At 47.4% G+C, this 60948-nt stretch overlaps 2 protein-coding genes and 1 long non-coding RNA gene across 5 annotated transcripts; all 3 read left to right on the top strand.

Moving 5' to 3' along the window:
- Positions 1 to 1564: 1564 nt before the first annotated feature.
- Positions 1565 to 12510, top strand: LOC140420373 (uncharacterized). The gene is made up of 2 exons (XR_011946322.1): positions 1565 to 1974; positions 2924 to 12510. It is a non-coding gene; the product is annotated as an uncharacterized lncRNA (long non-coding RNA).
- Positions 12511 to 15382: 2872 nt separating this feature from the next.
- On the top strand, positions 15383 to 23844 carry LOC140420372 (uncharacterized). 2 transcript variants are annotated; one of them, XM_072504379.1, is made up of 2 exons: positions 15383 to 15518; positions 18411 to 23844. In XM_072504379.1, the coding sequence occupies exon 2, from the start codon at positions 18721 to 18723 to the stop codon at positions 19393 to 19395; it is 675 nt and encodes a 224-aa protein (XP_072360480.1). In that variant the 5' UTR covers positions 15383 to 15518; positions 18411 to 18720; the 3' UTR covers positions 19396 to 23844. The 2 variants fall into 2 exon arrangements, with proteins under 2 accessions (XP_072360480.1, XP_072360481.1); XM_072504380.1 differs by lacking the exon at positions 15383 to 15518 and adding an exon at positions 15794 to 16067.
- Positions 23845 to 40494: 16650 nt separating this feature from the next.
- LOC140420371 (uncharacterized) lies at positions 40495 to 50095 on the top strand. 2 transcript variants are annotated; one of them, XM_072504378.1, is made up of 2 exons: positions 40495 to 40675; positions 47782 to 50095. In XM_072504378.1, exon 2 carries the CDS (start codon positions 48129 to 48131, stop codon positions 49146 to 49148), a length of 1020 nt encoding a protein of 339 aa, XP_072360479.1. In that variant the 5' UTR covers positions 40495 to 40675; positions 47782 to 48128; the 3' UTR covers positions 49149 to 50095. The 2 variants fall into 2 exon arrangements, with proteins under 2 accessions (XP_072360479.1, XP_072360478.1); XM_072504377.1 differs by lacking the exon at positions 40495 to 40675 and adding an exon at positions 43013 to 43445.
- The last annotated feature ends 10853 nt before the right edge of the window (positions 50096 to 60948 follow it).

Raw genomic sequence — 60948 nt, 5'->3', positions numbered from 1 at the left:
ATGAAACTCTTCCCACACACAGAGCATCTGAATGGCTTCTCACCTGTGTGAATTCGCCTATGTGACAGCAGGTGGGCTAGCTGACTGAATTCCTTCCCACACTGAGAGCAGGGGAACGGCCTCTCCCCTGTGTGAAATCGCTGGTGTGTCTGCAGACTATGTAACTGAGTGAATCCTTTCCCACATTCAGTGCAGGTGAATGGTTTCTCCCCGGTGTGAACTCGCTGGTGTCACCGCAGGCTGGACGAATCACTGAATCCCTTTCTGCACTTCAGGCAGCTGAATGGCCTAGTCCCAGCATGACTGCGTTGGTGGGTTTTCAACTGAGACGAGTACCTAAATCCCTTCCCACAGTCCTCACAAGTCCACCCTTTCTCCATGGTGCAGGTGCCCTTGTGTCTCCAGACCAATCAGTTGAAGTCTTACACGTGTACGGTCTCTGCCCACTGTGAATGGTGCAATGTTTTTTCAGGTTGTGTAACTGGTTACAGCTCTTTCCACAGTCAGTGGAACACTCTCACTCAGGTGTTTGAGTGTGTCTCGGTGCTTTTCCAGTCACACTGATGGTTCAAGCCTTCTGAAGCAGACAGAACGGACAAACACTTATCCTTCCAGGTTTAAAAAACAAGAATATTCTGCACCCGAGTGCCTGAGTAATGCAGTCAGATTTTGATGTGAATTTGGGTTTGAGATTTCTGTATGTGAATCCTCACCTTCTGATATCCTGTAAAAGATTACAGAAAGACATCACTGTCAGCACAGGATAGAAATTAAGAAGACAATTCAAGTTTGTATTCAACAATTGTTACTCTCTCTTTCCCCAAAAGCTCTAAATCTGCATCCCACACACTCTCCCTCCATTCTCACTCTGCTATATCTAATGTTCATTCACCCTCCCAATTCTCCTGAAGGTGCTGATTCAGGCTGATTGACAGATCCGTGCTCACTGCTTCTGGTCCAGAACACAGAGGCCTCAAAATCTTCATGTAGGCTGCCAGACAGACGTATGTCTATATTACTGGACTAAAAATGTGTGTAATATACAGACAGGATTTATTTTCCTTTAGTTGCTGCAAGTCACCAATTACCCCCCAGAATGTGAAAAGCAATGGAAAGGAGGAAACATTGATTTCCTCCCAGAAGGGGTGGCACAATAGCACAGTGGTTAGCACTGTTGTTTACCAGCGCCAGGGTCCGTGGTTCGATTCCCGGCTTGGTCAGTCTCTGTGGAATCTGCACGTTCTCCCAGTGTTGCATGGGATTCCTCCGGGCGCTCCCGTTTCCTCCCACAGTCCAAAGATGTGCAGGTTAAGTGGACTGTCCATTCTAAATTGCCCTTAATGTCCAAAAATGGTTAGGTGGGATTACTGGGTGACGGGGATAGGATGGAGGTGTGGGGCTTAAGTGGAGTGCTGCTTCCAAGGGCCGGTGCAGACTTGATGGGCCGAATGGCCTCCTGCACTGGAAATTCTATGTTGCACAGAGGAGGAAGTTTCAATCTGGAGCTAATTAGGCAACTTCCGCATTGTGACGTCATTATGGAGCCCTGCCTGAATCATCCAATAGCAATCACCCTGCTCCGCGGTGACGTCTCCGGGCTCTCGTGCCCTGATCATCTGCTCACCCCCACCCGTTTCCCCGCTCCCTGCACCTCCTCCAGGCAACCGGCTCCGGCCAAAGCGAGAAGCCGCTTCGTGATCTCTCTCTCTCTCCCCTCGGCTCAGGGCTGCGCATGTCCAAGGAGAGAGGCAGCTGCGCATGTGCAGGGGAGTACACCTCTGCTGACCTTACTGCTGAGGTGTTGACCAATGGGAAGTTAGGAGAACCGGAAGAACTCTGCTCCTCCGCCAATCAGAGCTCCCCCATTGTCTCAATGCGGAAGCTGGACATGGAGGTTTGTGCCGAGCAAAGCTGTTGTTCCTCCAACCCTGAATGAGCTTCACAGACTGAAACGTCCTCCTGTCTCCAACATCTGTGAGTAAAACACTTTATTTTCTCCCACTTTCCATTTCTTTTCTCATTCTGACCTTCAATTGGTCACTTGCAGCAACTGAAGGGAAAGGAAGTGAATCCAGGGAGGGCGCAGACTCTGCAAAGCTTGGCCCAGGTCTCTCTCCCCCTTAAAGACATTAACATATGTCTACTGTTCTTATATGGAATGTATTAGATGTATTACTGATGGTTCTGTCATAAAATACATGTATTATTATTTCTAGTTTTGTAATATAGTACTGTAGCTACATTATATATTTCCAGACATACAGTCATTGCAGCACTGACAGAATCCATTTGGGAACTCAAGTCAATGCTGACTCTCTGTACAGCAATCCAGTCAGTCCCATTCCCCCTCGATATCCCTGTTCCCCTGAAAGTCTATTTTCTTCTTCAATTCCATTTTCAATTCTTGATCATCTTGACTTCCACTACCCATGTGGGCAGCGAGTTCCCGGTCATGACCACTCCATGACTGAATAAAATTCTTCCACAGAATCTCCCCACCTCTAATCAGTAAATATACTTAGATGGAGAGCCTCTACTCTTGTGCAGGTTGTAGTGAGTTTAGATTTGTTGATCAGCATCAATCAGCACCTTCAGGAGAATTGGGAGGGGAAGGAAGTGAATCCAGACTGTATATTACACACACTTATCGTCCAGTAACATAGACATCTATCTGTCTGGCAGCCTCTGTGTCCAGGACAGCAAACAGTGAGCATGGATCTGTCAATCAGCCTGAATATGCAGCGTCAGGAGATTTGGGAGGGTGAATATTAGATACAGCAGAGTGAGAATGGAGGGAGAGTGTGTGGGATGGAGATTGAGAGCATTTGGGGGAAAGAGAGAGGAAAGAATGTTTGATAGAATTGTCTGTTCTGAATTTCTATTCTGCACTGACAGTGATGACGTTTGTAAACATCTTTTGCAGGATGTTAGATCGGAAGGAGTTTGAAGCCGGTATCTCAAACTAAACATCAAGTTAAGAATTGACAGTCACTTAATTCTCAGGAAATGAATATCATTGGCCGTTGAATCTGGAACAAAAAATTTTAGCTAATTTTGAATGCTTCAAGAGATTTTAAACATCACTTCCAGTCCACTGACTGTGGAAAGAACTTTAACCTGTTACACAGCCTGAAAAAATACTATACTATTCACAGCAGGTGTACACATGAAGGGGCTGTTTAGTACACTGGGCTAAATCGCTGGCTTTTAAAGCAGACCAAGGCAGGCCAGCAGCACGGTTCAATTCCCGTACCAGCCTCCCCGAACAGGCGCCGGAATGTGGCGACTAGGGGATTTTCACAGTAACTTCATTTGAAACCTACTTGTGACAATAAGTGATTTCCATTTCATTTCACATGTTCTGTGTGTGGACAAGGCATCAACTGATCGTCAAACGTGGAGAGACAGAAGATCACCTAGACCATGGCGAAACCATGGAAATGTGGGGACTGTGGAAAGGGATTCACAGCCCCTTATGAACGCAGTCACACTGGAGCGAGGCCATTCCTCTGCTGTGAATGTGGGAAAGGATTCACTCGGATAGCCCACCTGCAGACACACCAGAAAATTCACACTGGCGAAAGGCCATTTACCTGCACTGTGTGTGGGAAGGGATTCAGTCAGTTACCCAACCTGCTTAGCCACAATGTCACTCACACCAATGAGAGACCCTTTAAATGCTCTGACTGTGGATGTAGTTTCAAAAGCTCTCAGGTATTGATGATCCACCAGCGCATTCACACTGAGGAGAAGCCGTATAGCTGCTCTCACTGCACAAAGAGGTTTAGAACGTCATCCGACCTGATGAAACACCAGCGGGTTCACACCGGGGAGAGGCCATTCGCTTGCTCCGACTGTGGGAAAAGATTCACTCGGTCATCCCACTTGCTGAAACACAATGTCACTCACACCAACGAGAGACCCTTTAAATGCTCTGACTGTGGGAATGGGTTTAAAAGCTCTCAGGTACTGATGGAACACCAGCGCATTCACACTGAGGAGAGACCGTTCAGCTGTTCTCACTGCACAAAGAGGTTTCAAACATCATCCACACTGCGGAGACACCAGCGGGTTCACACCGGAGCGAGTCGATTCAGCTGCTCTGATTGTGGGAAGAGATTCCGTGATTCATCTGCCCTGTTGACACATCATCGAGTCCACACTGGAAAGAAGCCATTCACCTGCTCTCACTGTGGGAAGGGATTCACTCAGTCGTCCAACATGCTGAGACACAAAAGGGTTCACAAGTGATGACAGGTTGGATTCTGCTGTTATTCCCGCTGTTAATCACATCCAGGACTGAACCTGGAGTGGGTGGAGGGATTTGCCCCCTCGTCAACTCCTCCTGGTGCTCGGACGTGACGATCCTGGCGAACTACTGCTCCCCGGACCTTGAATACCTGACTATGAAGTGCCGTCCATACTACCTTCCACGGAGTTCACTTCTGCCATCGTCACGGCGGTCTACATCCCACCCCAGGCGGAAGTGAAGAAGGCGCTTGATGAATAACAATGAAACCGAATACCCAGAGGCCTTGTTCATCATGGTCGGGGACTTTAACCAGGCCAACCTCAAGAGTGTACTGCCAGAATTCCACAAACACATCTGTCCCGACAGGGACCCCAACATCCTTGACCACTGCTAGACAAACATCAAGGGCGCCTGATGATCCATCCCCGGACCACACTTCGGAAAATCGGACCACAAGATGGTGCTCCTTCTCCCCGCATACAAGCAGAAACGTAAGCAGAGAATCCGGTTCCGAGGCAACAGAAGAGCTCCTACGTGACTGCTTGGAGTCAGTGGACTGGTCCATATTCAACAACTCAGCAGCCAACCTAAACGAGTATGCCAGCACCATCACCGACTTCATCAGCAAGTGTGCAGAAGATTGTGTGTCAAAGAAGGTTGAATGTATGTTACCCAACCAGAAACCATGGTTTAACCAGGAGATTCGTTCCCTACTGAAGGCCACGTCTGAGGCGTTTAAGACCGTTAACCCTGACCTATACAGGAAATCTAGGTATAACCTTATCTGCGATGCCAAGTGACAATACCAGACTAAACTATAACTAAAGAAAGCACAACAGCGCCTATAATTCCTCAGGAAACTAAGGCAATTCAGCATGTCCACCATTGCATCCTATCTGGCTGCATCACATCCTGGTATGGCAACTGCTCGGCCCAAGACCGTTAGAAACTAAAGAGAGTCGTGAACATAGCCCAGTCCACCACGTGAACCCGCCTCCCATCCATTGATTCTGTCAGCACCTCCCACTGCCTTGGTAAAGTGAGCAGCATAATCAAAGACCCCCTCCCACCAGCCTTATTCTCTCTTCCATCAGGCAGGCGATACAAAAGTCTGAAAACACACACTAACAGATTTTAAAACAGCTTTTTTCCCGATGTTACCAGACTCCTGAATGACCCTCTTATTGACTGAACTGGTCTCCACGCATCTTCTCCACTGAGCAGCACGACACTTCGTATCCTTCAACCTGTGTCTATGTATTTAAATTGTGTATTTATTGTTGTCCTACCTTTTTTCATGTATAGAATTATCTGTCTGTACTGTACGCAGAACAATACTTTTCACTGTACCTTGGTGCATGTGACAATAAATCTAAATCAAATCAAATCAAACCATGTTAACCCTGACACTTGGTGAAGTGGGAGGGTCGGAGGGTTTCTTTCTGCTGGACTGGCCGGTCTCACGATTTTGCCTCCAGTGGGCTGATGCTCTTTGAGCCTGGGAGAGCACATTTCCACTGAAATGATCCACAAAAGCTGATGAAGGACATTTATTTTATCCTGAATAGTAAACCGTGTTTCCCCCTCACTACAGGTAGATGTAAAATAAATACATTTGTCTCGGTTCCATTGAGTCTACAGCATAGGGCCAGGCCAGTCGGCTCAATTGGTCTATGTCAGTATTTATGCTCCACATGAGCCTCCACCCAGCCCTCTTCATCTCCCCCATCAGCATATCCTTCTATTCCTTTCTCCCTTATGTATGTATCTAGCTTCCCCTTCAATGTATTCATAGAATCATAGAATTTACAGTGCAGAAGGAGGCCATTCGGCCTATCGAGTCTGCACCGGCTCTTGGAAAAAGCACCCTCCCAAGCCCATAACCCAGTAACCCGACCCAACACTAAGGCAGTTTTGGACACTAAAGACAATTTATCATGGCCAATCACCTAACCTGCACATCTTTGGACTGTGGGAGGAAACCAGAGCACCCGGAGGAAACTCACGCAGGCACGGGGAGAACGTTCAGACTCCATACAGACAGTGACCCAAGCCAGGAATCGAACCTGGGACCCTGGAGCTGTGAAGCAATTGTGCTAACCACTGTGCTATCGTGCTGCCCTAATTCATGCTGTTCACCTCAACCACTCGCTGTGGTAGTGAGTTCCACATTCTCACCACTCGCTGGGTAAAGAGGTTTCTCAGCAAATCCCTATTGGATTATTGAATCCCTTCATACTCTTAAAGGCTTCCATCCGGTCACCCTTCAGTCTTCTCTTTTTTTTATTTGTTCATTACGAGATGTGGGCATTGCTGACTAGACCAGCAGTTATTGCCTGCCCCTACTGGATCTTGAGAATGTGGTGTGAGCCGCAGGCTTGAGCACGTGTGTTGTAGGTGCACCCACAGTGTTGTTAGGCAGGGAGTTGGACTATCAGAGATATGAGGGAATTAGGCCATTCGGCTCATTGAGTCTGCTCTACCATTCGATCCTGGCTGATCTGTTCCTCATCCCCATTCTCCTGCCTTTTCCCTGAGCCCTTTATTAATCACGAACACCAGATTTGTGCTGGAGGTGCTGTTACCGACAGGGCTACAGCCCAAGGTCTGGAAGGTGGAATTAAACAGAATAATTATTTCTGAGAACATAGGAACTCGGAGCAGGAGTAGACAATTTAGCCTCTCGAGCCTGCTCCACTGTTCAATATGATCGTGGCTGATCTCATCATGACCTCAACTCCACCATCCTGCCCATTCTCCACAACCCTCCAACACATTATTGATTAAAAAATCTGTATAACTCCTCCTTAAATTTACTCACTGTCCCAGCATTCTCCGCAGTCTGGAATAGCGAATTGCACAGATTCACGACCCTTTGCGAGAAGTAGTTTCTCCTCATCTCTGTTTGAAATTTGTTGCTCCTAATCCTGAGACTATGACCTCACGTTCTAGAATGCCCCACCAGAGGAAGCATCTGCTCCACGTCTACTTTATCCATACCTTTGGTCATCTTGTGTCCCTCAATTTGGTCTCCCCTCATTCTTCTAAACTCTAGAGAGTATCGGTCAAAACTGCTCAATCTCTCTTCATAAGACAAACCCCTCATCTCTGGAATCAATCTAGTGAATGTATGTGGTGGCATTGGAGACAGTACAGAGGAGGTTCACCAGATTGATTCCGGGGATGAAAGGGATTAAGTATGAGGAGAGATTAAACAGTTCGGGTTTACGCTCGCTTGTGGTTAGAAGGGTGCAAGGGGATCTGATCCAGGTGTATAAAATACCAAAAGGGATTGATAAAGTAAACCAAGACCAAATGTTCCCCCTTGTGGGGCAATCTAGAACGAGAGGTCACAGATATAGGTTGAGAGTCGGTAGATTTGGAACTGAGATGAGGAGGAACTACTTCTCACAGAGGATGGTGAATTTGTGGAACTCGCAGGCCCAAAGTGCAGTGGAATCTGAATCATTAAATGGTTTCAAGAAGCAGATAGATATATTTCTGATTTTATTTTTTAAAAAAAGATTTAAGGGATATGGGAAAATATAGGGAAGTGGATTTGAGACCAGGAAGAGATCGGCCATGATCTGATTGAATGGCGGAGCAGGCTCGAAGGGCTGAATTGCCTACTTCTGCTCCTAATTTCTACGTTCCTAGGAACATCCTCTGAGCTGTCTCCAATGCCACTACATCTTTCCTCAAATAAGGGGACCAAAACTGTGCACAGTACTCCATGTGTGGTTTCACCAATGCCTTGTACAGTTGCAACAACACTTCCTTACCTTTATGCTCTGTGCCTTTAGCTGTAAATGTCAACATTCCATTCACTTTCTTTACTACCTGCTGTACCTCCATGCTAGTTTTCTGTGACTCATTAATGAGGACACCCAGATCCCTCTGCACCGGAGCACCCCGAAGTCTCTCTCCATTTAGATAATAAGTTGTGTTTCCATTTTTCCGACCAAAATGCATGACCTCACACTTATCCACATTAAACTCCATCTGCCACATTTTGACCCACTTACCTGACCTATCTATATCCATTTGTAAGGTTCTTATTCCCTCATTGCAACTTACTGTCCCACCTATTTTAGTGTCATCTGTAAATGTGGCTACAAAACCATCTAACTCTGTCTCCAAGTCGTTGATATAGATTGTAAATAGTTGAGGCTCAAGGACTTCCCTGTGGCACTCCACTTGTTACATCTTCCCACCCAGAAAAAGACACATTCATCCATATTTTCTGTCTTCTGTCCGTCAGCCAATCTTCTATCCAAGCTAATAAATTACCCCTAATCCTGTGTGATCGAACCTTGTTCATTAACCTTCTTCACAGCACTTTATCAAATGTCTTTCGGAAGTCCAGAGATACTACATCTTCAGGATCCCCATAATCCACTTGGCTTCTTACATCTCCGGAGACCTCGAGCAAATTAGTCAAACATGATTTACCCTTCATAAAACCATGCTGACTCTGATGGATTGTGTTTTGACTTTCCAAATGTCCTGATATTACTTCCTTAATAATGTTCTCGGATTTTCACCTCGCGACAGTGAAAAACGGCGATTTGCTTCCAAGTCAGGATGATGTGGGGCTCAGAGGGGAATTTGCGGATGATGGGGTTCCCATGTGTCAGTAGCTCTTGTCCTTCTCGAGGTGGCAGAGGCCGTGGGTTTGGAAGTTGCTGGTGATACAGCCATGGTGAATTCCTGCAGTGAATCTTGTCGGTGGTACACACACTGCTGCCACTGTGTGATGGTTGTGGAGGGAGTGAGTGTTGAAAGTGTTAGATTGGTCCCAATCAAGTGGTCTGCTTTGTACTGGATGGTGTCGGGCTTCCTGAATGTTGATGGAGCCGCACTCATCCAGACAGTAAGAATAATCCATCACACCCCTGACCTGTTCTTTGCAGATGGTGGACAGGGTTTGGGGATTGAGGAGGTGAGTTCCTTGCTGCAGGATTCTCAGCCTCTGACCTAGTCTTGTAGCCACAGTATTGATATGGTTGGTTCAGTTCAGCTTCTGAGTGAATTGAATTGACTGAAGATTGCCGTCTGAGAGGTTGGGGACCTCAAGAGGAGATCGAGATGGATCATCAATGCGGCACCTCTGGCTGAAGATTGTTGCGAATGCTTCAGCCTTGTCTTTGATATTGAAGTGCTGGGCTTCCTCATCATTGAGGATGGGGGTATTTGTGCAGCCTCCTCCTCCTGTTAGTTGTCCATCACCATTCCCAATGGGTGTGACAGGAGTGCAGCGCTTAGATCTGATCCCTTGGTTGTAGGATCTCTTAGCCCTTTCTGTCAAAGATTGCTTTTGTTGTTTGGCAGGTAAGTCATCCTCTGTTATCACTTCACCAGGTTGACACCTCACGTTCAGGTATGGCTGGTGCTGTTCCTAGTATTGCCTCTTGCACTCTTCATTGAACCGGGTTCATTCCCTGGCTTGATTGTAATGGTAGAGTGGAGATATTCCCGGCCATGAGATTGCAGATTGCGATTTAATTCAATTCTGCTGCTGATGGTCCACAGCATCTCATGGATGCCCAGTTATGAGTTGCTCAATCTGTTTGAAATCTATCCCATGTAGCACAGTGGTAGTGCCACACAACACAATGTTGGGGGGTGGGGGGGGGCATTATTCTCCATGTGAAGATCATACTTTGCTCAAGAACCATGTGGTGATTACTCCTCCCAATGCTGTCACAGACAGATCTATTTGTGATAGGCAGGTTGGTGATTTAAGGGGCTGGTTTAGCACACTGGGCTAAATCGCTGGCTTTGAAAGCAGACCCAGGCAGGCCAGCAGCACGGTTCAATTCCCATACCAGCCTCCCTGAACAGGCGCCGGAATGTGGCGACTAGGGGATTTTCACAGTAACTTAATTTGAAATCTACTTGTGACAATAAGCGATTTTCATTTCTTTTTCATGGTGAGGATGAAGTTCAGGAGGTTTGTCACTCTTGTTGCTTCCCTCACCACCTGCTGGAGGCCCAGTCGAGCAGCTATGTCCTTTAGTACTCAGCCAGCTCACTTAGAAGTGAAGCTACTGAGACAATGATGGACATTGGAATCCCCCACCCAGAATACATTGTGTCCTTGACTCAAAGTGATGTTTAGCATTAAGGAATATTGATTGACCAGCGGGATGGGGCAGTAGGTGATAATCAGCAGGAGGTTCCCTTGCCCATATTTTACCCAATGTCACGAGACCTCTTGGAGTCCAGAGTCAATGTTGAGTACTTCCAGGGTCACTCCCTCCCCTGTGTACACTGTGCTGCTGTGTACACAGATCCCACTGTCCACACAAATTGCTGAACCCGAAGGGAAAAAGCAACATTTTTTTTTGAAAATAAATTTAGATTACCCAATTATTTTTTCCAATTTAGGGGCAATTTAGCATGGCCAATCCACCTACTCTGCACATTTTTGGGTTGTGGGGGCGAAACCCATGCAGACACTGGGAAAATGTACAAACTCCACACGGACAGTGACCCAGAGCCGGGATCAAACCGGGGACCTCAGCGCCGCGAGGCAGCTGTGCTAACCACTAGGCCACCGTGCTGCCCAGAAAAAGCAACATGACGGAATTTCCTCTCAAAGTCCAATTCCTCACAGGCAGCTCTCAAAATCCAGATAGATCGCCGGCAATCAGCAGTGTGGTTCCTGACCAAGTTTTTAAAAACAATAATTTAGATTACCCAATTCATTTTTCCAATTAAGGGGCAATTTAGCCTGGCCGATCAACCTAGGCTGCACATCTTTGTGTTGTGGGGGCGAAACCCATGGAAACACGGGGGAATGTGCAAACTCCACACAGACAGTGACCCAGAGCCGGGATCGAACCTGGGACTTCAGCGCCGTGAGGCAGCTGTGCTATCCAGTAGGCCACCGTGCTGCCCGGAAAAAGCAACATGACGGAATTTCCTCTCGAAGTCCAATTCCCACAGGCAGCTCTCAAAATTCAGATGGATCGCCAGCAATCAGCAGTGCGGTTCCTGACCAAGTTAACCAGACCTCAGATATGGAAAACCTTTGAAGCTGTCACAAATCCTATCCCTTAACCAAGGACATGGACATGGGAAAACTGGAAAGACTGTGACTTGGGAAAGAAGATCTCTTGGGAAGGTTCAACCAATAGTAAAATGGATTTTGTTGACAAGAGCATTGGGACTCTCGAGCAAGCTGAACTTTAAAACCTCATTGTCACATTGGGTTAGTTTTGTTTAGGGTTAAGCTGATAGTTTTGCCAAGGTGATATGTTTCATTGTAAAATGGGAAAAAGAGAAACCATGATCTGTACAATGTGTAATCAGGTCCTTGTTACAGTGTTTATAATGTTCAAATGTGTTGTAGCATGAAAGGATTCTGAAAACATGCTTACTTCGGGAAGCTTTATTCCTTGGGGATGGGGGGGCATGTGATGACCCTTGTACTCTGGGGAAAATACCTTTAATAATAATTTAATAGTAAAATTAATAATTATTATTAGTATTGTTTTATTATTATTTTGGGAAAAGACCTTTAAGACCGAAAGTGAAACTGGAGATTCTTCTGAAGGAGAGGAATTGATTTCCTGGTTCTGAGGTCATCAGTTCCAAGAAATGACCAGGAATGAAAAGCTAAAGAAGCAAAGACTGAATAGACAGATAATCGTGTATTCAGTTACACTTTCCATCCGACTGAACCAGGTTTGGTTGCTGGGGGGTAAAGGACAGACACATTTAATAAGGGAACCTGCAGTTCAAAACAGAGCGTGGAGCTTCCAACAGGTCTGGGTATTGAAGCAGTGCACTGAGAATACAGCAAGGACTGTGTTACATCATGTGTTACACAGTTGGAAAGGACGGCTAGCTGAAGTCTAGGAGAGCAGGGGGTTGTGGATTGGATAAGACCACTTGCTTCTATTTTAGTTATGCGAAATCCAACCATACTGTTTAAAGAGATCCAAAAATTGAGTTTCTGGGGACATAAGAAAGTCACAATCCGAAAGAGAGAGCATTTACAGACGTGCAGTTTGTTGGTGTTCACAATATTCACGGACCTTGGATAGAATTCGGCTGTTGGTGGAAGTGACTCAAAGGCCAAGTCCATTGGGTGGGAAGTGAGGGATCCGACATTGCAGAGTGAGATTGGGAAGACTGAGATTGTCCATGGTGCAACATTTCTACAGGAAGTAATGTGAGGGCTCATAACGACGTGAGATGTATCTTTGTTGTACTGACTATTAAAGTGAAATTTCTCTTGTTCTGTGAAATATCCAGTCCCTGTTAATTCATGTTTGTGTCGATTTTAGTTGGTTTGTGACAGTGAAAGTTTGAAAATGTGAAATTGTGTCCTTTGGTTTTCTCTCCATTGGAGATTCCTTTCATTTAATAAGTTATCAATCTCTACAGAGACAGAGTCATTAGGGCAGTGGAGGAGGCCATTCTACCCATCGGGTCCATGCTAACCCTCTGTAAATCATCCATTCAGTCCCATTCGCGCCTTCTATCCCCGTACCCCTGTGAGTTTATTGCCCTCAAGTCCCCATCCAATTTCCTTTTGATATCTGGGAAAGGTGGGAGGAACCAAAGGAAATCCAGTTTAATCTGGCACATCTGTTTATTATTAAGACCTGGAAGATAATAAGGTGTTTACTTAATAAACAAGTCAAACCTGGATCAGGTCAATAAAATGGGGACATTCAATGGGTTTGTTGTGTATCTGAGATGATGAAGCTTTATGTAAACACGTTAAAATCTTTGAGTGAGAGAGAGAGACACAAACATTAGAACTGGTCCCAGTCCCCATTGAAACGCCAATAAACATGAAGATTAATTAGAGAATCTCCACTCAGTCAGTTCCTGGCTGATCTGCATCTCGACTCCGTGCTCCTGTCTTTGCTGCTCTTTGCACAGGGTTGGGTCGATGAGGGGCAGAAGCTGGTGAGGTGAGACTGGGGAGGGGAACCACAGCCAAATAACGCGAACCGTGCAGGAGGCAGGTCGTCCTCCGAAACCTACCCACCCAGAAGGAGGAGAGCATCCTGAAATGTAACAATAATTCTGTCAGTTCGTGGCTAACTAGGCAATATGTTGTGATGAGGTTTGAGAAATAGACCCTGGGCAGACTAGTTCACTAAAGCTCCCACATTGATTCTATCCAACAGTCACAGCGACCTCTAATGTTGGAAAATGGGTGTAACCCTGTTTGGATGCTGCCGTCAAAGGATGCTTGATAAGTCGATGCAGAACTTCTTTACAATAATAATCTTTATTAATGTCACAAGGAGGCTCACATTAACATTGCAATTAAGTTACTGCAAAAATCCCCTCGTCGCCATACTCCGGCACCTGTTCGGGTACATTGAGGGTAAATTCAGAATGTCCAATTCACCAAACAACACATCTTTCAGGACTCGTGGGAGGAAACCAGCACACCCGGAGGAAACCCACGCAGACATAGGGAGAACATGCAGACGCCTCACAGTGACCCAAGCCGGGAATCAAACCTGGGTCCCTGGCACTATGAAGCAATGGTGCTAACCACTGTGCTACTGTGCCGTTTGTAGATGGTGAATGGGGTGCTGATCCAGTGTCTGCTTTGTCTTGTATAAAACAAACTCTACGATTTGAGTAAGACTGATAATTAAGCACTTTTAAGAATTGATTAAAACCTATTAAATTTAACTAATCCAGCCCATTTGAAAAAAAAGATCTGCTCTTCACAGATATATTGGGACAAATTACAGGAGATATTTGTAGTTGAATTGAATACCTTGACTCTTCACACGGATACCTGGCTGACAAGAGGCACTGATTGGACAATAGCTGGAAACAATGAGCTGAAATGTTTTTCCGGGAGTGAAACTGTTTCTCTTTAACCCGGAATCGACTATGGGAGAGTTAAAGGGAATACCAGGCTAAATTACATTGAATATACAACATAGAAACAGCCCAACCAATCCATGCCAGTGTTTGTACTTCACTTGAGCTTCCTCTCATGCTTTCCCATCTGACTCTATCAATGTATCCGTCTGTTCATTTCTCCCTCATGTGCTCAACCAGCTTCCCCATAAATATATCGATGATATTCACCTCCACCAATCCCTGTGGTAGCAAGTTCCACATTCCCACCACTCTCTGGGGAAGATTGTCTTGAGTTCCTGATTAGATTCTCTCACATTGATAGCCTCTAGTTTTTCTCTTACCCTTACAAGTGAAAACATTTTCCATGTGTATCAAAATCTTTCATGCTTTACAGCCCTCCATTAGTCCCTCAGCCTTGTATTTTGAAGAGAGCAGCGACCCAGCCTATTCATCGTCTCCTGATAGGTGTAACCTCTCACAGTAAAAATCTGAAGACAAAAATGCTTTGCTCACACTTGCGCTCAACGCAGTGAGAGCAGGGATGGAGTTACAAGGGAGCCTGAGAAAAGCAGATTCACTGAGAATGGGTGGGCTGGGTTGGTCTGATCTGTGTGAATAAGCTGGTTAATCAGACTGTTGATGATCGGGGACTTGGTGTTCAGGGTAGTGGAGGAGCTCAAGTGACAGCCTTCAATATCAGGTTACTCTGCATTTATACAGCACATTTAATGTAATTAAATATCCCAAGGTGTTTCACAGGGACATTGTAAATCCGGGTTTCACAGATGATTTGGTAAAATTGTCCAAGTTCATGATCATGTGACAGAAAATACTGCTTCTCTCTGACTCTGCCTCCACACACTCCCTCCCTATTGACTGTAACACTAATTCATCCCACTATCCTCCTGCTTTTCCCCAATTCTCCTCCCCTGACGATGCTGACTCTCGGGTTCAGTTTCTCTCTCACCTATTGCCCTCCCCAATATGTCACCCAGGTGTCTGAAGGGGGACGTCACAATCAAACCCAGTGACTACCCACATGTACTTTGTGTCAGGGCGGGGTCACTGCGCCCTCCCCCCACTCCCTTTTATCCCAGTCCCTGGAGTTTGGAGATTGGGCTCCGGATGGGTACTAGCGGCTGAATCCCCCATAGTCCCCCGCGCCGGGTAAATCGCTCTATCCAAAGGAGAAGAAAAGATGCGAATGCGCACGGAAGGTTATTCCAATTGAGGTCAAAAGGGCATCCATGACCACGTGACATCCGTTGCTTATTTATTTCAGTCGGCCAGCAACCAATGGAAAAACTTGGAGGACTGGAAGGACTCTGGTCCTCCAGCCAATCAAAACGCGGGCGTTGTGTTAATGACGTTTCAGCTTCATGCAGACTGAAACGTCCTGCTGTGCGGAACATCTGTGAGTAAAACACTTTCTTTTTTCCCCCTTTCCATTTATTTTCTCATTCGCACCTTCAATTGGTCACTTGCAGCAACTGAAGGGAAAGGAAGTGAATCCCGGGAGGGTGCAGACTCTGGAAAGCTTGGCCCAGGTCTCTCTCTCTCTCTCTTAAAGACATTGACATCCTTTGCTCCCTCAGCTTGACACATTTATTTGTCTGGCGAAAAGGATTCATAGAATTTACAGTGCAGAAGGAGGCCAATTGTCCCACTGAGTCTGCACCGGCCCTTGGAAAGACCATCCCACTTTAGCCCACCCCATCCCCGAAACCCAGTAACCTCACCTAAACATTTTGCACACTAAGGGCAATTTAGCATGGCCAATCCACCTAACTTGCACATCTTTGCACTGTAGGAGGAAACCGGAGCACCCAGAGGAAACCCACGCAGACACGGGGAGAACGTGCTGACTCTGCACAGACAGTGAACCAAGCCGGGAATCGAACCTGGGACCCTGGAGCTGTGAAGGAACTGGCCTAACCACTGTGCTACCTTGCTGCCCCTGATGGTCTCTTTCCTAGTGTTCACAATTAAAGGGCTGGTTTCCCCAGGAGATGGCTGACATTTAAGGGGACAGTAAATTAATGTAGGATTGAAATATGTGTAGTGTTATATCATACAGATTAGATATATTGTTGGTTCTGTAATAAAGCACATTTATTATTATTTCTAGTTGTGTAATATAGTACTGTAGAGCTACGTTATATATTTCCAGAAGAGAAAATGCTGAAAAATCTCAGCCAGTCTGGCAACATCTGCAAGGACAGAAAAGAACTAATGTTTTCGAGTCCAGGTGACCTTTTGTCAAAGGGAAAAAGGATAGAAAGTGGGAGATATTTATACTGTAGGGTGAAGGAAAGAAAGATGAGTCAGAAACAAAGGAAAAAGAGTGCTAAAGGGCAGCACAGTAGCACAGTGGTTAGCACTGTGGTTTCACAGTGCCAGGGTCCCAGGTTCAAATCCCGGCTTGGGTCACTGTGCGGAGTCTGCACGTTCAGCCCGTGTCTGTGTGGGTTTTCTCTGGGTGCTCCGGTTCCTTCCCAAAAGTCCCGAAAGATGTGCTATTAGATAATTTGGACATTCTGAATTCTCCCTGTGTACACGAACACGTGCCGGAATGTGGCGACTAGGTGCTTTTCACAGTAACTTCATTGCAGTGTTAATGTAATTCTCCTTGTGACAATAAAGATTATTAATAAAATAAAGATTATAATGGCAGTCCCCAGAGAGAATAAAAGGTGTGAAAGACAAACAGCAGAGAAACTAAAATCAGAGGATAAGCTGTGACAGATGTGGGGAGAGGGGGGCATGGTTGGCAGAGAGGTAAAATGAGAAAAAGGGGGGAAGCAAAGGGAATGAAAAGTAAAGAATGGGGTGATAAGATAGGGGGAGAGAGTGAGGGGGAAGTATATATATGAAGAAAGACAAAGAAATAAAAGGTAATGGACAGTTAAAATGAAACGGAAAGAAAACAAAGGGGTTGAGGTAGGGTAGAGCTAATCATCTGAAGTTGTTGAATTTGATGTTGAGACCAGAAGGCTGTAGCGTGCCTAACCGGAAGATGATATGCTGTTCCTCCAGTTTGTGTTGAGCGTCACTGGAACCTTGCAACAAGCCAAGGACAGGCTTGGGAACAGGGTCTTGTGTTAAAATGGCAAGCAGGGGCAGCACGGTGGCACAGTGGTTAATCACTGCTGCCTCAGGGCGCCGAGGTCCCAGGTACGATCCTGGCTCTGGATCACTGTCCATGTGGAGTTTGCACATTTTCCCCGTGTCTGCTTGCCTTTTTGCCCCTACAACCCAAAGATGTGCAGATAGGAGGATTGGCACGGTAAAATTGTCCCTTTAATTGGGTACTCCAAATTCATATAAATAAATAAATAAAATGGCAAGCAACTGGAAGGTCAGGGTCCTGAATGTGCACAGACCGAAGGTGCTCAGCAAAGCGACCACTATTATCTAGAAGGACAAGAGCAGCAGATACCTGGGAACCCCACCACCTGGAGGTTCCCTTCCAAGTCACTCACCAGACCGACTTGGAAATATATCGCCATTCCTTCACTGTCGCTGGAGCAACATCCTGGAACTTCCTCCCTAAGAGCACAGTGCATGTGCAAGGAGGCCACTTACCACCACTTTCTGAAGGGCAACTAGGGATGGCCAACAAATACTCGCCTAACCAGCGACACCCAAATCCCGTACATTTATTTATTTTAAATTTTTTTTTTTTAGAGTTCCCAATTCAGGGGCAATTTAGCGTGGCCAATTCACCAACCCTGCACATCGTTTTACATTGTGGGGGTGAGACCAACGCAGACACTGGGAGAATGTGCAGACTCCACACGGACAGTGACACGTGGCCAGGATCTTCAATTAATTTAAAGTAGTGAAGCTTTTGAATTCTCTACCCCAGAGGACTGTTGAGCCTCAATCATCAAGTATTTTCAAGACAGAGATTGACAGGTTTCTCAATATTGAAGATATTGAGGGATATGGGGGATAGTGTGGGAAAATGGTGCTGAGGTAGATCGGCCAATGATCCCATTGAATGGTTGAGCAGGATCGATGGGCTGAATGGCCGACTGCAGCTTCAGTTTGTTATGATCCCTGTGTCCAGGACAGGAAGCAGTGAGCATGGATCTGTCACTCAGCCTGAATCAGCACCTTCAGGCGAATTGGGAGGGTGAATATTAGATGCAGCAGAGTAAGAATGGAGGGAGAGTGTGTGGGACGGAGATTTGCAGCTTTTGAGCAACGAGAGAGGAAAGAATGTTCCAGAGAAATTAAAATAATCTGTTCTGAATTTCTATCCTGTCCTGACAGTGATGTCTTTTGTAAATTCCTTTTACAGGATGTTAAAAGGATAGGATTTACAGACCACAATCTCAAACATCACGCCTAGATCTGACAGTCACTCGATTCATCAGCCATTATCTAGAAGGAGTCGTGTTTGCCCAACCTGTTGGTTTCAAAACATTTTAAACATCAGTGTGACTGTAAAAGCACCGAGACACACGCACTGACTGGAAAGAGCTTTAACCAGTTACACAGCCTGAAAAAACATTACACCATTCACAGCGGGGAGAAACCATACACGTGTTCTGTGTGTGGTCAAAGATTCAACTGATAGTCCAAACTGGAGAGACTCGGAGACCCAAAACATGGAGAAATGGTGGAAATGTGGGGACTGTGGGAAGGGATACGGAGTCCCATCTGCACTGGAAGCTCATCGGCGCATTCACACTGGGGAGAGGCCGTTCACCTGCTCTCAGTGTGGGAAGGGATTCACTCGGTTATCCAACCTGCAGGCACACCAGCGAGTTCACACAGGGGAGAAGCCGTTCACCTGTTCTCAGTGTGGGAAGGGATTCACTCGCTTTTCCAACCTGCGGATACACAAGTTTGTTCATGCTGGGGAGAAGCCGTTCACCTGCTCTCAGTGTGAGAAGGGATACAATGACTTACCCAGCCTGCGAAGACACGAGCTTGTTCACACTGGGCAGAGGCCGTTCACCTGCTCTGTGTGTGGGCAGGGATTCACTCAGTTATCCAGCCTGCAGACACACCAGCGAGTTCACACTGGGGCGAAGCCGTTCATTTGCACTCAGTGTGAGAAGGGATTCACTCACTTATCCAACCTGCGGCGACACCAGTTTGTTCACACTGGGGAGAGGCCGTTCACCTGCTCTCAGTGTGAGAAGGGATTCACTGAGTTCTCCAGCCTGCAGAGTCACCAGCGAGTTCACACTGGGGAGAAGCCGTTCATCTGCTCTCAGTGTGGGAAGGGATTCTGTGTTTCCTCGTCCCTGCTGAGACACCAACAAGTTCACAATTGATTACAGTGTTGGATTCTGCTGTTATAGTTTCTGCTTCAATTACATCCAGAGCTGCATTTCGTTCTGTCTTCTCTTTCTCTCTCAGGGAATCTGATACAAGAAAATGGATGCAACTGTGGCGAACAAGAAATATTAAAGGTTACATTAGATCAAAGGAAGAGGCTCATAAAGTGACCGAAATAAGCGTAAGCTTAAGGATTGGGAACTTGTTTTAGAATACAGCAAAGGAGGATCAATAAACTGATCAAGAGAAAATAGAACATGAGAGCAAACTGGCGAGAAACAAAAAACGACGGGAAAAGCTCCTATGGGAATGTGAAAAGGAAAAGATTAGCAAAGACCAATGTGGGTCCATTCCAGGCAGAGACAGGAGAGTTTATAATGGGGAATAAGGAAATGGCAGAGAAACTAAACAATGTGTGTCTGTCTTCACGGAGGAAGAGACAGAAATTGTCCTAAAAACACGAGAGAACCAAGGGACTAGTGAGCACGAGGAACTGAAGGAGATTAGTGAAAAAGTAGTACTGGAGAAATTAATGTGGTTGAAAGTTAATAAATCCCCAAACGTTGATGCTCTACATCCCAGAGTGTTGAAAGAGGCGGCTGTAGAGATAGTGGATACATTGGTGATCATCTTTCACAATTCTATAGATTCTGGAATGGTTCCTGCAGATTGGAAGGTGGTAAATATAACCCCACTATTTGAGGAGGGAGAGAGAAAACGGGGAACTACAGACCCATTAGCCTGACATCAGTAGGTGGGAAAATGCTACAATCTATTATAAAGGATGTGATAACATACGAATTAGGAGCAGGAGTAGGCCACTCGGCCCCTCGAGTCTGCTCCACCATTCAATAAGTTCACGGCTGATCTGATTGAAACCTCAAAACCACATTCCCGCTGACCCACCGATAACTTTTCACCTTCTTGGCAAGAATCTATCCAGCTCTACCTTAAAAATATTCACAGACTCTGTTTCCATTGCCCTTTGAGGAAGAGAGTTCCAAAGACTCGCGACCCTCTGAGAGAAAAGGTTCTCCTCTGCCTTAAATGGGCAAGTTATTACTTTTAAAGTGACTTCAATTTCTACATTCTCCCACCAGAGGAAACATCCTTTCCACATCCACCCTGTCAAGGCCCCTCAGGATCTTATACGGTTCAATCAAGTCACCTAAACTCTACAGGACACAGGCCCAGCCTGTCCAACCATTCCTCATAAGACCAGCCTCCAGTTCCAGGTATGAGTCCAGTAAACCTTCTCTGAACCGCGTCCAACACATTGACATCATTCCTTAAATGAGAACAATAATGTACACAGTGCTCCAGATGTGGTCTCACCAATGTCCTGCATAACTGAAGCATAACCTCCCTACTTTTATATTCAATTCCCCTCACAATAAACAATAACATTCTATTAGCTTTCCTAATTACTTGCTGTACCTGTGTACTCGCCTTTTGTGATTCCTGCTCTTGGACACCCAGATCGCTCTGAATCTCAGCTCTGCAATCTATCACCATTTAGATAATAAGCTTTTTTATTCTTTGTGCCAAAAATGGACACTGTCACATTTTCCCACATAATATTAGATTTTACAGATCTTTTCCCACTCACGTAACCTATCTATATCCTTTTGTAACCTCCTTATGTCCTTTTCACAATTTACTTTCCTACCTATCTTTGTATCATTGGAACATAAGAGCAGGAGTTGGCCATTCAGCCCGTCGAGCCTGCTCCACCATTCAATACGATTATGGCTGATCATCCACTTCAATGCCTTTTTCCCCACACTATCCCCATATCCCTTTGTGTTATTGGTATTTAGAAATCTGTCAGTCTCTGCTTTAAACACGCTCAGTGACTGAGCTCCCACAGCCCTCTGGGGTAGAGAATTCCAAAGATTCACAACTTGTAGATTTCTATTGATCAAATGATTGTCCTGTTCTATTCCCGTACCCCTGTCGGTTTATTTCCCTCAAAAGCCCATACAATTTCCTATTGGAAACATTTCATCATCTCCGCTTCTACCCCCTTCGTAGGAAGTGGATTTCAGATATTTCCCAAATACGGCCAAACTCTGGTTCAAGTCTAAGATTTTCTTCAAATGTAAACGAGAATCAAAGGGCAAAGAAGGAGGCCATTAAGCCCAGCATTCCCATGCTAGCTCTTTGAATGAACAGTCTAATTGGTCCCATCACCCTGCAAATTTATTTTCCTGCAGAATCTGTCCAGTTCCCTTTTGAAAGTTACAGTAGAATTTACTTCCTGCACCATTGTCAGGCAGTGAATCCCAAATCACAACAAGTCATTCTGTTTTAAATCAAATACTTTCATGAGATACTGTGTTTGGATTTTCACAGGGTATTTGAAATGAAGTGAAAGACATGGTTGTTACATAAAATCAAGCCTCAGTCTTTATGAGTGATCTTTGTGAGTGGACCGAGTGTGATATATCCAAGTTTGGGGACTAGTTCTAAAAATCAATTACATTTATTTGAGCGTCACAATGGCACAGTAGTTAGCACTGTTGCCTCACATCACCAGGGATCCATGTTCAATTCTGGCCAAGGTCACTGTGTGTGTGGGGTTTGTACGTTCTCCCATTCTGTGGGTTTCCACTGAGTGCTCTGGTTTCCTCCCACAGTCCTGATGTATGGGTTAGGGGGATTGGCCCTGATAAATTGCCCCTCACTGTCCAGGGATGTGCAGATTAGGTTATGGGGTTACGGGTGAGTGGATAAAAGCAAATTCCTGTGGATGCTGGGATCTGAAACGAAAGAGAAAATGCTGGAAAATCTCAGCAGGTCTGGCAGCATCTGTAGGGAGAGAAAAGAGCTAATGTTTCGAGTCCAGTGATTCTTTGTCAAAGCTAACAGTCAGAGACTGGGGAATATTACCTCGTTTCCCTGGGTTTCTGTGGCTATGACTCATCTTTCATTCTCACTCCACCGTATAAATATTCCTCACATTTTCTGACTGTTAACTTTGACAAAGAATCATTGGACTTGAAACGTTACTTCTCTTCTCTCCCTACAGATGCTGCCAGACTTGCTGAGATTTTCCAGCATTTTCTCTTTTGTTACGGGTGAGTGGATATGGGTAGAGTGCTCTTTGGAAGAGTCAGTGCCGACTCGATGGGCTGAATGGCCTCCTTCTGCACTCAAGGGATTCTATATCTATTTCTATAACACCTTTCATGACCACACAATCCCCTAAAGCTTTTTACAGCCTTTGAAGTACTTTTGAAGTTTAGTCACTGTTGTAACGTCAGAAATTCTGGGTATGCCTCATTAATAATATTTTGTTTTAAAAAATCACTCGTCCAACTTCACTGTTGTAAGTAACAAAGTTAAGGAAGCCAAGTTAAACTCGGAAACGTGACTGGACCTTTATTTTAAAAATTCATCCTGTATAAACCAAACTGTTTCTCGAAACTGCTGAATGAGACGAAATTATTTAAAGTAACAAATTGTGCCAGAATTTTGTAAAGCTACAGGGTATCATATCCTGCCAAAGTCTGGCTCAAGTCTAAGACTTATTGTTCAATCCAATCAAAGTTAGTAAGAAAGAAAGTGATTGTCTTCCATAAAACAATCTTTTTCAACGGGGCTGGTTTAGCACAGGGCTAAATCGCTGGCTTTGAAAGCAGACCAAGGCAAGCCAGCAGCACGGTTCAATTCCCGTACCAGCCTCCCAGAGCAGGTGCTGGAATGTGGCGACTAGGGGCTTTTCACAGTAACTTCATTTGAAGCCTACTTGTAACAATAAGCGATTTTCATTTCAACCAGTGGATATTGTATTAACCAAATGTATTAATTAAAGATTACTGTATTAATTAGCTACCTGTCAGTAACCGATGACTGATTAAGTAATGAGCATTAATTGAGTGACAATTAAATAATCAACAATGAATCAGTAAGTTATAGTAAGAGAGTTTTATTTCCTGTAAAAATGTAAAAGCTTAATTGCTGTGTATGTAAAATATGTGCAATGAGGATAAATGTACTGGCTAGAGAGACCTTCAAGCTCTGATCAGCCTCAACATTTGAAACTGTATGAATAAGGGATTGTATAGAATCAGATAAAGGGATAATATGAAACAGTTCTATTGTATTCCTGTCTGAGATAATGAGAGAAGGTGGTGTTAGTAATTGGGGATCCAATTAAATTAATCCAGTGACCAAATTGATCAATGGTCATGTTACAACAGTATTTTAAAATAAATACTGACGGGAAGTAATGGTCACTTTGGGGATAAAAGTAGAGGTTCTGAAGGTCTTCCTTGCTGGCCAAGTACTGAAGATGCCCGAGGCCGGGTTCCAAGGAAATTACTGTCAAAGAAGGAGCCAGAGAGGGTTATGCTTCTACAGACTATCACCCACATGAAGTTGTAAAAGTCAATGTCTTAAAGTTTCTTTGAATAAACTTTTTAAATTTAATATAAAGAGAATTCTGTCTTTGCCTTAATTGCTTTGTCAGAACCAAAGTGAATTTATTAAATGGTAGGTTGGGGGTGGCTGAAATCAATAAAGTTCCAGATAACAAGATCAGACAACAGAAATCTTCAATTTAAAAACTTGCATTTCTATAGCACCTTTCACAACCACAGGATGTCGCAAAGTGCTTTCCAGCCAATGAAGTGCCTTTTGAAGTGTAGTCATTGTTTTAATGTAGGAAACACAGCAGCCAATTTACACACAGCAAGATCCCACACACACCAATGTGATAATGAGCAGATGATCTGTTTTTAGTGATGTTGATTGAGGGATAAATATTGACCAGGACAGTGGGGATAACTCCCCTGCTCTTCTTCAAAATAGTGGCTGTGGGAACTTTTACACCCACCTGCGAGGGGCAGACAGAGCCTCAGTTTAACATCTTATTTTCATAGATTATCATAGAATTTACAGTGCTGAAGGAGGCCATTCGGCCCATCGGGTCTGCACCGGCTCTTGGAAAGAGCACCCTACTCAAGGTCAACACCTCCACCCTATCCCCACAACCCAGTAACCCCACACAACACCAAGGGCAATTTTGGACACTAAGGGCAATTTATCATGGCCAATCCACCTAACCTGCACATCTTTGGACTGTGGGAGGAAACCGGAGCACCCGGAGGAAACCCATGCACACACTGGGAGGATGCGCAGACTCCGCACAGACAGTGACCCAAGCCGGAATCAAACCTGGGACCCTGGAGCTGTGAAGCAATTGTGCTACCCACAAGGCTACCGTGCTGCCCGAGAATAACAGGGCTTGCACACCAGTTATTTGAAAGAAGGCTGTTCTTTCAGCCTCCCTCTGTGCTGGGACGAGGAATGTTGGATGTGATTTGTGTTTTCGGGTCCTTGGACTGGGATTTGAACCCACAATCTTCTGACTCAGAGGTGAGAGAGCTGCCCACTGAGCCACGGCTGACACTATAGACAATACAAAGTTAGAAAGGGAAAGTTATCTTTTAAAACTCCCACCCTTTGTCTCCCCTCTCACCCACTTTCCCTAAAGTACATCAATGTGACATGAAAGGGGTGGCACGGTAATAATAGAAACCCCAGTCTAAATAACATGGATTTGATTGGCAAATGTTGAAGTCTGGGTTTAGAGCCACAAGTATTGACTTCCCATTTGAGCCTCGGGCACCTTTCTGTGTCTATTGCTCTTGTCAATGACAGCCAGGAGACGGAGCTGAGGCTGAATTTAGCTGAGAATAACAGGGCTTGCGCACCAGTTGGGAAACTTCCATGGGCGTCGCACTAAGAGAGAGACAGGAAGGTGCTGGAGGACTGACTGGGAAATGGGCCTCCAACCAATTATATCGGTCACTCGGAGCTAAAGAGAAACCCGTCTCTTTAAATACATATACAGGAAAGAGGCTGCAATGAAATCTGTCCCTTTTAACCTGCACAAAAACAGGAGGCTCAGATTCACAGGCTGCAGGAGGAGACCATTCAGCCCATCGTGCCCCTGCTATCTCTTTGAAAGGACTCTCCCATTCATCCAACTGCTCTGCCCTTTCCCCACAGCCCTGCAAATTCTTCCCATTCAAGATTTTACTCTTTGGAAAGATACAATTGAATCTGCTTTCAGGCAGATCAGAGCAGCTCGCTGTGTCAAATAAAATAAAATCTCATCTCCCCTCTGGCTCCTTTGCCAATTACCTCAGAGGGACTCACTTTCCGTTAAAGAGCCTGTCAACCCCTCTCACCCACTTTCCCTAAAGTACATCAACCTAATGCAAAGTCTAGAAAAATCAAATATTTTTACTGATAATCGTTTATTAATGAAACAGAACATGGTTAAAAAACAGAAAATGACTTGAGGATCAAAGACAACCAGAGTAAAAGGATGTTCACAATGTTATGAACCCAAACGGTTTGTCTTTAATTCATCTGTAGCCTGTTCCCTGCCCTCTTTGTGGAACACCTCCGCTCAGTCCACAAGCATGATCCTGACCTTCTGCTTGCTGCCATTAGAATTCACCACCTTTCTCTCATACATAGAAGATGGGAGCAGGAGGAGACCTTTTGGCCCTTCGAGCCTGCTCCACCATTCATTACGATCATGGCTGATCATCCAACTCAAGAGTCTAATTCTGCTTTATCCCCATAGCCTTCAAACCAATACGCCCCAAGTGCTATATCTAGCCGCCCCAAGTGCTATATCTAGCCGCCTCTTGAATATATTCAATGTTTTAGCATCAACTACTTCCTGTGGTAATGAATTCCACAGGCTCACCACTCTTTGGGTGAAGAAATGTCTCCTCATCTCTGTCCGAAATGGATCCTCAGACTGTGACCGCTGGTTCTGGCCACACCCACCATCGGGAACACCCTCCCTGCATCTACCCTAGTCCTGTCAGAATTTTATACGTCTCTGAGATCCCCCCCCTCATTCTTCTGAACTCCAGCGAGAACAATCCCAACCTCGTCAATCTCTCCTCTTATGACAGTCCCGCCATCCCTGGAATCAGTCTGGTAAACCTTTGCTGCACTCCCTCGAGAGCAAGAACATCCTTCCTCAGAAAAAGAGACCAAAACTGCACACACTATTCTCGGTGTGGCCTCACCAAGGCCCTGTATAAATACAGCAACATGTCCCAGCTTCTGTACTCGGAACCATGCTCACATTTCAGTCCTCGGCCTGCTGCAATGTTCCGGAGAAGCCCAACACAAGCTGGACCAACAGCCCCTCATCTTCCCATGAGGCACTTTACAGCCTTCTGGACTCAACATTGAGTTCAACAACTTCACACACTGAACTCTCTCCTCCATTTTGATTTGTTTTTTTGCCGAGTGCCAGTCTGCATCTTGTTTTCATGTTATTTTGCTTCCAGCCAGAGCTGTCCTTTATTCTGCCATTCCTCTGGACCAATACTTTGTTTCTTTACCACAACCATTACCTCTCCCTTTGCCTTTTGTTCCAGGACATTTTTGACATTTAATCTCACCCACACTCTAACCAATCCCTGACTTTCCCTTTTGTTCTACATGACCCTCCCCCTTTCTCACCAGCATCGACTGGGAACCCATCTGGCCCCGCTGCCTTCCCTGCCTGCATCCTCCCAATCGCCACCTTCACCTCCTCCATCCCCTCCTCCAACCCTGCCCTCTCCACCTCCCCAACCTCGGGCACTCTAACCCACCCAGAAACTCCCTCATCTCCTGCTCCTCCTCTGGTGGTTCTGATTTATACAAGTCCCTATAGAACTCCTCAAACACCTTATTAATCTGTTCTGGAGCCACCACCAGCTCCTCCATCCTGTCCCGCACCCAAACTATCTCCCTTGTTGCGGCCTCCCTACGGAGCTGACCTGCCAATATACACCCTGCCTTCTCCCCATACTCATAGACAGTCCCCCTTGCTCTTCTCAACTGATGCACATCTTTGCCTGTGGACAATAGGTCCAACCTCGCCTCCAACTCCTTCCTCGTCACCAGGAACCCTGGGTCCGCGTTCCCCGCTCATCACCCATCCATCCCAAAATCTCTTCTAGCAGTATTTGGCGTTCCTCACTCTCCTTCCGACCACCTTGACCTTAAACGGGATCACCTCCTGTTCCTGCCAGAATTGCCCCATCCACTTCCTCTTGCAAACACCTCACCCAGTATCGAGCCCCTCCCCCCACCATTCATACCTCCCAGGGCCATTGAAACCTGTTTGACCAGGTTCCAATGACCGTGACCCCTCCCCCACCACACTCCCGTTCACTAAGCAACCTACGTTTCCTCGTGTGGTGACCCCTGCTAGAGTCCCCCATCCTCTCCACCCCCTCCTCAGTAACTGAGCCCCACGTCCCTGAAACCAAGAAACAATACAGAACCACACCATAAGGAAAAAAACACAACACTCGTAGATAAATGGGGGAGGGGGGGGGGGGGGGGGGGGGGAGTTTAAGAGACAGAAACAAAACCCCAATCAAATAGAAACCCCTCAATAATAGAATGCAATCCCCGTCCCCACCAACCAAGCCCAAATCCCAACTCTCATCTCAGTCTCAGTCCTTCAGCCTGAACGAACGCCTCTGCCGCCTCCAAATAAAAGTCCTTTGAGTTATGAGTGACTCTCAGCTTTGCTGGGTAGACCACACCAAATCTCACTCTGCTGCCATACAATGCCCCCTTCACCCGTCCAAAGGACGCCCGCCTTCTCACCAACTCCTCCATCAGTTCTTGGTATCTGCATCTACCAACACCTTCCCACTTCACATCCGCTAACTAATGGCATTCTGCTCTTTTATTACTGCCCTGGTGGGGAATGCCACCCAAGGCTGCACTTAGCATTATTCCTGCACTGAGGATCTCCAAAAGGAAAGCTGCTCACTGCAGGAATAATGGTAAGTGAAGCCGCCTTGACCCCCCTGACTCGACCCCCGGACTCTCCAATGTCCCAACTCACCTACAAGAGAGTCCTTGGGCCTCCCCACCCCACCTCACATGGGCAGTGCACCCCGGGCTTCAAACCCAGTGCAAGCAAAATGCCAGCCTGACACCATGGCACTGCCCATGTGGTACCCTGGCAGTACCCCTGCCAGCCTGACAGTGCTACCTGGGCACCCCAGAAGTACCAGGCTGGCACCTGGGTGGCATGAAGGGTGCCTCGCTCAAAACCTTCTCATTTATGTGGTAGCCGTGGAAGCAGACTATAACCGTCCTTGGTGGCTCATTCACTCAGACTTCGGCCTGAGTGACCGATGTGGCCTGTCCAACTCAGAGCGGGAATGTTGTTCCTCCTCCTCCATCAATGCAGCAAAAATCTTTGCAAAGTACTCGGTCGGCCTCAGGCCCTCCACTCCTCAGGCAGCCCACGATTTTCAAATTTTCCCTCCTTGACCAGTTCTCCAGGTCTCCTACCTTAGCTCTGAGCCTTTGTTGACTCCTGTTACTCTCCACAGCTCCTCGCCCATCGAGGCGAACTGGTCACCGTGTTGTGACAGTGTCTCCTTCCCCCCCCCCCTTCAACTTCTGTCCTTGCTCCCACACTTCGACAGACATCTTCATCTCTGCCACCTTTACCAGGGCAATCGTCTCCTTCACCCACTCTAAAGTGAAGCAGGCATCTCCCTCCGAAGAACCTCCAAACACTTGGCAAACAGCCTTTCAAACTCCACTGTAGCGATAAGACCCTGTTTGTGCTAAAATGACTGATTGCAGGCATGATGAGAAGGTTTTGGTCAACTTGAAATGAGCCTTGTTACTTTTTGACTGGTGACCTATTTAGAATCTGCAATGCACTGATGGAAAAGATTGTGAAATGCCGAGCAGAACCTGAGTTGACACCTTTAACCACAATGTCTGAAGAATGGATCTAGGGTTAGAAGAAAAATGTCATTCAACAGTTCGAAGTAGAGTAAATTTGACCTGTCTGGGACACTGGTCAGAAGGAGAATAAGAACCAAGCATCAAAGATTCCGTTTCAGCGACGACAGAGGATCAACCGGGACAAATGGGTGAGGCTCAGAGAATAGAACAGACCTCCGAGAGGAATGTGGCCAATTCAGTTCAAAGGGGTAATATCTACTTATGTCTGAAGCTCTGACATCACCTCGGTCAGAGTTTCCCCGGTGAGGGGAGCGGCCCCACCCGACGACCCAGCCCCGCATCTTCCTTCCTGCAGGACTCACAGCAGCACTCGCTGGCGGACCTTCGCTCGCCCCCTTCTTTCCAGCACCTTTCCTCTGGGACTTCGACATTCCTCAACCTCCTTATGACATCCCACAACAACCTATGTAAAAACTACCCCAAAACCAGGCATAAACATCCAAAAATCCGAGACTCTCGCAGGAGCCACCTAATGTGTGACATCCAATGACATGTTGTCACCGGAATCCCCGGAATGAACAATATCAATATGACACCAGCATCAACATATTAACGACAGGCCATTCATCTGCTCTGTCTGTGGACAGAGCTTCTCTCAGTCAGGCAGCCTGCTGGCACTGGGGAGAGGACATTGGAAAATGTTCCAGGAGCGGGATGGAATTCAGCCAATCCTCCAGCCTGTTGACACACCAGCGAGTTCAAACTGGGGAGCTGCTGTTTCCATGTACTCTGTGCGGATAGAGAGTCACTCACTCATCCCACTTCCTGACACACCAGCGACTCCTTGTTTGACTGCAGGGGTTGGACTCTGCTGAGTGAAATATTCACTCTGTCTGAGCCCCTCAGAATTACACACAACTCAATTCAATCTCCCTTCAGCCTCCTCTGTTCCAATGAGAACAACCCCAGTCTCTCCAATCGTTCCTCATAGTTAAAATTCTCCATCCTGGGTAACATCATCATAAATCCCCTCTGCAGCCTCTCTCGTGTGATCACATCCTTCCTGTAATGTGGTGACCAGAACTGTCCACAGTGTTCCGGCTGTGGTCTAACTGGTGTTTGATACAGTTCCAGCACAATGTCCCTGTTCTTCTCTTCTTGGCCCTCGGCTACCAAAGGAAACTATCCCACCTGCCTTCCTAAGCACTGATAACAGAGGCAGAGAGGCACCAGAGAAAGAGAGAGGCAGAGAGGCACCAGAGAAAGAGAGAGGCAGAGAGGCACCAGAGAAAGAGAGAGGCAGAGAGGCACCAGAGAAAGAGAGAGGCAGAGAGGCACCAGAGAAAGAGAGAGGCAGAGAGGCAGAGAGGCACCAGAGAAAGAGAGAGGCAGAGAGGCAGAGAGGCACCAGAGAAAGAGAGAGGCAGAGAGGCAGAGAGGCAGAGAGGCAGAGAGGCAGAGAGGCAGAGAGGCAGCAGAGAGGCAGAGAGGCAGAGAGGCAGAGAGGCAGCAGAGAGGCAGAGAGGCAGCAGAGAGGCAGAGAGGCAGAGAGGCAGAGAGGCAGCAGAGAAAGAGAGGCAGAGAGGCAGAGAGGCAGAGAGGCAGAGAGGCAGAGAGGCAGAGAGGCAGAGAGGCAGAGAGGCAGAGAGGCAGAGAGGCAGAGAGGCAGAGAGGCAGAGAGGCAGAGAGGCAGAGAGGCAGAGAGGCAGAGAGGCAGAGAGGCAGAGAGGCAGAGAGGCAGAGAGGCAGAGAGGCAGAGAGGCAGAGAGGCAGAGAGGCAGAGAGGCAGAGAGGCAGAGAGGCAGCAGAGAGGCAGAGAGGCAGCAGAGAGGCAGAGAGGCAGCAGAGAGGCAGAGAGGCAGCAGAGAGGCAGAGAGGCAGCAGAGAGGCAGAGAGGCAGCAGAGAGGCAGAGAGGCAGCAGAGAGGCAGAGAGGCAGCAGAGAGGCAGAGAGGCAGCAGAGAGGCAGAGAGGCAGCAGAGAGGCAGAGAGGCAGCAGAGAGGCAGAGAGGCAGCAGAGAGGCAGAGAGGCAGCAGAGAGGCAGAGAGGCAGCAGAGAGGCAGAGAGGCAGCAGAGAGGCAGAGAGGCAGCAGAGAGGCAGAGAGGCAGCAGAGAGGCAGAGAGGCAGCAGAGAGGCAGAGAGGCAGCAGAGAGGCAGAGAGGCAGCAGAGAGGCAGAGAGGCAGCAGAGAGGCAGCAGAGAAAGAGAGAGGCAGCAGAGAAAGAGAGAGGCAGCAGAGAAAGAGAGAGGCAGCAGAGAAAGAGAGAGGCAGCAGAGAAAGAGAGAGGCAGCAGAGAAAGAGAGAGGCAGCAGAGAAAGAGAGAGGCAGCAGAGAAAGAGAGAGGCAGCAGAGAAAGAGAGAGGCAGCAGAGAAAGAGAGAGGCAGCAGAGAAAGAGAGAGGCAGCAGAGAAAGAGAGAGGCAGCAGAGAAAGAGAGAGGCAGCAGAGAAAGAGAGAGGCAGCAGAGAAAGAGAGAGGCAGCAGAGAAAGAGAGAGGCAGCAGAGAAAGAGAGAGGCAGCAGAGAAAGAGAGAGGCAGCAGAGAAAGAGAGAGGCAGCAGAGAAAGAGAGAGGCAGCAGAGAAAGAGAGAGGCAGCAGAGAAAGAGAGAGGCAGCAGAGAAAGAGAGAGGCAGCAGAGAAAGAGAGAGGCAGCAGAGAAAGAGAGAGGCAGCAGAGAAAGAGAGAGGCAGCAGAGAAAGAGAGAGGCAGCAGAGAAAGAGAGAGGCAGCAGAGAAAGAGAGAGGCAGCAGAGAAAGAGAGAGGCAGCAGAGAAAGAGAGAGGCAGCAGAGAAAGAGAGAGGCAGCAGAGAAAGAGAGAGGCAGCAGAGAAAGAGAGAGGCAGCAGAGAAAGAGAGAGGCAGCAGAGAAAGAGAGAGGCAGCAGAGAAAGAGAGAGGCAGCAGAGAAAGAGAGAGGCAGCAGAGAAAGAGAGAGGCAGCAGAGAAAGAGAGAGGCAGCAGAGAAAGAGAGAGGCAGCAGAGAAAGAGAGAGGCAGCAGAGAAAGAGAGAGGCAGCAGAGAAAGAGAGAGGCAGCAGAGAAAGAGAGAGGCAGCAGAGAAAGAGAGAGGCAGCAGAGAAAGAGAGAGGCAGCAGAGAAAGAGAGAGGCAGCAGAGAAAGAGAGAGGCAGCAGAGAAAGAGAGAGGCAGCAGAGAAAGAGAGAGGCAGCAGAGAAAGAGAGAGGCAGCAGAGAAAGAGAGAGGCAGCAGAGAAAGAGAGAGGCAGCAGAGAAAGAGAGAGGCAGCAGAGAAAGAGAGAGGCAGCAGAGAAAGAGAGAGGCAGCAGAGAAAGAGAGAGGCAGCAGAGAAAGAGAGAGGCAGCAGAGAAAGAGAGAGGCAGCAGAGAAAGAGAGAGGCAGCAGAGAAAGAGAGAGGCAGCAGAGAAAGAGAGAGGCAGCAGAGAAAGAGAGAGGCAGCAGAGAAAGAGAGAGGCAGCAGAGAAAGAGAGAGGCAGCAGAGAAAGAGAGAGGCAGCAGAGAAAGAGAGAGGCAGCAGAGAAAGAGAGAGGCAGCAGAGAAAGAGAGAGGCAGCAGAGAAAGAGAGAGGCAGCAGAGAAAGAGAGAGGCAGCAGAGAAAGAGAGAGGCAGCAGAGAAAGAGAGAGGCAGCAGAGAAAGAGAGAGGCAGCAGAGAAAGAGAGAGGCAGCAGAGAAAGAGAGAGGCAGCAGAGAAAGAGAGAGGCAGCAGAGAAAGAGAGAGGCAGCAGAGAAAGAGAGAGGCAGCAGAGAAAGAGAGAGGCAGCAGAGAAAGAGAGAGGCAGCAGAGAAAGAGAGAGGCAGCAGAGAAAGAGAGAGGCAGCAGAGAAAGAGAGAGGCAGCAGAGAAAGAGAGAGGCAGCAGAGAAAGAGAGAGGCAGCAGAGAAAGAGAGAGGCAGCAGAGAAAGAGAGAGGCAGCAGAGAAAGAGAGAGGCAGCAGAGAAAGAGAGAGGCAGCAGAGAAAGAGAGAGGCAGCAGAGAAAGAGAGAGGCAGCAGAGAAAGAGAGAGGCAGCAGAGAAAGAGAGAGGCAGCAGAGAAAGAGAGAGGCAGCAGAGAAAGAGAGAGGCAGCAGAGAAAGAGAGAGGCAGCAGAGAAAGAGAGAGGCAGCAGAGAAAGAGAGAGGCAGCAGAGAAAGAGAGAGGCAGCAGAGAAAGAGAGAGGCAGCAGAGAAAGAGAGAGGCAGCAGAGAAAGAGAGAGGCAGCAGAGAAAGAGAGAGGCAGCAGAGAAAGAGAGAGGCAGCAGAGAAAGAGAGAGGCAGCAGAGAAAGAGAGAGGCAGCAGAGAAAGAGAGAGGCAGCAGAGAAAGAGAGAGGCAGCAGAGAAAGAGAGAGGCAGCAGAGAAAGAGAGAGGCAGCAGAGAAAGAGAGAGGCAGCAGAGAAAGAGAGAGGCAGCAGAGAAAGAGAGAGGCAGCAGAGAAAGAGAGAGGCAGCAGAGAAAGAGAGAGGCAGCAGAGAAAGAGAGAGGCAGCAGAGAAAGAGAGAGGCAGCAGAGAAAGAGAGAGGCAGCAGAGAAAGAGAGAGGCAGCAGAGAAAGAGAGAGGCAGCAGAGAAAGAGAGAGGCAGCAGAGAAAGAGAGAGGCAGCAGAGAAAGAGAGAGGCAGCAGAGAAAGAGAGAGGCAGCAGAGAAAGAGAGAGGCAGCAGAGAAAGAGAGAGGCAGCAGAGAAAGAGAGAGGCAGCAGAGAAAGAGAGAGGCAGCAGAGAAAGAGAGAGGCAGCAGAGAAAGAGAGAGGCAGCAGAGAAAGAGAGAGGCAGCAGAGAAAGAGAGAGGCAGCAGAGAAAGAGAGAGGCAGCAGAGAAAGAGAGAGGCAGCAGAGAAAGAGAGAGGCAGCAGAGAAAGAGAGAGGCAGCAGAGAAAGAGAGAGGCAGCAGAGAAAGAGAGAGGCAGCAGAGAAAGAGAGAGGCAGCAGAGAGGCAGCAGAGAGGCAGCAGAGAGGCACCAGAGGCACCAGAGGCACCAGAGGCACCAGAGGCACCAGAGGCACCAGAGGCACCAGAGGCACCAGAGGCACCAGAGGCACCAGAGGCACCAGAGGCACCAGAGGCACCAGAGGCACCAGAGGCACCAGAGGCACCAGAGGCACCAGAGGCAGAGAGAGAGAGAGAGAGAGGGGCACCCTAGTCAGTAACAAAAATAAGTAATGAAATTGTGTGCCGACAGAGATCTGCTTGAACTGACACCACTTTATTCACAGACTAACAGAGTAATCACTGTACTTGAAACAATGTTATTCACTTTTGGAATTGAATGAATTAAGGGTCAGATTAACTATATCACCCTCAGTGTCAGATAGGTCTGTTTAATACAGGACAGGGTTAAACCCAGTGTCCAATATTAGAGGTCTCTGTGGCTGTTGGATGCCTGGTTTCACTGCACAGCTGACAAGCCCACAGCTTCAATGAACTGTCTACCCAGGGTCTGTTTCTAAACCCTCATCACAACATATTACTTGGTTAGCTATTTATATATGGTCATCATGGTCAGACAGCTAACACAAAGCTCAACCAGAAACTATGGTTCTTCTTTCTACTGATTCCAGCACCTACAAGGAGTGACGGCATCTCCAGCGCACAGCTCTGTTGCTGGGCTGTCATTGATATGAGCAATAGAGAGGCAGATGTTGCCTGAGGCATTATGGGAAGTTGAAACTTGTAGCTCTAAATCAACTGTGTAAGATTTCTGAAAAGATCAGTAACTTTAAAAGATAAATTCTAAACCCAGTGAACAAATGAAAGAGTCATAAGGCAAAAACTTCAAGTTTTATGAATTCTACTGCAGAAAACTAGAAACAACAATGCCTAAACACTATTTTTATTAGGAATGTATCTCTTAAACTATCAATAGACTTTGCCCTTTTACTTTTTAAAATTTTAGAGTACCCAATTTACCCGTGCACATCTTTGGGTTATTGGGGTGGAACCCACGCAAACACGGGGTGAATGCACAAACTCCACACGGACAGTGACCCAGAGCCGGGATTGAACCTCGGACCTCGGCATTGTGAGGCAGAAGCACTAACCACTGCACCACTGTGCTGCCGCTTTGCCCTTTAATATGGTAATGCCGGCATTGGTCTGGGGTGAGCACAGTAAGAAGTCTTATAGCACCAGGTTAAAATCCAACAGGTTTGTTTTGAATCAGTAGCTTTCGGAGCGCAGCTCTTTCCTCAGGCAAATGAAGAGGTGGGTTCCAGAAACATACATACATACATATACAGTCTGCAGGTAATTAAGTCTTTACAGGTCCAGACAGAGTGACTGGACAGTTGGTAGGATTTTGCAAGCCCAGGCCAGATGGTGGGGGTGGGGAGAGGGGAGGGGGGGGGGGGGGGGGGGTGAATGTAATGCAACATGAATCCAAGGTCCCGGTTGAGGCCGTACTCATGTGTGCAGAACTTGGCTATAGGTTTCTGCTCAGCGATTCTGCATTGTCGCGCGTCCTGAAGGCTGCCTTGGAGCGGCTATCCCTCTTAATAATAATATTTATTTTTGTCACAAGTAGGCTTACATTAACACTGCAATGGGGCAGCACGGTGGCACAATGATTAGCACTGCCGCCTCATGGCGCCGAGGTCCCAGGTTCGATCCCAGACCTGGTCATTGTCCATGCGGGGTTCACGCAGTCTCACCGTGTTTGAGTGGGTTTCACCCCCACAACCCAAAGATGCGCAGCCGAGGTGGATTGGCTATGCTAAATTGCCCCTTAATTGGAAAAATGAATTGGGTACTTTAAATTTTTTTTAAAACACGGCAATGAAGTTACTGTGAATCTCCCCTCATCGCCACATTCCGGCACCTGTTAGGGTACACAGAAGAACAACCCAGAATGTTCAATTCACTAATAGCACGTCTTTCAGGCATTCTAGTACGAGAGGTAATAGTCTTAGGATAAGACTGAGGAAGGAGCAGTGCTCCGAAAGCTAGTGTTTGAAACAAACCTGTTGGACTTTAACCTGGTGTTATCAGACTTCTTATTGTGCTCACCCCAGTCCAACGCCGGCATCTCCACGTCACAGGATAAGATGGGCAGCATGGTAGCACAGTGTTTAGCACAGTTGCTTCACATCTCGAGGGTTCCAGGTTCGATTCCGGCTTTGGTCACTGGCTGTGTGGAGTCTGCATGTTCTGCCCGTGTCTTTGGAGGTTTTGTACGGGAGCTCCGGTTTCCTCCCACAGTCCAAATATGTGGAGGTTAGGTGGATTGGCCATGATAAAAGGTGGATTGGCCATGAGGACATGAACAGTGCGGTAGATAACGGGGAGCCAATGGATGTGGTATATCTGGATTTCCAGAAAGCCTTTGACAAGGTGCCACACAAAAGGTTGTTGCATAAGATAAAGATGCATGGCATTAAGGGGAAAGTAGGAGCATGGATAGAGGATTGGTTAATTAATAGAAAGCAAAGAGTGGGGATTAATGGGTGTTTCTCTGGTTGGCAATCAGTAGCTAGTGGTGTCCCTCAGGGATCAGTGTTGGGCCCACAACTGTTCACAATTTACATAGATGATTTGGAGTTGGGGACCAAGGGCAATATGTCCAAGTTTGCAGACGCCACGAAGATAAGTGGTAAAGCAAAAAGTGCAGAGGATACTGGAAGTCTGCAGAGGGATTTGGATAGGCTAAGTGAATGGGCTAGGGTCTGGCAGATGGAATACAATGTTGACAAATGTGAGGTTATCCATTTTGGTAAGAATAACGGCAAAAGGGATTATTATTTAAATGATAAATTAAAACATGCTGCTGTGCAGAGCGATCTGAGTGTGCTAGTGCATGAGTCGCAGAAAGTTGGTTTTCAGGTGCAACAGGTGATTAAGAAGGCAAATGGAATTTTGTCCTTCATTGCTAGAGGGATGGAGTTTAAGACTAGGGAGGTTATGCTGCAATTGTATAAGGTGTTTGTGAGGCCACACCTGGAGTATTGTGTTCAGTTTTGGTCTCCTTACTTGAGAAAGGACGTACTGGCACTGGAGGGTGTGCAGAGGAGATTCACTAGGTTAATCCCAGAGCTGAAGGGGTTGGATTACGAGGAGAGGTTGAGTAGACTGGGACTGTACTCGTTGGAATTTAGAAGGATGAGGGGGGATCTTATAGAAACATATAAGATTATGAAGGGAATGGATAGGATAGATGCGGGCAGGTTGTTTCCACTGGCGGGTGAAAGCAGAACTAGGGGGCATAGCCTCAAAATAAGGGGAAGTAGATTTAGGACTGAGTTTAGGAGGAACTTCTTCACCCAAAGGGTTGTGAATCTATGGCATTCCTTGCCCAGTGAAGCAGTAGAGGCTCCTTCATTAAATGTTTTTAAGATAAAGATAGATAGTTTTTTGAAGAATAAAGGGATTAAGGGTTATGGTGTTCGGGCCGGAAAGTGGAGCTGAGTCCACAAAAGATCAGCCATGATCTCATTGAATGTCGGAGCAGGCTCGAGGGGCCAGATGGCCTACTTATGTTCTTATGTTCTTATGATAAATTGCCCTTAGTATCCAAAAAGGTTAGGTGGGTTCACTGGGTTACGGGGATGGGGTGAAGACGTGGGCTGGGGTGCTCTTTCCAGGGGCCGGTGCAGACTCGATGGGCTGAATGCCCTCCTTCTGAACTGTAAATTCTATGATTCCACTGGATGCTTCAGTTTATCCCACAAGCCCCGAAAGACATGCGGTTAGATAATTTGGACATTCAGAATTCTCCCTCTGTGTGCCCGAACAGGCGCCAAAATGTGTAGCGTAGGGGCTTTTCAGAGTAACTTCATTGCAGTGTTAATGTAAGCCTACTTGTGACAATAAAGATTATTGAAAAAAAAAGGCAGCAAATTCAAAACAGAGTTGAGGAGAAGCTGCTTCTCCCAAAGGGCTGTGAATCTGTGGAATTCACTACCCCAGAGTGCGGTGAAGCTGGGACAGTGAGTAAATTTAGGGAGGAGTTAGACAGATTTTTAATCGGGTTGAAGGGTTCTTCTCCATGGGCCAAATGGCCTAATTCTGCTCCTATATCTGATGACCTTATGAAAAGGGGAGACATTGATTTGCTCCCAGATGTTGCCCAGAGAAGAATGTTTTAGTCTGAAACTCATTGTCCAACCTCAACATTGTGACATCACAAAGGAGCTCGTCCTCTTAATCAACCAATAGGAATAAGCCCGCTCCGCGGTGACGTCACTGCCCAGCGCGCAGATGCGGGAGCCCCGCCCCCACCCTTTGTTCTCCTTCCCCCACATATCCTCGAGACAAGTTTTTCAGGCAACCAGCTGACAGTTCCGGCCGTCGGTGAAAGCCGTCCCCCAGCCCTGATACGGGACTGCGCATGTCTAAGGGAAGGGGAAGCTGCGCATGTGTAGAGGAGCTCACTTCCGCTGACATTACTGCTCAGGTGTTGACCAATAGGAAGATTGGAGGACCGGAAGGACTCTGCTCCTCTGCCAATCAGAGCTCCCCATTGTCTCAATGCGGAAGCTGGACGTGGCGGTTTCTGCCGAGCAAAACTGTTGTTCCTCCAACCCTGAATGAGCTTGAGCTTCAGACAGACTGAACCTTCCTCCTGTCTCCAACATCTGTGAGTAACTTTTATTGTCGTCACAATTATTACAGAAACCAATTTACAAGGCTCCAGACTTCATTACACTTCAAATTAACAATTAAACAGTCACCGAACACGAAACAGCTGCAAGGCACAAGGCCCAATTACATTTCACAGTAACGTTGTTACTGTCATTGAACACAAACAGCTGCAAGGTGCAGGGCCGAAATACGTTTCCAGATACCAATTAACCAGTCACTTATCACAACCAGCCGCAAGGCACAGGCCCTACTCATAGTTCAAGTAACAATCAGACAGTCACATAACACGAACAGTCGTGAGGCACAAGGCCACGAAACCAAACGACCGTTCCAAAAGCAAGAAAGAACAGAAAACCACAAAACACAAGTACATCGAGGCAACGACCTCTAAACATACAAACAAGCAGTCGTGGGGCACAAGGCCTCGAAACCATACGACCACTCCAAAACAAACAGAAAAGAAAAGACAAAAAACAAAGCCCAAAAGTACAACACAAAACACAGGCACATTTCAAGCTGACGACCTCTAAACACATGACAAGCAGTCGCGAGGCACAAGGCCCCGATACAATACGGCCGCTCTGGTACAAATATGACCCACAGGGCCTCGATTCATTTTAACAGTATCATATCAGAAACCCAATCACCAGGCCTTAATTCACCCCAGAAAAGATTTAACAGGATAGAATCAATCACCGAACACTAATCCCTGCTCACCCACCCCCGTTCACCCCGCCCTGCAGCCGACACCCTGGGGGAAAGGCCCCTCCTCACTAAGAGCACAGACCACCGGGGAGCCAGACCCGGGTGCGGCGGAGGAGAGAGGGTTCCCCCCTCCTGGACCCCGCCCAAAGGCACGGGATCATTTGGAGGGAGAGCAGTTTCGCACCAACTAGCGTTCCACCACAATTTCTAAATACCATTTCAGGGAGACCCGAAATGAGTTGAATGTCATAGGCTGCTAAATAAAACAAAAGCAAAGAAAACATGAAAACAAAATCCCTTAGCACACATAGAAAAGTCTATAAAAAAAGAGTCCATTAATTGTGCACGTTCCACATCATGACCCCGGCTCTCCAGCCGAAATTTCACAAGGAACAACATGTCCTCAAAGTCCTCCAATGGCAGCGGCCAGAGTCGCTCCAATGTTGGCAACAGTCGGCAACGGGGAAGAAAGTCCCAGAGTCAGTCCCAACCGCCCACAGGGCGTCCAGGGGGGCCGAACCCCCGGAGACCCCCGGAGACCCCCGGAACGGCAGCAACCCACCCCGGGCTGCAGGCCGTGGGCCGCCCATCGGGTATCCACTCCCGGTTCCGACCCGCCGCTTCCAGCAGCCTATCCAGCTGCCATCCTTCCTCCATTCCTTCGTCCTCCATTGGGCGAACTCAAAACCGCCGACAGCAAACCTCGCAGTCCGAAGCAGCGTCTCCGCAGCTCAACCGCTGACTTGAAACACGACTGGTCGCAGTACTCCGAAACCGGTCTTCTCCCCTTCCCTCGGGGACCAGGAGCAATGGGCGCCGAGTTGCTGTTTCACCCCATCCAGGAAGCTCCCAGAGGCGGCCTGCCTTTCGAATCGGGCCGGGGGCGGACACCAAGCTCGCACACAACCGCCCAAGCCTCCTCCACTTTTCATCCCAGGAGTTTGGAGACTGGGCTCCAGATGAGTAATGGCGGCCGCGGCTCCCACAATTCCCCGCACTAGAGAAACTGCTCTATCCGCCGCGTGGGTAGGCGTCCGGGACTGCGCATGTCTAAGGGAAGGGGAAGCTGCGCATGTGTAGAGGAGCTCACTTCCGCTGACATTACTGCTAAGGTGTTTACCAATAGGAAGATTGGAGGACCGGAAGGACTCTGCTCCTCTGCCAATCAGAGCTCGCCATTGTCTCAATGCGGAAGCTGGACATGGCGGTGTCTGCCGAGCAAAACTGTTGTTTCTCCGACCCTGAATGAGCTTGAGCTACAGACAGACTGAACCTTCCTCCTGTCTCCAACATCTGTGAGTACCTCTTTTATTGTCGTCACAATTTTCAACATAGACTCGTTTACAGGGCACAAGGCCCGATTACACTTCACATTAAACGAATCAACAGTCACCGAACACGAAACAGCTACAAGGCACAAGACCTAGTTACACTTCACATTAACGATTAAACGATCATTGAGCATAAAACAGCTGCGAGGCGCAAGGCCCAATTACATTTTACGATAACGTTGCAACAGTCATTGAACACAAACAGCTGCAAAGCGCAGGGTCGAGTTACGTTCCCTAGTACCAATCAGCCAGTCATTTATCACAACCAGCCACAAGGCACAGGCCCCACATATAATTCAGATAACAATCACACAGATTCGTAACTCGAACAGTCGTAAGGCACAAGGCTAACCAAACGACTGTTCCAAAAGCAAAAGGAAACAAAAACACAAAACACAACCACATCGAGGCAACCACCTCTAAACACATACACAAGCAGTCGCGAGGCACAAGGCCCCGAAACCATACGACCACTCCAAAATAAAGTAAAGAAAGAGAGAAACGAAACCCAAAAGTACAACACACAACACACAGGTTTCGAAGTAACGACTCTACACACATGAGACAAGCAGTCGCGAGGCACAAGGCCCCGCTACAATACGGCCACTCCAGTACAAACATGACCCTCAGGGCCTCAATTTATCTCAACAGTTATGATATGAAAAACCCAGTCACTGGGGACCAGGCCTTAATTCACCCCAGAAAAAAATTTACCAGGATAAAATCCGTCATCGAACACTAATCCCTGCTCACCCGCCCCCGTTCACCCCGCCCTGCAGCCGACACCACGGAGGAAAGGACTGGCTGAAAAGCACAGACCCACGGGGCGCCAGACCTGAGCGCGGCGGAGGAGAGAGGGTTCCCCCCTTTCTGGACCCTGCCCGAGGGCACGGGACCATTCTGAGGGAGAGCAGTTTCACATTTTAACAACTTCATATCAATAACCCAATCACCAGGCACCAGGCCTTGATTTACCCCGGAAAGAATTTACCAGGATAAAATCCGTCATCGAACACTAATCCCTGCTCACCCGCCCCCGTTCACCCCGCCCTGCAGCCGACACCACGGAGGAAAGGCCCCCTCCTTTTAAGAGCACAGACCACCGGAGAGCCAGACCCGGGCACGGCGGAGGAGAGAGGGTTCCCCCCTTCTGGACCCCGCCCGAGACCATTCGGAGGGAGATCAGTTTCACATTTTAACAATTTCATATCAATAACCCAATCACCAGGCCTCAATTCACCCCATAAAAAATTTATCAAGATCCAATCCATCATCGAACACTAATCCCTGCTCACCCACCCCCGTTCACCCCGCCCTGCAGCCGACACCACGGAGGAAAGGCCCGGCCGAAGAGCACAGACCCCCCGGGGCGCCAGACCTGAGCGCGGCGGAGGAGAGAGGGTTCCCCCCTTCTGTACCCTGCCCGAGGGCACGGGACCATTCAGAGGGAGAGCAGTTTCACATTTTAACAATTTCATATCAAGATCCAATCCATCACTGAACACTAATCCCTGCCCACCCACCCCCGTTCACCACGCCCTGCAGCCGACACCCCGGGGGAAGGCCCCCCCATGGCTGAGAGCGCAGACCCCCGGGGAGCCAGACCTGAGCGCGGCGGAGGAGAGAGGGTCAGAGCAGCTCCGCACTGACCAGCGTTCCACTATTAATACTAGGATACCATTTCGGAAAAAGCCGAAATGAGTTAAATGTAATAGGCTACTAAATACAACAAGGCAAAGAAAACAAGAAAACAAATCCCCCAGCATACATAGAAAAGTCTAGAGAAAAAGTCCATTAATTTTGCAAGTGGTACCAGCGCTCTTGCCGAAATTCACGAGAGACAACATGTCCTCAAAGTCCTCCAGTGGCAGCGGCCTGAGTCGCTCCAATGTTGGCAACAGTCGAAAATGGGGAAGAAAGTCCCGGAGTCAGTCCCATCCGCCCGCAGAGCGTCCAGGGGGGCGAGCCCCCGGAGACCCCAGGAACGGCAGTAACCCACCCCGGGCTGCAGGCAGCGGGCCGCTCGTCGGGTAGTCTACACCCCGGTTCCGTCATGCCGCTTCCAGCAGCCTATCCAGCTGCCATCCTTCCTCCATTCCTCCGTCCTTCAGTGGGCGAACTCACAACAGCTGACAGCAAACCTCGCAGTCCGAAGCAGCATCTCCGCAGCTCGACCGCTGACCTGAAACTCAACTGGTCGCGGTATTCCGAAACCGGTCCTCTCCTCTTCTCTCAGGGACCAGGAGCGATGGGCGCCGAGTTGCCGTTCCACCCCATCCAGGAAGCTCCCAGAAGTGGCCTGCCTTGTGAATCGGCCCGGGGGCGGACACCAAGCTCGCACACAACCGCCCAAGCCTCCTCCACTTTTCATCCCAGGAGTTTGGAGACTGGGCTCCAGATGAGTAATGGCGGCCGCGGCCCCCACAATTCCCCGCACTAGAGAAACTGCTCTATCCGCCGCGTGGGTAGGCGTCCGGGACTGCGCATGTCTAAGGGAAGGGGAAGCTGCGCATGTGTAGAGGAGCTCACTTCCCCTGACATTACTGCTCAGGTGTTGACCAATAGGAAGATTGGAGGACCGGAAGGACTCTGCTCCTCTGCCAATCAGAGCTCCCCATTGTCTCAATGCGGAAGCTGGACATGGCGGTTTCTGCCGAGCAAAACTGTTGTTCCTCCAACCCTGAATGAGCTTGAGCTTCAGACAGACTGAACCTTCCTCCTGTCTCCAACATCTGTGAGTAACTCTTTTATTGTCGTCACAATTATTACAGAAACCAATTTACAAGGCTCCAGACTTCATTACACTTCAAATTGACGATTAAACAGTCACTGAACACGAAACAGCTGCAAGGCACAAGGCCCAATTACATTTCACAGTAACGTTGTAACAGTCATTGAACACAAACAGCTGCAAGGCGCAGGCCGAAATACGTTTCCAGATACCAATTAACCAGTCACTTATCACAACCAGCCGCAAGGCACAGGCCCTACTCATAGTTCAAGTAACAATCAGACAGTCACATAACACGAACAGTCGTGAGGCACAAGGCCATGAAACCAAACGACCGTTCCAAAAGCAAGAAGGAACAGAAAACCACAATACACAAGTACATCGAGGCAACGACCTCTAAACATATAAACAAGCAGTCTCGAGGCACAAGGCCTCAAAACCATACGACCACTCCAAAAGAAACAGAGAAGAAAAGAAAAGAAACAAAACCCAAAAGTACAACACAAGACACAGGCACACTTCAAGGTGACGACCTCTAAACACATAAGACAAGCAGTCACGAGGCACAAGGCCCCGATACAATACGGCCGCTCCAGTACAAATATGACCCACAGGGCCTCGATTCATTTTAACAGTATCATATCAAACCCAATCACCAGGCACCAGGCCTTAATTCACCCCAGAAAAGATTTAACAGGATAGAATCCATCACCAAACACTAATCCCTGCTCACCCACCCCCGTTCACCCCGCCCTGCAGCCGACACCCCGGGGGAAAGGCCCCTCCTCGCTAAGAGCACAGACCACCGGAGAGCCAGACCCGGGCGCGGCAGAGGAGAGAGGGTTCCCCCCTCCTGGACCCCGCCCAAAGGCACGGGACCATTCAGAGGGAGAGCAGTTTCGCACCAACTAGCGTTCCACCACAAATACTAAATAACATTTCGGAAAAAAAGCCAAAATGAGTTTAATGTCATAGGCTGCTAAAGAAAACGAAAAGCAAAGAAAACATGAAAACAAAATCCCTTAGTACTCATAGAAAAGTCCATTAAAAAAAAAAAAGAGTCCATTAATTTTGCACGTTCCACATCATGACCCCGGCGCTCCAGCCGAAATTTCACAAGGAACAACATGTCCTCAAAGTCCTCCAATGGCAGCGGCCAGAGTCGCTCCAATGTTGGCAACAGTCGACAACGGGGAAGAAAGTCCCTGAGTCAGTCCCAACCGCCCACATGGTGTCCAGGGGGGCCAAATCCCCGGAGACCCCAGGAACGGCAGCAACCCACCCCGGGCTGCAGGCCGCGGGCCGCCCATCGGGTGTCCACTCCCAGTTCTGACCCGCCGCTTCCAGCAGCCTATCCAGCTGCCATCCTTCCTCCATTCCTTCGTCCTCCATTGGGCGAACTCAAAACCGCCGACAGCAAACCTCGCAGTCCGAAGCAGCGTCTCCGCAGCTCAACCGCTGACTTGAAACACGACTGGTCGCAGTACTCCGAAACCGGTCTTCTCCCCTTCCCTCGGGGACCAGGAGCAATGGGCGCCGAGTTGCTGTTTCACCCCATCCAGGAAGCTCCCAGAGGCGGCCTGCCTTTCGAATCGGCCCGGGGGCGGACACCAAGCTCGCACACAACCGCCCAAGCCTCCTCCACTTTTCACCCCAGGAGTTTGGACAGTGTCGGCCGTAGCTCCCACAATCCCCCGCGCTGGGGAACCCGCTCTATCCGCCGCACGGGCGGGTGATCAGGTACTGCGCATGTCCAAGGGTGAGGGGAAGCTGCGCATGTGTGGAGGAAAGCCCAGCCCCTGACCTTCCTGTGAGGTGTTGGCTAATGGATAGAGTTAGGACCGGAAGGATGCTGGTCCTCCAATCAGCGCGGGCTTTATGTGAAAGGAGATTGGGCTTCACACAGACTGAAACGTCCTCCTGTCTCCAACGTCTGTGAGTAAAACACTTTCTTTTCTCCCTCATTCCATTTATTGTTTTCAATTGGTGATTTGCAGCAACTGAAGGGAAAGGAAGTGAATCCAGGGAGGGTGCAGATTCTGGAAAGCTTGGCCCTGATCTCTCTCTCTCTCTCTGAAAGACATTGACACCCTTTGCTCCCTCAGCTTGACACATTTATTTGTCTGGCTAAAAGGATGGTCTCTTTCCTAATGTTCACAATTAAAGGGCTGGTTTCCCCAGGAGATGACGGACATTTAAGGGGACAGTAAACAGGGCAAATCCAACTCAGCCAATTACTTCTCTGTAGGTCTACTGTCCATCATCAACAAAGTGATGGAAGGAGTCATCAAAGTTGCTATTAAGTGGCAATTATTCTGCAATAACCGGTTCCTGGACGCTCAGTTTGGGTTCCGCCAGGGTCACTCAGCTCCTGACCTCATTACAGCCTTAGTTGAAACTTGGACGAAAGAGTTGAATGCCAGAAGTGAGGTGAGAGTAACTGCCCTTGAAATCAATGCAGCATTTGACCGTGTTAGGCAACAAGGAGCCCGAGCTAAACTGGAGTCACAAGTGCCAGGCAATGAGCATCTCCAGACAAGAGAGGATCTAACCACCACCCCTTGACATTCAGTGGCATTTTCATCGCTGAATCCCCCACAACCAACATCCTGGGGGTTACCATTGATCAAAACTGAACTGGACTAGCCATATTAATACTGTAGTTCCCAGGGCAGGTCCAAGGCTGGGAATCCTACGGTGAGTAACACACCACCTGATGTCCCAAAGCCTGTCCACCAGACATCTACAAGCACAAGTCAGGAGTGTAATGGAATACACTCTACTTTGCTGGATGAGTGCAGCTCCAACAACAAGATGCTCGACACTATCCAGGACAAAGCAGCCTGATTGATTGCATCGCCTTCCACAAACATTCAAACCGTCCACCACCGACAAACAGTAGCAGCTGTGTATACCATCTACAAGATATACTGCAATAAATCATAAAGGTTCCTCAGACAGCACCTTCCAAACCCACAACCACCACCATCTAGAAGGACAAGAGCAGCAGATACCTGGGAACTCACCACCTGGAGGTTCGTTTCCAAGTTATACACCACCCTGACTTGGAAATATATTGCCGTTCCTTCACTGTCCTTGGGGCAACATCCTGGAATTCCCTCCCTAACAGCACAGGGGATGTAGGGAAGCATGGTGGAGCAGTGGTTAGCGCTGCTGCCTCACGGTGCCGAGGTTCCAGGTTCGATCCCGGCTCTGGGTCACTGTCCGTGTGCAGTTTGCACACTCTCCCCTTGTTTGTGTGGGTTTCGCCCCCACAACCCAAAGATGTGCAGGGTAGGTGGATTGGCCACGCTACATTGCCCCTTAATTGGAAAAAAATTAATTGGGTACTTTAAATTTGTAAAAAACAAATTATAAAGAAAAAAAACCAGCACAGGGGATGTACCTACACCTCAAGGACTGCAGCAGTTCAAGAAGGAAACTCACCACTACTTTGGAAGGCTAACTGGGGATGGGCAATAAATGCTGGCCTGACCAGCATTGTCCACATCCCGTAAATTAATTTTTAAAAATTTAATAATGGACAGAGATATGTCTAGTGTTGTTATATGGCATGTATTATATATATTGTTGATGGTTCTGTAGTAAAATACATGTATTATTATTTCTAGTTTTGTAAATAGTACTGTACCTACATTATATATTTCCAGTCATACATACAGTCATTGCAGCACCGACAGAATCCATTTGGTAACTCAAGTCAATGCCGACTCTCTGTACAGCAATCCAGTCAGTCCCATTCCCCCTCGATATCCCTGTTCCCCTGCAAGTTTATTTTCTTCAAGTAACCATCCTATTTTATTTTAAATTATTGATCATCTCGACTTCCACAACCCTTGTGGGCAGTGAGTTCCCTGTCATGACCACTCCATGGACGAATAAAATTATTCCTCAGAATTTCCCTATCACTAATCAGTAAATGTACTTATATGGAGATTCTCTACTCTTGTACAGGTTTTAGTGAGTTTAGATTTGTTGATCAGCACCTTCAGGAAAATTGGGAGGGAAAGTAAGTGAATACAGTCTGTATATTACACACATTTTTCATCCAGTAATTTAGACATTTCAGGTGTCTGTGTCCAGGACAGGAAGCAGTGAGCATGGATCTATCAATCAGCCTGAATCAGCACCTTCAGGAGAATTGGGAGGGTGAATATTAGATGCAGCAGAGTGAGAATGGAGGGAGAGTTTGTGGGATGGAGATTTAGAGCATTTCAGGGAAAGAGAGAGGAAAGAATGTTCGATAGAACCTAGAATTGTCTGTTCTGAGTTTCAATCCTGTCCTGACAATGATTACTCTTGTAAAATCTGTTTGCAGGCAGTTCGAACGAGAGGAGTTTGAGGCCAATATCTCAAACTAAATATCCCATCAAGAACTGACTGAGTCACTCAATTCTTGGGATCATCGGCCTTTGAATCTAGAAGGAGAAATGTTTGTCTATTCTGTCTGCTTCAAGAGATTTTAAACATCAGTGTGTCTGGAAAAGCACAGGGACACACACGCACACCCATGTGAGACTGTTACAGAGCACTGACTATGCAAAGAGCTTTAACCAGTGACACAGCCTGAAAAAATACTTCACCATTCAGAGTAGGGAGAGACTGTACAGGTGTTCTGTGTGTGGACGAGGCTTCAACTGATTGTCCAACGTGGTGAGACGCAAAATGACCCGGACCATGGGGAAACCATGGAAATGTGAGGATTGTGGGAAGGGATTCAGAGCCCCGTGCGAGCTGGAAAGGCATCAACGCAGTCACACTGGAGAGAGGCCTTTCACCTGCTCTCAGTGTGAAAAGGGATTCGCTGACATTGGCAGCCTGCGGAAACATGAACGAGTTCACACTGGGGAGAGGCCGTTCACCTGCTCTGACTGTGGGAAGGGATTCATTCAGTTATCCAGCCTGCAGATCCACCAGCGAGTTCACACTGGAGAGAGGCCTTTCACCTGCTCTCAGTGTGAAAAGGGATTCCCTGACATTGGCACCCTGCGGAAACACGAACGAGTTCACACTGGAGAGAGGCCATTCACCTGCCCTCAGTGTGAAAAGGGATTCAATAACATTAGCAACCTACGGAGACACGAACGAGTTCACACTGGAGAGAGGCCATTCACCTGCTCTCAGTGTGAAAAGGGATTCAATAACATTAGCAACCTATGGAGACATGAACGAGTTCACACTGGAGAGAGGCCGTTCACCTGTTCTCAGTGTGAAAAGGGATTCACTGACATGAGCAACCTGCGGAACCACAAACGAGTTCACACTGGAGAGAGGCCATTCACCTACTCTGACTGTGGGAAGGGATTCCCTCGGTTATCCAACCTGCAGAGACACCAGCGAGTTCACACCGGGGAGAAACCGTTCATCTGCAGTGTGTGTGATATGGGATTCACTCAATTATCCAGCCTGCTGAAACACAATGTCACTCACACCAAGAGCAGGCCCTTTAAATGCTCTGACTGCAGGAAGGGTTTCAAAAGCTCTCAGCGACTGATGTCCCACCAGCGCGTTCACTCTGAGGAGAGACCGTTCAGCTGCTCTCACTGCACAAAGAGGTTTAGAACCTCATCCAACCTGATGAAACACGAGCGAAATCACACCGGGGAGAGCCCGTTCACCTCTCCGACTGGGAAAAGATTCACTCGGTCATCACTTGTTGAGCCACAATGTCACTCACAGCAATGAGAGACCCTTTAAATGCTCCGATTGTGGGAGTGGGTTTAAAAGCTCTCAGGTATTGATGTCCCACCAGCGCATTCACACAGAGGAGAGACCGTTCAGCTGCTCTCATTGCACAAAGAGGTTTAGAACATCAGCCACACTGCGGAGACACCAGCGAGTTCACACTGGAAAGAAGCCATTCACCTGCTCTCACTGTGGGGAGGGATTCACTCAGTCGTCCAACATCCTGAGACACCAAAGGGTTCACAAGTGATGATAAGTTAGATTCTGCTGCTATTCCTGCTGTTAATCACACCCAGGGCAGAACCTGGAGCGGGTGGATGGGTTTGCCTCCTCTTCAACTCCCTCCCCGGGCCTACTTTCTGGCGTGGCCGGCCCCTGAACACCGACTCCATCTTGAGTCGGGGGCGGCGCGCTAAAGAAGTCCCCCATGCATGCACAGGATGGCACGGCCCAACTGCGCATGCACAGGATTCAGCTGGCCCAACTGCACATGCATGCATGCGGCGTGAACTGCTCCAGCGCCGTGCTGGCCCCTATGGGGGCCAGAATCGTACGTAACCGGGCCCGGTTTGCGACGGCGTTCACGATGGCGCGAACTCTTGTGCCCAATATTGGAGAATCGCCCTCAAGATGTTCTGCATTAACCTTGCTTGTTGCTGAGGTTTTGCTACATTTTGTAAATGTTTGTGTTGCTAAGGCTGCAATACTTTTTCATTACTACATGTATTTGTAGAACAATTGTTTATTCATTACGAGGGCTTTTATACAACTTTTCTTGAAACAGTGTTAGATTCTTACACATATTAAGTTGCTGTACAGCAATTCTCATATTTTATCTGAAACAATGACTTTGCCTTGTGGATGTTCCATTTTCTGTCTGTATGTATACTGAATTTAAGAATTATACTGCATTCATTCTTCAAGGTACCAATAAATCAGTGAATCTATATTTTATGTAAATATGTGATAATTCCTTTACTGCGATTGTATCATTACACATTTTATTGTAAGTTCCCATTCAACTGCAGACAACTTGTTCCTCATAGCTTGACAGTTTCCTTCTGAGACAGAACCATGTAACCACCAAAGCCTATCTTCATCTAAACCTGCATTCTTTAGAGGTTTCAAACAGAAACAGGAGCTATCTGTCATCTACCTTCCAAAACACCCTTTTACTCTGTGATCCTTGTGAAATTTGAAGCCAAGTATTTGCCACAAGCCTCAAGAGCATCAGCCCACTGGAGGCAAAGTCGTGAGACCGGCCAGTCCAGCAGAAAGAAACCCTCCCCATTGACCAACTGACAGAATGAACACAATGCTGTTCTGGGTGTAATTGAGAGTAGCAACAATAACAGCAGAATCCAACCCCTGTAATCACTTGTGACCTTGTTGGTGTCTCAGCAGGTACAAGGAAACACAGAATCCCTTCCCACATTGAGTGCAGGTGAATGCTCACTCCCCGGGGTGAACTGGCTGATGTCTCCGCAGGGTGGATAAATGTCTGAATCCCTTCCCACACTGAGAGCAGTTCAATGGCCTCTCCCCAGTGTGAACCCTCTGGTGTGTCTGCAGGGTGAATGACTGACTGAATCCTTTCCCACACTGAGAGCAGCTGAATGGCCTCTCCCAGTGTGAATGCACCGATGAGCTTCCAGTGCAGATGGGGCTTTGAATCTCTTCCCACAGTCCCGGCATTTCCACTGTTTCTCCATGTTTTGGGTCTCCTTGTGTCTCTCCAGGTTAGACAATTGAAGCCTTACCCATACAGAGAACACGTGTACAGTCCCTCCCCTCTGTGAAGCTCTGTAACTGGTTGAAGCTCTTTCCACAGTCAGTGCTCTGGAACACTCTCACTCGGGTGCGTGTGACCCAAAGAATCAAGTGACTGTCAGATCAAGATGTGATGTTTGGGATTTCTGTCTGTAATTCCTCCTTTTCTAATATCCTGGAAAAACAATTTACAAAATACATCACTGTCAGTACAGGATAGAAACTCAGAACAGACAGTTCTAGTTTCTCTGGAACATTCTTTCCCCTCTCATTCCCCAAAAGCTGTAAATCTCCATCCCACACACTCTCCCTCCATTCTCACTCAGCTGTATTTAATATTAACCCTCCCAATTCTCCTGAAGGTGCTGATTCAGGCTGATTGACAGATCCCTGCTCACTGCTTCGTGTCCTGGACACAGATCATAACAAATAGGAACTGCAGTTTGGCCCATTAAACTTGCTCAACCCTTTATTTGTCGAATGAGGAATGGTTGAGGACTCTGGGTCTGTACTCGTTGGAGTTTAGAAGGATCAGGGGGGATCTTATTGAAACTTACAGGATACTGCGAGGCCTGGATAGAGTGGACATGGAGAGGATGTTTCCACTTGTAGGAAAAACTAGAACCAGAGGACACAATCTCAGACTAAAGGGAGGATCCTTTAAAACAAATGTGAGGAGGATTTTTTTCCGCCAGAGGTTGGTGAGTCTGTGGAACTCTTTGCCGCATTTGAGTTTTCCTCATTTGGGAAGGCCCACGTGCCTCGGACACTAACGACATGGCCGGTAGGGACAAGCACCGCCATCAAGGTAGCGGATTTAATTGGATATTATCGACCAAGGCCAAATCACTGCGTGTCTTTAAGACAGAGATAGATAGATTCTTGATTAATAAGGGGATCAGAGGTTATGGGGAGAAGGCAGGAGAATGGGGATGAGAAAATATCAGCCATGATTGAATGGCGGAGCAGACTCGATTGGCCGAGTGGCCTAATTTGGCTCCTATGTCTTATTAGTGTCACAAGTGGACTTACATTAACGCTGCAATGAAGTTACTGTGAAAACTAAGGCTGAACCTATCCAACCTTGGCTCCCTTACACAATTGAAATCCCCACCACCCCCTCCCATAATCAGCTGGTGAGAATCCAAATCCTAGATTTGACCATTTTGAAGGCAGTGCTGGATAGATTCTTGATAAGCAAGGGAGTGAAAGGTTATCGGGGGGTTGGGAATGTGGAGTTGAGGTTACAATCAGATCAGCTGTGAACTTATTGAGGGGAGCCTGCTCCACAGTTTGGTTGTGGGATGCAGAATGTATTGATCCCATAACCCGACTCATTCCACTTCCCTTTCTCTTTCCTCTTTTTGGAGGTCATATTTGGCTGATCCCACATGCTATTTACACTTCTGAACCTTTTGGTGTTTGCTGCTACACAAAATTGGGCTGCCCTAAAATTCGGCCTCTTCAGTGAACCTCTGAGCACCCGGGACAAAACTGAATAGAACTGACCCCCCGCTAAAATTCGGCCGGTTAAGAAAGCCTCAATCATTGTATTAAGTTGATCTTTTCTCTACACCTTGCTATAGCTGTAACATTATATTCTGCAGTCTCCACTTCCTTCTCTATGTACGGTATGCATTGTTTGTACTGCATGCAAGAAACAATACTTTTCACTGTATCCTAATACATGTGACAATAATACATCAAATCAAATCAAAAAAAGTACATCATCATCAAAACATATACACAAGGGCAGGCAAAGAATTATGCAGTCAATAGGAAAGACAATCTGGCGGGTGTCTATTCTGCACTGGTTCCCTGCTCACTTAAGGGATTTGGTTCTGCTTGGCCTTGGATGTCCTCTCCGGGTCTTCAGACGATGTCTCTCCCCTGGAAGGTGTTATAGTCTCTTTTGCAGACAGAAGATTAGGAGCAGCAAGGGGATCTTCAGCAATCTCGGTTTCTGCGGATTGACCAGAAGTCGCAGTCACATGATCAGATAGTATGCATGGCGGTTCATCCTGAGGTAGTCCTAGCACACATGGTACTGGCACATTGATGGGTGTCACTAACAACTGATCTGTGTCGTCTCTACACTCGCTCATCTTCAGTTTGCACAGTGTGGGAGACAGGGCCAGTTTCAGACAACACAGTTACAGGGACCCTCTTCTCGCTGGTGGTGCAGCTGCAGACCAAAACCTGCTCTCCTTGTTCAAAAAAGCATCGGTCCTTGAAGGTTTTCAGTGCATCTTCAAGGACTGGACAAACCTTTCGGCTGAACCATTTGTGGATGGGTGGTGAGGTGCTGATTTTGTGGATGGGTGGTGAGGTGCTGATTTTATGTGTTGGATACCACTCATCATTAGATAGTTCTCAAACTCCTGAGCTGTGAATTGTGGACCGTTATCACTCACAATTTGTTCTGGTTTCCCAAATCTGGCGGGAGAATCGCATCGGGATTTTCGATGGCTTGTTCTGCAGTTGTTGATTTCATTAGAACCACCTCAAGCCATTTGGAATGCGTATCTATGACAACCATCAACATGTGCCCCTCGTATGGCCCTGCAAAGTCAATGTGTAACATCATGGTTGAAGTCTCCTTGCTGCCAATGAAGCAGCAAGGGGTTCTTCAGCAATCTCGGTTTCTGCGGATTGACCAGAAGTCGCAGCCACATGATCAGGTAGTATGGATGGCGGTTCATCCTGAGGTAGTTCTAGCACACACGGTACTGGCACATTGATGGGTGTCACTAACAACTGATCTGTGTCGTCTCCACACTCGCTCATCTTCAGTTTGCACAGTGTGGGAGACAGGGCCAGTTTCAGATAACACAGTTACAGGGACCTTCTTCTCGCTGGTGGTGCAGCTGCACACCAAAACCTGCTCTCCTTGTCCAAAAAAGCATCTTTTGGGATTCCCTTCTCTTCAGGTTTGTGACTGCTGATTGTGTTCCACTATCTCGGACGTCTCCAGGGGAAATGTTGATCAGATGTCGTTCTCAGCTTCCTCTTCGGTTGTAGTAAAGCTGGGGAACTCTGAGTGGTCGTGTGTGTGTGGTGTTGCGAGACGTCGCCAAGAAACTGTTTAGACGGCAATTTAATGAATCTTGGTCCTTGAAGGTTTTCAGTGCATCTTCAAGGACTGGACAAACCTTTCAGCTGAACCATTTGTGGATGGGTGGTAAGGTGCTGATTTTGTGTGTTGGATACCACTCATCTTTAGATAGTTCTCAAACTCCTGAGCTGTGAATTGTGGACCGTTATCACTCTCAATTTGTTCTGGTTTCCCAAATCTGGTGGGAAAATCACATCGGGATTTTTGATGGTTTGTTCCGCAGTTGTTGATTTCATTAGGACCACCTCAAGCCATTTGGAATGTGTATCTATGACAACCATCAACATGTGCCCCTCGTATGGCCCTGCAAAGTCAATGTGTAACACCATGGTTGAAGTCTCCTTGCTGCCAATGAAGGAAAACCTTTTGTGGCCCAAAATAGTTAAGGGCCTGTGTGCCGTTAGCAATGTGAAGTGACGACCACAGAGATATTGGTGAAATCTTCTCGCACCATAAATAATACTCAGTGCCTCCTTCTCCAACTGGACGTAATCTGATTCAGCACTTGTTAAGGTATGTGACAAAAGCTATTGGTCTTTCTTCCCCTGAAGGTGGTATGTGTGACACCACCATCCCAACACCGTACGGCGCAACATCATTGGTAAGTTGTGGTGGTAACTTTGGGTTGAAATGGACCAACACTCCTGAATTCTTCAGTGTTTCTTTAACTGACTGATGTGCTTTTTCACACTCTGCTGTCCATTGCTATGCTTGTTTGATGCACAACTAATTAGGTCATGGTTTAAGCAGGGTTGCTCGCTTTGAATCAAATTTCTCATATTGGTTAATTAAACCGAGGAATGATCTTAACTGTGTTACATTCATTGGTCATGGATCCTCCATGATAGCCTCCATCTTCTTAGCTGCCTTCTCTTAGAATGGTGAGCAAATGTGGATATTCAGCCTCAACATTCATTTGCAAATAAGCCTGCAATAGGTCGATTTTACTGAATTTCTGTCCTCCTGCTAGGCCGGTGAACAAAGCCTCAATCAACAGTAGCAGGTATTGATCCGCACATAAAACCAGATTGATTGTAGTTTTAAAATCTCCGTAAATGCGTATAGTTCCGTCCTGCTTCATTACAGGCACAATAGAGGCTGCACAACCACGAGCGGTGATGAGTTGACTAGTAGTTAATTAACACACTAATCTTCAAGTAACACATTTGGTTAATATAAGATCCGATGGTTCAAAAAGACAACTTGTGGAAAACAATAGCTTTCTTTCTTACTAATTCAGCAATGAGCCTTATTCTTGACACAGACTTTGACAGAAAATGATGTCATGCAGTTTAATAAAATTAGGAAATATTCTTTGTTCAAATAATGTCTGGTGGCCCTGCTGTTTCTTGGAACATTTAGGTGCAATGTTATTTTTTAAAATACATACATCTATGTTAGCTTCCTTGACCTTGTTATTTATGACAGCGAATACGTTATTAAAGTGATTGATTTTTAAAACTAAAATTGATCACCGAAGACCTACAGCCAGTTTGCTAAATTACAACGGTGATTACACTTCATTGGCTGTGAAACATTTTAGGACGTCCTGTGCAAAATGTTAAATTGTCCAGGAATTAGATTTATTACACTCCATTCCTTCATCAAGATGATTAATAAAAATTCAATCTTCAATTTCTGTGATACCCATATATTTGACACCATTTTGAAAACTCTTGTGAAAATCCAAACACAGTGTCCTGAATGATTTGATTCAAAACACAGCGAGTTGTTGTGATTTGGAATGTGCGCCTGAAAACAGCGCAAGAAGCAGTTTCAACTGTTGTCTTTCAAAAGGCAACTGGACAGATTCTTGAACGGACAGGAAAATTGCAGGGTGATGGTTTTAATTGGATAGCTCGGCCAAAGCATGAGCTGGTTGGGCAGAATGGCCTCCTGTGCACTCTGAGCTTCGTGTGCATTTAAACCGAGTGGTAATGAGCTGGAACCCATTTCCTATGAGGCCGGGAGAAGCCTAGATGACAGAATGGTTATAAATGGAATTTGGATCAATACTTTAGGGAAATAAACCTGCAGGGATATCGGGATAGAACGGGGAAATAGAACTGACTGGTTTGCTCTACACAGAGCCAGCATGGCCTGGTTCCGAGTGGCTCCATTCTCTACCCTCATGAACCTACATACTAAAGAGAGAAATTTCATCAGCTCCACTCTCTCCAATTGAAAGCAGAAACGCACCTGAATCCAACCATTGTTATCACTTGTGAACTCGTGGTGTGTCAGCAGGTGGTGTGAGTGAGTGAATCCCTTCCCACACTCAGTGCAGGTGAACAGGCTCTCCCCGCTGTGAACTCGCCGATGTCTCAGAATGCCGGACGACATTTTAAATCTCTTTGCGCAGTGAGAGCAGCTAAACGGTTTGTCCTCGCCGTGAATACGCTGGTGGACCCTCAGACTGCAGCATTTTTGAAGCCGTTCCCACATTCCGAGCATTTAAAGGGTCTTTCATTAGTGTGAGTGACCTGGTGTACAAGCAGGCTGGATGACTGAGTGAATCACTGCTTATACATGGAGCAGGTGAATGGCCCCTCCCCAGTGTGAACCCGCTGGTGTCCGCAGGGCCGGTGCATCACAGAATCTCTTCCCACACTCAGAGCAGACGAGTGGCCTCCCCCAGTATGTACCGCTGATGTGTCACTAAGTTGGAAGAATTCCTAAATCTCTTCCCACAACTGGAGCAGGTGAATGGCCTCTCACCGGTGTGAACTCGCTTGTGTATCTGTAGATAAGTTGACTGATTGAAATCTTTTCCACACTCAATGCAGGTGAAGAGCCTCTCCACAGTATGAACTCGTCAGTGTGTCGGTAAGTTGGATGAATGACTGATTACTTCCCACATTCAGGACAGGTGAACGGCCTTTCTCCAGTGTGACTGCGGCAAAGAATCTCCAGCTTAGATGGGGCTGTGAATCCCTTCCCACATAGAGAGCAGATGAACGGCCTCTCTCCGGTGTGAATGCGATGATGCGTTTCCAGCACAGATGGAGATCTGAAACCCTTCCCAGCCACCACATTTGCACGCTTTCTTCATGATGTGGATGCATTTGTGACTGCAGGTTGGACAATCAGTTCAAATGTCATCCACACACAGAGCACATGTACGGTCTTTCCCCACTGTGAAGAATGTGATAAATTTCTTCTGCTTTTTAATTAGTTAAAGCTCTTTCCACAGTCAGTGCACTGGAACACTCTCACTCGGGTGTGTGTGTCTTGGTGCTTTTCCAGTCACACTGATGATTAAAATCTTTTGAAGCAGACAGAACAGAAAACATTTCTCCTTCCCGCTTCAAAGGCCGATGATATTCCGGTCTCAAGGAAACGAGTGGATCTATCAGATTGAGACATGATATTTGAGATTTCTGTCTGTAAATCTTCCTCTTCTAATATCCTGGAAAAACAATATACGAAAGTTATCACTTTCAGAACAGGATAGAGATTCAGAACAGACAATTCTAGTTTCTCTGGAACATTCTTTCCTCTCTCATTTCCCAAAAGCTGTAAATCTCTATCCCACAAACTCTCCTTCCATTCTTATTCTACTTTATCTAATATTCACCCTCCCAATTCTCCTGAAGGTGCTGATTCAGGCTGAGTGACAGATCCCTGCTCACTGCTTCCTGTCCTGGACACAGAAACATGAAAATTTAAATGCAGGCTGCCAGACAGATATATGTCTATATTACTGGACTAAAAATCATAGAATCTACTGTGCAGAAGGAGGCCATTCGGCCCATCGAGTCTGCACCGGCCCTTACATAGAGCACCCTACTCAAGCCCACGTCTCTACCCTGTCCCCGTAACTGCCACCCAGTAACCCCCACTTAATCTTTTTAGACACTAAGGGCAATTTAGCATGGCCAATCCACCTAACCCACACGGCTGCATGGTACCACAGTTGTTAGTACAATTGCTTCCCCGCTCCAGAGTCCCAGGTTCGATTCCTGACTTGGGTCTCTGTCTGTGCAGAGTCTGCATGTTCTCCCCGTGTCTGCATGGGTTTCCTCCGGGTGCTCTGGTTTCCTCCCACAGTCCAAAGATGTGCAGGTTAGGTGGATTAGCCATGATAAATTGCCCTTAGTGTCCAAAAAGGGTTGATGCGGTTACTGGGTTACGGGGATTGGGTGGAGGAGTGGGCTTAGCTAGGGTGCCCTTTCCAAGGGCCGATGCAGACTCGATGGGCCAAATGGCCTCCTTCTGCACTGAAAATTCTATGATTCTGCATCTTTGGACTGTGGGAGGAACCCCACGCAGACACGGGGAGAACGTGCAGACACCGCACAGACAGCAACCCAAGCTGGCAATCGAATCTGGGACCCTGGAGCTGTGAAGCAACTGTACTAACCACTATGCTACCGGGTTGCCCCTAAAAAATGTGTTCTGCCTCTAAAAATTTGGTTAACATACAGACTTGATTCCCTTTCTTCCCTTTCAATTGCTGCAAATCACCAATTGAAGGTCAGAATAAGAAAATGAATGGAAAGGAGAGGAAATAAAGTATTTTACTCACAGATGTTGGAGACACAAGGAGGTTTCAGTCTGTGTGAAGGTAAATCTTCGTTCAAACAAAGCCCGCGCTCTGATTGGCTGGAGGACTAGAGTTCCATTGGTTGCCGTCTGCCTGAAAACGATGTCACGTGGTGCTGGAAGAACTTTTGATTCAAGGAACGCGGACAATTTAACCAATGGGATTAGCACAATCCTGCACATGCGCAGCTGCCACTCTCCCTTGGACATGCAGTCCCGGGCTGCCCGCCCGTGAGGCGGATAGAGTGGTTTAGCCAGCGTGGGGCATTGTGGGAGGCCCGGCCGCCATTGCTGACCCGGAGCCCAGTCTCCTGGATTGGAATGAAAAGCGTCACTCTGACACAACGTACATATGGCTGGTCACTGGATTTGATTGTGACGTCCCCCCTTAGCAAAACAGTTTATTAACTTCAGGTGTAAAGATTTAGATACCTAGATGACATATTGGGAAGGGCAATGTGTGAATGTGAAACTGAACCCGAGAGTCAGCACCTTTAGGGGAGGAGAATTGGGGAAAAGCAAGATAACATAGTGGGATGAATTCGTGTCACAATCAATAGGGAGTGTGTGGGTGACAGAGATTTATTGATTAAGAGGGAGAAGGTTTCTGCTGTTGTTGCTGCTGTTCAGGACCAAACCTTATTCATTTGAAAGGTTGGGGCTCGTTTTTGCTGATGTTAGAGACCACTGTAACTGGGCTGTAGTTTAATGCTCTGGATTTAAGTCTAATGAACCAGATTTGCATTGAACTCCCTGTATCATGTCCTTGATGTGAGATAGTTGGAACTCTGATTTGCTGGGTTAACAGTGTACCTTTAAGAACTGCCGTTTGTGACCTCTCCTTATTCATTCAGGGACTCCCAGCTGAAATTATTTTACAAAACAGTTCACGTTCAGCATCGCACCCAAACAAATCCCAGGTGTTGATTTGACAATTCCAAGTCTGAAATGTTTCATTGATTGAAATGACATAGAATAGATATTGAAGAAACATGCCATTCGGTTCACCTGGTATGTTATGGCTTTGATGCTTCACACATGGTTCCTCCCAGTCTTATTCATGTTCACTGTCAGTCAGGGCTCAGTGGGTTACACTCCTACCTCTGAGTTCCAAGATTCTGGGCTCATGCCCCCATTCAGGACTGGAGAACTACACTCAGGGCTGACACTGCAGTGCTATACTGAGGTAGTGCTGCTGTGTTGCTGTTACCATCCTTCAGATGAGATGTTAGTGAGGCCCAGTTTACCTGCTTGGTTAGATTTAAAAGACCTCATGTTATTTTTGAGACGAGCAGGGGAATTGTCCCGGTGTTCTGGTCAATATTTATCCCTCAATCACGAACAACAGCACAAAAACAAATCTTCTGCTCATTATCACACTGCTCTTTCTGAGGTTTTGTTAATTGTCGGTAGGTTGTAGGAAGGTACAGAAATTAGTGTGAAAAATGTGCAGATGGAATATAAGGCAGGAGGAATAGAGAAGCAGTATCCTATTTAAATGGAGAGAGATTACAATACTCAGTGTTACAGAGGGATCTGGGTGTCCTGGTATAGGAATCACAAAAAGTTGGTGTGCAGGTACAGCAAGTGATTAGAAAAGCAACTGGAATATTAGCGTTTCTCACAAGGGGAAATAGAAGCTACAGCTGTGCAGGGCCTTGGTTAGACCACATCTGGAATATTGTGCACTGCATCTTCACCTTGTTTGAAAAACAAAGATATAATTGTGTTAACTGCAGTTCAGAGAAAATTCACGCGACTCATTCCTGGGATGAGGGGCTTCTCTTATGAAGAAAGGTTGAAAATGTTGGGCGGACTTTAGATGAAGGAGAGGTGATCTTAATGAAACATTTACAATCCTGAAGGGATTTGATAGGGGAGAAATCAGGAGGATGTTTCCAATTTTGGGAGAGACTAGAACCGGGGGACACAGTTTATCAATATGAGGTCCACCATTCAGACGGAGATTGGGGAGAATGTTTTTCTCTCAGAGGGTCTTTAGTCTGTGGAATTCTCTTCCCTAGAGAGCAGTGGGGGCCGGGTCATTGAATATATTCAGGGCAGCGTTGGACATATTATTAACAGAGGAGACAAGGGTTATGGGGGTGGAACAGGAAAGTGGAGTTGAGATCACAACCAGATGAGCCATGATCTTATAGAATGGGTCAGCAGGCTCGAAGGACTGACTGGCCTACTCCTGTTCCTATGTTCCTATCCGGTTGTGCCTAAATTTGCTGCCACGTTTCCTACATCACAACAGTGACTACACCTCAGAAAGTACATCATTGGCAGCAGAACGCATCGAGAATTCCAGTGGCCCTGAAAGGTGTTATATAAATACAAGTCTTTTTTTAAATCTGCAAATCCCTC

The sequence above is a fragment of the Scyliorhinus torazame genome, chromosome 5 (genome assembly GCF_047496885.1).
Source record: "Scyliorhinus torazame isolate Kashiwa2021f chromosome 5, sScyTor2.1, whole genome shotgun sequence".
Classification (NCBI taxonomy): Eukaryota; Metazoa; Chordata; class Chondrichthyes; order Carcharhiniformes; family Scyliorhinidae; genus Scyliorhinus; species Scyliorhinus torazame.
This window is presented reverse-complemented; position numbering and strand designations above follow the sequence as displayed.

What these genes read in the sequence shown, in the direction of transcription:
- LOC140420372 (XM_072504379.1), top strand. Translation starts at nt 18,721, where the DNA reads ATGGAGAAATGGTGGAAATGTGGGGACTGTGGGAAGGGATACGGAGTC.
- LOC140420371 (XM_072504378.1), top strand. Translation starts at nt 48,129, where the DNA reads ATGACCCGGACCATGGGGAAACCATGGAAATGTGAGGATTGTGGGAAG.